The sequence below is a fragment of the Mixophyes fleayi genome, chromosome 2, assembly GCF_038048845.1.
Source record: "Mixophyes fleayi isolate aMixFle1 chromosome 2, aMixFle1.hap1, whole genome shotgun sequence".
NCBI classification, from domain to species: Eukaryota; Metazoa; Chordata; class Amphibia; order Anura; family Limnodynastidae; genus Mixophyes; species Mixophyes fleayi.
The window spans coordinates 13,820,915-13,872,490 of record NC_134403.1 but is presented as its reverse complement, the minus strand read 5'-3'; the positions used below and the strand labels follow the sequence as shown (position 1 = coordinate 13,872,490).

Genomic DNA, 51,576 nt, shown 5'->3' with positions numbered 1-51,576 from the left:
TATTCATATTATTAATGCAAAAACACTAAACTATTGTGGCTACAACAATAAAAGTCTTAACTTTTCGTTAATCCTGCCCACTTACATTCTCTTTCTTAAGCCCTGATTCATTAAGGGAAGTAAAACAAATAAAAGGAGTAACTTTGCACCTGGGCAAAACCATGTTGCATTGGAGGGGGAGGTAAATTTAAAATGTGGGGACAGATTTATAGTTGGGGTAGGGCATGTCCTAGATCAACTTTACAGTTCAGTGTAAAAATAAAGCTATCATGTATCTGTGTGTTACATGACAAAACAGCCAGTATTTATCTTATGTGCAAAATAATAAATTAATTTCCACCCCTTGTATTGTAACATGTTTTTTTGTCCAGGAGAAAACATACTCAATTTTTGCCTTACTTTCCTTAATGAATAAGGCCAGGTAGAATTACAAGTTTTTGCTTGGAAATCCAAATAGTATAGTGCACAATATGTCTGTGCTTCGGAGTCTTGTTATACATTATGGATTCTCTCTCCCACTTTCTTTTTATTCTTTGTGCTCTTATTTATATAACTTCAGTGCTGTATTCTCTAGATTTAATAGAAAACCCTCCTAGACTATACTGATCAAGTGATGTATAAAGTAGCGTGTTCCCTCAGTAGTATATTTATTATAGGAAGATAAATAAAAAAGTACTATCTAAGAGGGTCACTCCTATAGTAGGGTTATCAGAATTTAGAAATATAAATTAAATTCTCTCGGTTAGATGGCAGTCAAATAAATACATATGTATCCGTTAAAATTAAATATAATTTTAATTTTCATGCCCTTAAAAAGTTTCTATAAAAGCAAAATATTCTGAAGTTAAATTGAGTGAGTGATCAGTGGGAAGATATCATCACATATACCTGGAAAATCCTTAAAGAATAATAAGGAATCTATTGGGACCGGACAAAGATATCACAAATGGTTGTATCTTATGGCCTATGTCTATCCTGTATGTATCTGACTCTGACTGCTATTCATAATGGTGTTCCAAATTGCAAAATGCCGTCAATAAATGATGCAACTAATAGTAGTTTGTAGCAGAACAGGTATATATCACTTAGCTTATACTGCAAAAGAATAATGAGAATTTTACAAGGCTTATATTTCTCTGTATATTATTTATTTGTTGAACTGTTGGTATACTACCACTGTCTGCAATTCTACAACATGCACTGATTGTGGTGATCAATTTATCACCTTACCAGCTATGAACAATTTCTTTTACTGGTGCTGATAGCAAAATTTTAGTAACAATCTATATCATTGTAACCGCAATCTATATGTTTGGTATTGAAAGATAATAACACAATGGGCTAATCGGTTTATTATTGTCTGAACTACACATAGACAAATTGCATTCTCATTAACACTGTTCTCTTTGTGTGGAAGGCTAGGTACACACTGAAGAAATTTTCCAACTAGTGTTATCTCAAACGATTGTACCTAGGACTGAAGGTCCGATCAGTCTGGCGATTCATGTGTACACAGTGACAGGATTTACCTTCAGATCTGTGCTCTTCATCTGGTCCTTTATCTGGTCCTCTAGTCTTTTGAGAATGACAGCACAATTCATTAATTCATTATTGTCACATTGTCACACTGATTTAAACGCTTTGTTATAGCTATCCACATGTCCTAACAAATTGTGTTAGCTTCTGTGACTCTGAAACTAAACATTCTGTCTCAGAACGAACAAATGAATTATTCCTTCTACAGCACTCTCTACATTTATTCACTGGGACATTCATTGCCGGCATCGGCTGAAAAGAGCCCGACTCTGTAACCTCTATGGGGATCGTGAGCATGAGTGTATACACACTACATGATCGGTTGGTGATTGGTCGGAAAATATTAAACAGTACGACCAACCGAATGAGCAGACAATCGACACTTTGGAACGACTTTTGACCATCGTGTCACTATACACACTAACTCCACTTCCGACCGAACGTCGTATGTCGGCTGATTTGCCCAATTATTGGACGAAAACGCTCAAGTGTGTACCTAGCCTAAATCGGATAATCTGAATTGAGCCTTTACGCCAGTGGTTCCCAAACTTTTGCAGTTCGCGGCACCCTTAGAGTCTCCATAATTTTTTTAAGGCACCCCTCCAAAATAATTACTGAGCAGTCCTGTTTTAGAAGTAGTTGGGTCAAAAAATTGTAATAAGTATTTAGGTCAGGACAGAAATGCTTATTTAGTTCTATGCAAAAATGCCCCCTCTGCATCCAGACACTCTGCCCTCTCTCACGCTGCCCCCTCTGCCCTCTATCAGGCTGTCCCCCCTCCTCTGCCCTCTGTCACACTGTCTCCCTCCTGTCAGCTGTCCCCCTCCACTGCCCCTCTCACGCTGTCCTCCTCCTCTGCCCACTGTCCCCGTCCTCTGCCCTCTGTCACTGTCCCAGCTCATCTGCCACGCTGTCCCCCTCCTCTGTCCCCCTCCTGTCACGCTGTCACTCTCCTCTGTCCCCCTCCTGTGCCCGCTGTCACTCTCTCACTTTGCCCCCTCTGCCGCGCGCCAGCCATAAAAAAAAAAAAACAGAAACACCAATGTGCGCGGCGCCGGGACCCAGCATCCTCCTCTCTCACGTAGCAGCATGCTGCGTGAGAGAGGAGGTTGCTGGGTCCCGGCACCGCGCGGATTGGTAAGTGTTTCTGTTTGTTTTTTTTATGGCTGGTCCACGGCACCCCTGAGACAGCGCCGCGGTACCCCTGGGAGCCGCGGCGCACAGTTTGGGAACCGCCGCTTTACGCCCTTGTTTACTACTAATAAGATGCAATTTTAAAGGAACGCGGAGCTCACACGATTTGGTGCATATCAACAGTGTGTGTTGTGGAATAGATAGTGGCAGACAATTACATGTGAGCTCCGCATTAATGACATTAAAGATCTGTCTTGGTCCGGTCCTAAAAGATTCCTTATTATTTTTTAAGTATTTTCCAATTATATGTGATTTTATCTGCCCACTGATCACTCACTCATTTTAACTTTAGAATATTTCGATTTTGTACAAACGTTTTATGAGTACGAAAAGAAAAGTTATATTTTAATCTGAAAGCTGTCCAGGACGGAAATATATGTATTTCTCGGACTGACATCTAACGGAGGGAATTGAATTTATATTTCTAAATACTAATACCCTACAGCTACATTAAACTTAACATACGTAATCCGTACTTACATGTTACGTTTAATTTGTGCTCATGTATTTATATGTTGACTGTACGGCACTGCGGAATGATGATGGTTGTCAAGATCACTGAAAAACAATTAGTACTCTAAAAACCACTCAGCCTATCCCTAAACCTGGCTGCACGGTTGAGAACCAGGTGATAACCCAGGTAGTTCATTAAACTCTCAAGACCACAATTTCAGAATTCCATGGAGAAAGCTGAGCTGTTCAAATGGTAGCTCTGCAATAATTGGTAATTCTTCTACAAATGCAACTAATTCTTACCCCCAACAGTACCAAATTTGGTTGCACAATCTATATTTCCATGTCGGAAATAGGTAGGGGGTGTGGTGTGGAAAGGATGGGGCGTGGTCTCTACAGATCAGAGCGGCAGCCTAAAATGTCTTGATTTCCAAATTGGAAATGTAAGGAGGCATAACTAATTTATATAACGCCCAACCTTGGCCAAATCAGGATAAGCTCTGAGCGCCACCATGAAGTGGGGCATGACCATGCCAGCTTGGTGGCATTCCACAACCCCAAGGACATGCCCAGTATTTCAGAATTGCTAAACAACCACCCTTCCCTGAATATACCCTTGAGCTGCCACACACACCAGCCGCTTGGTAAGGGGTACATACCTCCCGACCCCAAATCAGTACAGATTGGAGGTGTGAATTTTTAACCTTTTTTCGACAAGCTATTAAAAAACACCTACTTTTAAAGTACAGAAATGAGGGGGACTTTTGCATTTGTTAAGAGCATTATACCCATCTGTAATAACACATCAGCGGCATTCGTACAACGCATTTTGTTATTACTCCCAATAATTGTACGTTGGTGGTGGTCCATCCCCTGAGATACTCACCATAATCTGTAATTAGCTGGGTGCCAGCACTAACATATAGCCAGGATCTCTGCCAATCATCCTTGGAACTGCACCGCTCTCTCCATAGCAGGGAAAATCGGACACAATGGCTCTAAGGCTTTCAACAGGAGATGATGCACGGGATCATTGTACTCTAAGGGCCTCTGACTAAAATGTAAGTATTGGGAATGGTGGGAATTTAGTAACATTCATATTTAATCTGGAGACCCCTTTGCAGTTATTTATTTCATATTGTGCTCAATAGTAATATATGTCTTACTGGATAAATGACTGGGGCTCCTAATTATTTAATGCAGTTAGGTAAAGTAAGATTCAAGGTTTATTGTACCACAGTACTGCAGAGTGATCCAGGCGGCCTTTATATTTTTAGCACCAAACCTACAATGGGAAATTTAATAGGTACATTCATTCTCTGGCTTTACAACATTATAAGGTGGTGTAGTGGCTTTTAAAATCTGCTTGATTTGGTTCACTTCTGCAATACCAGAGTGTGCTTGAGTCTTAGAACATCTGACAAGATAAAGAAGAAGGTAGAGCACCATTGTAGACACATAGCTGATAAAGGCAAGTATTTATTCCTTAGCAAGACCTTGGAATAGTTATGGTCAGGTAGTAACCCTCTAATGGGCAGACGGGCGTATTACTGCATGTAGTCTAATTGCACTGTAGCAGTGCAGTATTTGGGCATCTTTATATGTTGTACAGCTGCACTACATACCGCCAGTTTTGATTATGCAGGTAGTGCACATGGCACGTATAATTCACCAACGCTCTGCCATGACCCGTTCCACCAGCTACAAAATGACCTTCCTATTTTTTTATTGCATTAACCTGAGCTGAATTAATTAATTGATATTTTTAATTGATATATTTAAGGAAGACCCTCCTTATCAGTTAATTCAGCTCAGGGAACTGACATATAAAAATAGTAGTATGTTTGGAAGCAGAGCATTTTCTACCAGGGGCTAATTGTCTTTTTTTTAGTATTAAATAACCCCTTTGCCCCGACTAGAGTGATAAGCATCGTTTGAATGCACGCACACTGCCTCAGTGGGTAAAGGTCACTGCTCCATGGCTCAACGCCCTGGAATATTAAATAAATACAGCAACTAGTGCAAATTAGTTTTCTGAATAGGGGACCCCTTAACACTAATTGGTGGGAGGGGCAGGTTTTTTTTTTATTAAAAGCGATATGCAATTCTTTTAAGTTCTGCATTTATATTTTCTGTATAGTCCTTTTCTATAAAGCGTTAACACTAAATTATAAATATAATCCTATAGATGGACAAAAATACCCAGTTGCACATATAACACATCATTATTTTGGTCAGCAGAAATCTGCAACCTATACCAGTCATTATAATGTAACAGACATGGCAACATGACCCACATCATATGACTTCACCTGGGCTCAGGTCATTACTTTATATGAAGTATTTTTGCTCAACACCCATTGATTCCAGTGTAGTTAATACAAAAAATGTTAACTGGGGAAACCCAGACAGATGCCTCCCCCATGGACTGGTTCCTATTCTCATGTCTGATTTTGCAGTTTTATAATGGAGGAAGGACTCAGTGATTGAGTTTCTTCATATATATATATATATATATATTAGAACTCGCCACAACCAACATGTCGCCCCCGGGCAGTCGGCACTGCTGTGTGACGTCACTCGTTGCTGCGCTAGGGAAGCGGTGATTGGTGGCTACGCAGGACGCCCGTATGAAAGAACTGTGTAGTTCTCGGCCCCTCCCCCTTTGGTAGCAGGCTAGGGCGTGGCCTCTTGTCCTGGATGGCAGTTTGGTTGCAGCTGGGAGTACGGGCGCCACGTTACTGGCTGTCACTTCCGGATGACGTAATCGGAGATCTTTGCTCCAGAAAGTGCCCTCATCAGCAGTGGGCGGGGCTGGGCTGAGGGAGGGGCAGGTCACGTGATGTTTGGGTTGTGCCATGTCAGGCCGTGCAGGTGTTGTGGAACTACAACTCCCAGCATTCCATCCCCTGTCAGGGGCATGTGAGGGTGGCAATGTCTTTCTGCAGCATATTGAAATACATATCTTAATGTTATTATTGGTAACATACTTGTGGGAATATGTTTTTCATCATTTCTTCTAATGAGTAATTTGTTATAATTAGTGCAAATGTTAAAGTGCAATATCAAGTACGTGCTGGGGCCCCAGTGCAGCTGCTTCTCAGGGGCCCTTCTCTGTAATCTAGGATGGGTGTGAGCCAATAGTTAATTAGCACTCTGTGCAGTCAGTTTATCTGCTCAGATTTGGCCATGATGGGGCAGGACCCCAGTAACGTATATGAGTCGGGCATCACTTGATGATATACCTTCCAACATATAGGATACTGAAAGCGGAACAAACTAAGCCTGCCAAAGCTGGATAAAACCAGGGGCGGGCTGGGCAGGGGGCCGCTCAGTCTGACCCCTGTTCGGGCCCCCATGACGTGGATAACACCACCCACCTCACTGAACACTCAGTTGTTATGAATTATGATGCAATTATGACCTAATTTCCTACCTGACCTCTGCATCTCCTGTAAGCGAAGTGAGAGAAGTAGCTGATTATACTCTTCACTCCATAGATAAGTGGAGGTCTTTGTAATTTTAATAAAATCACTGCATCACGGACGCTTGCCTCTTCCTGCTGGGCTCAGATGCTGCTTCCTCTGGCCCGGGCGCATGCGCAGTAGGTGTACATCACTGACTGCTCTCGGGTGTACTTGGAGGCAGTCAGTGACCGCCAGAATTTCATCTGGCCTATCAGGCCTTTCTTTGGACTTCGGATCGTCTGATCACTCTAACTTTGCTGGTGACTGTCTTGGAGAACCACGACCTGTGCACCCCTTGCAGCCAAGTCCATACTTCCTTGGGGAGGTCCCTGGTGAATACTAGGGGTGCGTTAGACCCTGCGCCTCTTTGCTCAGTTGTGCTAATACCAGCTAGTGGTCCCATCCAATTCTCTGCTTTGTGACAGCCACAACATTTAAACCACTGACAAGTTAAGCGAATAACATTGATTATCTCGTTACCATGACACCTGTCACGGGGTGGGATATATTGGGCAGCAAGTGAGCAGTCAGTTCTTGAAGTTGTTGTGTTTGAAGCAGGAAAAATGGACAAGTGTAAGGATCTGAGTGACTTTGACATGGGTCACATTGTGGTCCAAGGAAGGACCACCAGTGAATCAGCGACAGGGTCATGGGCATCCAAGGCTCATATATGCGCGTGGGGAGCAAAGGCTACCTCGTCTGGTCCAATCCCACAGAAGAGCTACTGTAGCACAAATAAGGCCGGCTATGATAGAAAGGTGCGTATGGAGCTGTGTAGCCGCAGCCCGGTCAGAGTGCCCCTGGTGACCTCTGTCCACCACTGAAAGTGCCTACAATGGGCATGTGGGTGCCAGAACTGGACCATGGAGCGATGGAAGAAGGTGGCCTGGTCTGATGCATCACAGCCGGGTGAGTGTGTGTCGTTTACCTGGGGAAGAGATGGCAACTTGCTGCACTATGGGAAGAAGGCAGCCGGCGGAGGCAGTGTGATGCTCTGGCCAATGTTTTGGTGGAAAGCCTTGGATCCTGGCATTTATGTGGATGTTACTTTGACACGTACCACCTACCTAAACATTGTTGCAGAGCAAGTACACCCCGTCATGGCAGCGGTATTCCCTGATGGCAGTGGCCTCTTTCAGCAGGATGATGCTCCCTGCCGCACTGCAAACATTGTTCAGGAATGGTTTGAGGAACATGACAAAGAGCTCAAGGTGTGGACTTGGCCTCCAAATTCCCCAGATCTCAATCCATCGAGCATCTGTGGGATGTGCTGGAAAAACAAGTCTGAGCCATGGAGGCCCCAGCTCACAGCTTACAGGACTTAAAGGATCTGCTGCTAAGGTATTGGTGCTAGATATCACATATCAGTGTGTATATATATATATATATATATATATATATATATATATATATTATGTTTATATAAAAATGCTTTTATGGGTTATTTGTTAGGTAGAAATTATTTTTAGATTTTTCTGTAAAAGTAGCAAGGATTTGTGGCTTAATTTTTTTCTTCAAGGAACAGCCCACAAACTTCACATTAATCCTTTACATTTTCAGTTTGAAATGCAAAATAGTTTGTTAACATATAACAATAGAGTGTGGGGGATGAGTGTCATTAGGTTGAAGATAGAAGCTTGATGTCTGTATCTAAAATGTTTGTATCTATAGTTTAGGGTTGTATACGTTTTCTTGTTTCAATGACCTTGCCACTGAGTAAATATATATATTTTATTAAGATGTAAGATTAAGTGCAATGTTAGCAAATGGGGGATGGTGAGTATTATATTGAAGACACTGCAATATTTTAGTTCATTTATCTTTATCTCATTACTTTTTACATTTTAAATATAGACAATGCCTTTTATAATTTATTTATTATTTTCACGTTTGCATTTGTAGAGTTTTCAGAAGCTGTGTCGGTATATTGTTGTGAAGAATCACCGGATTATAAAAAAATATATCTTTAGACATAAATAAGGTTCGTTCTTGTATTACATTATTTACAAATGTAATTATGGTTTGCGCATATAATACCTCTTTTGAGTCATAATTTAGTTTACAATTTTATATAAAAAAAAAGATTAAATATAGTACACCATGTGGCATTTCAATTCCTCTTAATGATTTATATAAAAAAAAAATAACTAATTTGTACTTATTGTCCAGCTCCTATTTTACACACAGGCGTCATTGATTGTTTGCAAAAATGTGAATGTAAATTAACTTAAAAATTCTTTTCAATGTTTGTTTGCTTTGAAATATTTCTTTAGATACAGCGAGGGAGAGATTAAAACTATACCCATGGAAATTAGTAATGCACCTATATAGCTGCTGAGAACTGTAGAAATACAAATGTGAAAATAAAAAAAAAATTGTAATTTATATGAAAAGACATTGAATATATTTTAAAGTTTAAAAAATAATGAGATAAGGATAAACAAACTAAAATGTTGCAGTGTCTTCAATACAATGCCCAATATTCCCCATCTTAATAAAATAATTATATTTACTCAGCGGCAAGGCCATGGTGACAAGTAAAGGTATACAACCATAAACTATAGAGAGACAAACCCGTTATATAAACATCAAGCTGCTATCATCATCCTAATGACACTCATACCCCACTCTCTATTGTTATAGGTTATCAGACTATTTTACATTTAAGCTACAAATCCTTGCTACATTTACAAAAAATATAAACCTAATTTCCACATAACAGTAACCCATAAAATATATAATATGTTTTATATATATATATATATATATATATATATATATACACACACACACACACATATATATATATATATATATATATATATATATATATATATATATATATATATATATGCTGTAACAGAAAAACAAGCAGGGCACCTCTGAGTGATATGTCAAATATACAACTTGGAATAGAGCAATAGCATGCGTACCGTGAGGTATACAGCGATGGGTCTTATTAGGAGATAATGGAGTAGTCTTTGCTGTACTTGTAGTCCTCCAGATCTCCACCGATCAGTACAAAAATGCGGAAAAAGCAAACATAGTATAACACTGTAATATTCTTAATGAGGGCAATATCACCAAATTCCCCACAATCCTATGGGGTGTATGGGATTGGTGTCCCAGAATTACCAATTATATGACACCCATATAAGTGCAGAAAGAAACATCAAAATCTGCGTACCAGATATCATGGAGTATCCCACTTCTGGAGGATATTAAAACATGTGCAACACCAATGACTCCACAGTCACAACCTCATCCAGATGGCGAAAATGCATAAGACTGAAAAAAAGGAAGATATTTTGGTATGCATATAAAAGATTTAATAAAATATAATAAAAGCACTCACATGAGGTATTGAAAAACACACTGGATACAGCTCAACGCGTTTCGTCTTGCACCACTCAAGACTTCATCAGGAGCATAACATATATATATATATATATATATATATATATATATATATATATATATATTTATTTCTACATATAATGTAAGTGACTGGTATGGCAATATATATACCCCCCCCCCCACTTCAACCATTCTGTGTGTTATTGAACATTTTTTCTCATCATATTCATATTGTTATTATATTACAATCATTTGTCCCTGTACTGATATACTCACATCAGAACAGTGTACCTTTATCTCCTTTTAAACATATAAATAGTGTATGGTGATTATGATACATATGTTATACTGTTTGATCCCTGGAATTATTATTTAATGGAAAAAAAAACTTTGTGGTAAAACAATATCACAAATTTAGCCCATAATTATATTTGTAATAAATTTATTGACCCTAAGCTACTAACTTACTGATGTAACTTAGATTTTAATTTATTTTATACAAAATAATTTAATTAAAAAAATGTAGCTAGGATTAAGCCATTTATTAGTTATATATTTTATTACATTTTGCTTATCCTGTACTTGTGGCCAATACATAACATATTTATATACATGAGATTCCCCCTGTGTTTATAACAGTAACTAATTAATATGCACCATATTATTAAAATAAATAATATAAACTTAAATAAGTATTACACTTTAACAAAGGTTTCCAGCCCTTTTGGGAGGGTCACGGGGATGTTGTGTGGTTCTGTGTTTCCTGGCTCTGCTGCCCGGCTCTCTGCAGTGACCTGCGCTTTGCGCTGTTAGTGCGCATGTCCGCAGTTTTAGAACAGAGCATACGCAGATGAATATTCAGCAGACGGCTTATATTGCAACTCCAAGAAGCAAGCCTCGATCAGGTAAGATGTGTTCGGCGAGGACAGACATTTATTGGGGGTGCTGTTCCGGCTGAACACTTTTAATAAATGGTCACATTGTTACATTACTTATCGTTGCGATCTGCTGCGATAAGGAAAATCATTGTGACAAAAATGCGCTCACTGTAAAATAGGCCCCTTACAGGACTGACCTATATTGAGCAGCACTGTGTGCACAAGCCCAAGTCTGGGTTTACATCATACTTGACAACTTTGACAGCATGATCTCTGGGAGGGGGGTTTCGTCATGGGGGCATGACTCATATAGGCCTGCCCCCACCCACTTCACCAATGAAGAGGGCAGGATGCTGGAGGTTCTCCCAATAAATCGGGTTTCTCCTAAACATTCTGGGAGAGTAGGCAACTGTGGTTAATATACATAGATGATAACCCTGATCAGCAATGGTAGACAGAGCTGACAGTACTTTATCATCCTGTCACTGTTACTATACAATCTGGCCAAAGGGGACACAGATTTGGTTGTTCAGCGATGAGGCTGAAGAACAAGATCTATACTGTGTAGGCATCTTTATGTACACATACACTATATACAAATGATGGGCATGGTGCGGTCCCCTAACATTCAAGAGGGCCACTTATTACCCTTAATCTCAGCGATGACTTAAAATAATACATTTAACCAAAGAAAGAGACCCCTATCTGTAATAACTTGTCAGCAGCATTTTACACACATGTTACACGCTACAAAGTAGGCAAGTATGCCCTAGAGCTGCCTGTTGCCCATCAATACTATATACTATACCAGCGGTTCCCAAGGTGTGCAACGTGGCTCCCAAGGGTGCTGCGGTGCTGTCACAGAGGAAAAAGAAGAAAGAAGGCCCAGTAAGGTAAGTAACAGAACGTAGGGGAAATACTGATAGGAAACAATGATGGATTGGAAAAGAAAGAAGGAGGGTGCAGTGTAATGGTAAAAGGGCAATGTGAGTTTGAAGGGGCACAGTGTAATGGTGAAGGGGCACAGTGGAATGGTGAAAGGGCACAATGTGTAAAGGGATGGGGCACGGTATAATGGTGAAGGGGAACAGTGTGCTCATGAAGGGGGCACAGTGTAATGGTGAAGGGGCAATGCGAGCATGAAGGGGCACAGTGTGAGTGTGAAGGGGCACAATATAGTTATGAAGGATCACAGCATAATGGTGAAAGGCCTCCCAAAAATTTGTGAGTCTCCCGGACATTCTGGGAGAGTAGGCAACTATGGTTAATATACATATATGATAACTCTGATCAGCAATAGTAGACAGAGCTGACAGTACTTTATCACCCTGTCACTGGTTCTATACAATCTCTCCAAAGGGGACAGAGATTTGGTTGTTCAGTGATGAGGTTGAAGAACAAGATCTATATTGCAGCTTTATGTTGGGTTCTGTTCACACATACACTATATACCAATGATGGGCATGGTGCGGTCCCCTAACCATCAAGAGGGCCACTCATTACCCTTAATCTCAGCGATGACTTAAAACAATACATTTAACCAAAGAAAGAGACGCCTATCTGTAATAACTTGTCAGCAGCATTTTACACAAGTGTTACACGCTACAACAAACTCATCTGTCAGTAGGACGAGCTGGGGCCACAGGCAAAGCTTCGGCGGGCTGCATGTGGCCCTAGGACAAACTTGCTAACTTCCCGGAGAGTAGGCAACTATGTCCTAGAGCCGCCTGTTGCCCATCAATACTATATACTATACCAGCGGTTCCCAAAGTGTGCTGTGCGGCTCCCTAGGATGCTGCTGCGGCTGTCACAGAGGTACCACAACCAGGACAAAAAAAATACTTACCAAACCAGTGTCGTCCAGGACCCAGCATCCTCCTCCCTCCTCCCTGTTCCCTTCTTACTGAATGTCGGTCGTGATGTCTTCACGCCTGACATATTATGCGAGTAGCCCCGTAGAAAGGATGTGGAAGAAAGAAACAGAGGAAAAAGAAGAAAGAAGGCCCAGTAAAGTAAGTAAAGGATCGTAGGGGAAATACTGATAGGAAACAATGATGGAGGGGAAAAGAAAGAAGGAGGGTGCAGTGTAATGGTTAAAGGGCAATGTGAGTTTGAAGGGGCACAGTGTAATGGTGAAGGGGCACAGTATAATGGTGAAGGGGCACAATGTGTAAAGGGATGGGGCACAGTATAATGGTGAAAGGGAACAGTGTGCGCATGAAGGGGGCACAGTATAAAAGTGAAGGGGCAATGCGAGCATGAAGGGGCACAGTGTGAGTGTGAAGGGGCACAATATAGTTATGAAGGGTCACAGCATAATGGTGAAAGGCCAGTGTGAGCATGTAGGGGTCACAGTATAATGGTGAAGGGCCAGTGGGAGCGTGAAGACGCAGTGTGAGCATGAAGGGGCACAGTGTGAGTGTGAAAGAGCACAGAATAATGGTGAAGGGCCAGTGTGAGCATGAAGGAGCACAGTGTAAGCATGAAGGGCCAGTATGATAGTGAAGGGTTAGTGTGAGCCTGAAGGGGCACAGTGTAATGTGAAGGGGTACGGTGTCAGCGTGAAGGGGCACAGTGAAATGGTGAAGGGGCACAGTGTAATGGCTAAGGGCCAGTATGAGTGTGAAGGGGCAGTGTGAGTGTGAAAGGGCACAGTATAATGGTGAAGGGCCACTGTGAGCATGAAGGGGCACAGTGTAATGGTGAAGGGCCAGTATGAGTGTGAAGGGGCAGTGTGAGCATGAAGGGGCGCAGTGTGATGATTTTTGTACATATTGTTGTTTTATTTTGTTTGATCTTATTCTTCTTATCGATAGCTGTAAATTGTTTTTTTGATAGAAAAGATTGAAAAAAATATATAAAAATATTCTTTTACCTTCAATTTATGTGTATTATTTGCAAGCAACTTAATAAGTATTTCTGCCCTGACCTAAATACTTATTACATTATTTTCACACAAGTTACTTATAAAATGGGACTACTATTAATTATTTTGGATAGGTGCCTTGAAAAAATTTATGGAGGATGCCGCCAACTGAAAAAGTTTGGGAACCACTGTACTATACAGTTATTAGCATGATCCAGTTATTTATTTAATACTTAGTTCTTCTACAGTGATGTTTTTTTTGTTTGTTTGTTTGTTTTGAGCATAAGACTCTCAGCCCTAAATGTACATGTCTTTAAAAACCAAAACAAACCATTTGAGTATAAGGTTAGGATTGGGGAAGGGGGGGGAGTGACAGAGAACTGCCAGGGTGCACTAGTTTATTGTGTATTTTACACTGTCACTATGTCCCTATCAGAGACCTGTGTCTGTAATAACACGGATTCTCCTGTGTGTCTGATCACAGGGAGGCGGAACCTTCTGTGGGGGCATCTGGGGAAGGAGTTTTCTGACGGACATAATGTGCGCGGGGAATTGTGTCCCCCATGTGGTGAGAAGGTGAGTGTGAGTATTATGGGGGTGAGAGTGATATAGTGATTGGGGGGTGCAGGGGCTGATGTCTGTGTTTATCCCCCCTAGATGCTGGCTCTCAGGGGGAATTATCTGCTCAGATACACTGCAGCCCTCTGCAAGTAAGTACAGTCCTCCATGTCTTCTGTATAGCAGACCTGTCTCTCCAGTTGTGGTGGAACCACAAGTCTCAGCATGCACATCATAGAGGTCTACTGTCCCTTATTTCCAGGGACAGCACCAGTTTTGGAGATTGGTCCCTGTGTTTGTCTCAATTATTCAATATTAACAAAACAAAATCCCTCCTTTTCTGCTTTTTCCTATCACATATTCATATTTCCTGGGCTTTATAAGTTGATGAGAATTGAGGATTTAAAATGCAAAAAAAGAAGGTTAAAATATGTACTAGGAAAATAGTTTTAATGTTGTTCACTATTGGACATTCTGGGACTTATAGTTCCACCACAGCTGGATTGAGGCAGGTTGCTTCAGCCTGTCTCGTTGTCTATATATGTTCATTCTTAATTACGCATCCATTATCAATTACTAAACTGACCTGGAGCTAATATTTTAAGAAAATAATAATACTCTTTCATCTGAGGAGGTTAGACGTTCACAAATGTTTGAGGGCAACTTTTCTTTTTATATAGTTGAGGGGAACCTCTTTGCCTGATGGCTGCTTAATTCTCCTGCTATATCTTTCAGTGGAATGATTGGCAGAGCTACGGTAAAAAGCACAAAATAAATTATTTCCCTAATTTATTTCAAAACATAACATTTGTTGCAGCACAGTTTTAAAAACTAACCTTGTTATTTAAAAGTGTTTCTGTTGTCATTTTCTGTGAATGCAGAATTAAATATCTTATCTGTTCTTTTTGCCAAAAACATTTGCTGATGTTAACATGTTGAATTTTAATGTGAGTTTTAGCATTTTTTTTTTCTTTTCAATCATAGGTTTACAGGAAGCAATGGGATTCTCTGCAGTGATCCCAGTAAGTTATATTTAATTGCCAAATATATACTATAATCGTAAATACACCTGACATGTCAAGGGTTTATTTTACTTTTTTGCTATAGCTTTAAGGGAGCTCTCCACTCACTCACTTGTTTACCCAATCCCACTACCCTATTCAAAACCCAGGTGGTTGGAGCTCAGGTCAAGTAGCACCCATGTAATTAACAAGTATGTATTTTAATATAGAACACTGAGCCTAATGACCGTGGTCACGCATGCGCCTCTGATTGCTCCGTTTGGCCATTGAGTCCCATCTGTTATACTTCCAGCTCTTGATGAACTTCCTTGATTTTTACTTCTTTGCGCTCTCCTGCCACCTATTAATGATTATAATGTGCTATTCTAATGGGTACATTATACTCTGTTTCAGGCTTGAGGAGAGTAGATGCAGTGCAATGTGAATTAGGATTCCTGCTTTCCTATATTTAGTATTGTAGAAAAAGCTTGCAGCGGAGCTTGTCGGGCAACTTTTTGGAGGGCAGAACCTTCTTTCTGATCCCAACATAAAAAAACATTGGCCAGGAATAGCATTTACCCAAGCTGAAAAACAAATGCATTAAAGGTAGAGATAATCAAATAATGTCTGGCAGCAACGGGGCTGCATAAAGAACGCTACCAAATGTAGAAAATATACTCGGTGCACAGCGTTCGGCTTTGTGAAATAATCAAAATCGGAAGCTAAGTGTTGTGGTCGCTGACATCAGAAGTTCAGCGATACAGGCGTGCGTGGCAGCCGCCATGACGCTTATAGAACTGATGAGGCCTCCACCTGCTGTGTGAGTGACTACAATGTCTGTTTCCCTTCCCTGAACAGCTGCTTCACGAACAGAGACCATGCCAATAACTTATATATTTGCCTTACAGTAGACCTTTGGGCAGTATGCGGCCCTCCTTGGCTTATCGTTTGGCCCCCATATTATCTGTCAATCTCCCATAAACCACATCAGTGTTAACCTTTCTGATTTGGTAACATATTTGTTGCTGTGACTCCACAATTTTATTTTATGTTTCTCTTAAAATACAACTTCCATTATATAAGCAAGTGACTAGTAACACAAAATACACACTCAAGTTTCAGGAGCTTATCAGATATTTCAGATAAAGCTGTGATTTGGGGAACATTTTGTTTCTGTTTCCTTACTGAAGGTCTAATTACATAGAATGATGGTTTGTGGTCATCTACATATCAAGTGTACTGCTGCCCACGCATGATGGGATCTGGTTATTTGGCCTCATTGACAAACCACTGTTTATACGGCCCACTGGATATCTCAATGGCCCCGATTTAGGTTTGTAAAGTAAAGCTGGACTGTACTCATTAGGGTGTATTTATTAAAGGTTCTATAAAGGAATAGTGGAGGTGTTGCCCATAGCAACCAGTCAGATTCTATCTATCATTTTAGAATGTACTAGATAAATGACAGCTAGAATCTGATTGGTTGCTATGGGCAACACCTCCACTTTTTCTTTTTAGAAGCTTTGATAAATTTACCTCATTGACCTCACATACGCATGGATTTATCTTGTTGTAGGTTCTACAAAGCTGTCCATACACATTGCAATATCAGTGTGTGAGGCGGCCCCAAAACAAGCCCAGTAATAATCCTGTTGAAAGTGGTCAGTTAGTTATCAGGAAAATGCAGTTAGACAGTGACGGCCATCAGCCTACGTGCGTCGTTCTATGCCAACAGCACCAACAGGACCTGGAAAATTAGAAAAGGTCCTGAAAGGGCAAAAGCGTCTGGTCATAAAATGGTTAAATAGAACTGATTATTAAAATGTTATATTCCATGACCTGTTTTCTTCCTAATACAGAGTTCCTGAGACAGGACAGCAAGAGGCACTACAAGTCTCAGCCTACGCATGGGATTGGCAGATACAAGCACCTGTTACCACTAGAGACTGTAAGGATTTTAATATTTAACTCTTACCAGTATTCACAACATTACCGACAAATACTGATTATTAGTAGAGTATGAAAACTGCGCCCTGCTCGTAAGAGAGCTTACAATCTAGTGAGTGTATTCACCGCTGTTTTGTACTCTGCATTGTACCCAACTGATTGTTCTGATTTAAAGTCTCGCGTCCATATGTCTCTCTCATGTGTCAGGGTAACGAGGTTCAGCAGGACAATAGCACTGGAATTTGTTGTCCTCGTATGATCGTCTTCTCTTATTAGTGTTCGATTCCCTCACTAGGACCCAAAGAAGAAAAACAAGTTCCAAAAGAAAGAGATTAAACCCGGCACAGACTACGAGTACGGAGTGTTGAACTTCAGCGTCTCTGGTCACAACATGCTCTATGTGGAGCACTTTGCTCAGTATATCCATAATTTATTTAACCAGATGTCCATTAGAGTGGAGGAGAGGTGAGATGACCATTGTATCTAATCATGTAACCCATGTGGATAAGGGGGAGCTCTATCCTGACAGTAAGCAAATGGTGCTCCCTCCGCCGACTAGTATAACTGCTAGGGAGGGTGGTGTGTGTGGGGGCTACGGAATAAACATATAGCGGAAGGAGCAGGGTCCCCCGCAGCACAGAGTATATCAGGAGATGAGTGATGTGTCAGTGAGGACAGGGCTGCATGTGACAGGGGCAGTGACATGATGTGAGGAGGGGAATGGAGGCAACAGGAAGCCACAGACTGAGAGTTATATAGTGGAAGGAGCAAGGTCCCCAGCAGCACAGAGTATATCAGGAGATGAGTGATGTGTTAGTGAGGACAGGGCTGCATGTGACAGGAGCAGTGACATGATGTGAGGAGGGGAATGGAGGCAACAGGAAGCCACAGACTGAGAGTTATATAGTGGAAGGAGCAGGGTCCTCCAGCAGCACAGAGTATATCAGGAGATGAGTGATGTGTTAGTGAGGACAGGGCTGCATGTGACAGGGGCAGTGACATGATGTGAGGAGGGGAATGGAGGCAGCAGGAGGCCACAGACTGAGAGTTATATAGTGGAAGGAGCAGTGTCATCTAACAGTGATGTGAGGCTCCTGTCACACTGATTCAGGACAGGTAATAATGGTTCATACTTTAGTTATATACAGATAATTTAGCTGTCACTAGATAGCTGGCCACTGCTGTGCTGCTATATTAAACTTGTGTTGGATGTCATTGAATAGCATGTATGTGTATCTGCAGCTATGCAAAGCCAACCAAGACTAAAGAGGTGATGCTCCTGCAGGATGTGGGGAACAAGATGTTTTTGGACTCTGTCCTGACCACCCACGAAAGAGTTGTCCAGGTAGGTAGAAAATGTTGCCTGGTTTAATTGACTAAATCTCTCTGGTGTCCTGATTGTCTTCAGCTAAACCAATTTTATATTTGTAGGCTGCTTTGTACTTGGGAAGTTGTTGGATAAGAGCACTATATTTACCTGTAGCTCCACCCTATACATAGCTCCGCCCACCATAATTTATAGCTGTTTCTATCTGACTAATCCTCTACAAAATTCCTGTCCTTTACACACAGTGGAGACATTGGGGGGTATTCAATTGACCGCAAGTTTTTTTTTTTGTTTTTTTTTTAGGCCGTGTTAAGTAATTTTAACTCTGTTTTTTATCATTTTCGAGAGGGTTAACTTTAACCGCGATTCAATTCCATTTTTAACGATACGTTATTATTTTTTATGAAACGGTCCTCTATTCAATTGTTTTTTAACGTGACGCGTTAAACAGGCAAATATGCTGTTTTATCTCGCACCTCTTTGGGGTGTGATAGAAATAAAAAAAACAAAAAAGTAATTGAAATCAAGTAATAATGAAAAGAAAAAAGATAACATGTTTATCAGTAATGCATAACATGTAAAAGTTGATTTTCTTATGAAAAAATAATGAAAATTAAAGCATTAAAATCACTAATTAAATATATGTATGTTTTTGGTACAAATATGAATGTAGTAATGTGTTTTGACATGGTATAGATGATTCTATGGTAAAAAATAGTTCAATAAAAAAATATGCTAAAGAAAATACTGTAATGTAGATATTATCAATGTGTAATGCAATCTAACGTATCGTAATGTATGCAAAATCCTTTTGTGTTATGACCGCATTAAAACTCCCCTTCACTCCCCTAAAAACTCGCAAACACAATGATTAACGCACAGGGGCAGCGTTTCCTCTTTTTCAATTGAATTGCGCAAGTTTTTCGAGCTGCGCTAACTCAAAACGGTCGCTATTGCAGTTAAAAACCTGCGGGAGATTTTTTTATTTTTTTTTTAACGCTGTGGGGGGGAAAAAAACTTGCGGTCAATTGAATATCCCCCATTCTGTGGCCAACAGATTGTTTAGGGACCAGCGTCAGAGGTCTCACTAGTTCTTGGTGAATTTATAAGCTGCGTTTTCATGTATAATTGTCTGGTCTAAAAAATTACAGGTTAATCTAAACGCACCCCTGGTTGGTAGCCTGTGCACCACTGTTACCCTAGGTGTGCCTTGTATTACATCTGTGACCGTACAGTTATTATAATGTCCCCTGTTTGGTTCTCAGGTCAGTGGTCTGAGTGCTACGTTAGCTCCTGCTCTCCTAGAAGTTCTGATGATGAACCAGCCCGAAGGCGTCCAACTTCTGGTTAAGGAGGTAAAGGAAATTCTCTTCCACTATGACATACGTTTTTCTTTTATGATCTTTTTATAATATTCATTATTTATGTAAGGTGTAAATCATACAGCAGGTTGATGAGGAAGAATAATACAATCACATCATCAGTCATCAAAGTCTTTGTCCACCAATAAACCAGTTTACGTCCGAGACATTTACAACTTGACATTTTCTGTAAAAATACAAAACATGGAGTTGAACAGGGTGAAAAATATCTACGGGAGAAGCATCTGTGGCTTATTTTCTGAAGTGTTTGGTATTTGAGTATATAAGTCTGGCAGCATAGGTAGTTTTAATGTAGTTGTTTTGATTTGACCTTATTTTGCGTTTAAAGGGAATGTCGGCCCTCCGTAAATTTGTATCTGTGCCTTTAAACTCCCCAGACGATACATTTTGTCATCTGTAGTGTAATACTGAACGGTTTGTGCCCTGTGGTTGGCTGGAACATCCAATAGCAATACAGTAAGATAAGGGGTATGTTGACCAACACACCATGAAGATGGTTCTCAGGGAGTACTGAGCTGTAGCACAGAAGAGTCCTATAGGGGACAGAGAGCAGGAGACAGAACTGCACAATACAGAGCAATCTCCTAATTGATCGGTACTCTTTATTATTGTTGTATAGGAAACATGTTTTGCCCAGAGCAGTATGTACTTGGGTAACGTTTTGTTGGGAGTTATTCTACTTTTTTTTGCCTTTCATTTAGTTCACACGTATTCTGATATTGTTGTAATCTCCCTCCCTAGCATACGGAGGCAGATTACCTGGAGAGATTTAAATCTCGCCCAGATCTGGAGAACCTGAGGGCTTCAATGAGCTGAGATCCCTGGAAGTTATACATCTACCGGCTGAGTGTGTGTCTCTGGGATAGACCATCGGACGATCAGCAGAAAGTCATCTTATGTCACTGTATGAATTGCAAACGTGTTTTTTTTTTTTGTTTTTTTTTAAGCAAATACATGTAATATTTAAAATAAATACTTTTTTTGGAAACATGTTGGATGATTTGTTTTAAGAATTTCTGAAATCGGACAGGAAGACTGCAAGGAAGCCATTATTATTATTATCTTTTATAAAGCACCACAACAGGTCCGCAGTGCCATAGATGATATTTACAGCAGTACACAATGTACAGACCGCAACGATCCATAACACATTGCATAATACATAAAAAACAAAATAATACAAAGACCAGACTATCTATCTATTTCAGTGAGCCACAGCCAGGGCCTAACTATTCACCAGGCTGCAGACTAGGGCGCAATACCAATTTCTGGGTGTGCAAAATTGTTACAGGTGTAAGAAGTATAAGCCATACTTGCCAACTTTTCCTCGTTGGCTTCAGGGAGATCCTGGGTGAGGAGGGCTTGATGAATTATATCATTTGGCACCGCCCCTAAACGATTGTCACATTTTTGGCCAATTACAGCAGGGGGTGGGGCTAAGATGACGCGATATTTGCATCATTAAGCCCCGCCCATGCCACTTATCTATTGTGGGGGCAAGAATGGGGAGGTTGCCCTGCTCTCCCGGGAGGTCTCCCAGAAATGCGGGAGTCCCCCAGACATTCCTGAGAGTAGGCAACTATGCGTTAAAGAAAAGCAGCAAATGAATCTCTAGAGAATGAAGTGCTTTTTACATTTCTGTCTTTATTACTGAAGTCATGTTGTCTTACCTGTCAGTCTTTGATTAAATCTTGGTCTCCATGAAAATGGCCACCTCCATAGGCATCAATACATGGACATAGGACACAATTTTTGAACTGTGTCATCATGCCACAGATGGCGAAGCCAACCACGTCTTGTACTGGCTCAGCATCAGGGAGAATGCCAGACTCTTCAGGGAGTGAGGGAGATCACCCCTAGTTCAGGGAGTCTCCCTGACATTCAGGGAGAGTTGGTTAGTATGGTATGAGCTGAAATTAAGTTTCAAATATAAGAGAATAGTTGTTCTCCAAAGTAAAAAGAAATCATCAAAGAAAAATGTAGCAAGATTTTAATTGTGACATAATCCTAAGGTAAAGGCTGAAGTTGATGAGTGATCCTTGGGTGGGCGTGTAATTATAAGTGACTATGAGACACAAGGATAGTGACAGCTGCAAAAATCCAAGTGGAACTGAGGTTCAAAAACACAGGAATATAAACATTAGTTGGGGGTGAATGAAGCTGAAACTTAAATTAAGGACAAGTTCATTTTTACCCAGCGCGTATTAGCCTGTCATGGAAAGCGATGGGGCTACGAGTAGCCTAGGGTGGCCTGAACCCTTAATCAGGCCCCGGCCACAGCTAACCTGGAGAATTTGAGCTGTCTTGTGCCATGTCTGTTAATAATGCAAGAAATTTAAATGACATAATTACAACCTGTGCATTCACTACAACACATTGTGCTCCATCTGTATTTTACATAGAATATTTCATACTGCCGCGTGTAAAGGTTTAGATCTACGTGTGCATGTCGCAGAGTCCGACGTACGCCCATTTGCTATATTTCGCACTGAGAATTCCTGCAAAAAATCCAACAAGTACCTATTCTATGTATCAAGACCTACAGATAACAGATAGCTATTTCGCCCATTGGCTTAGAGTAAAATACTCACATTTATGCTGGGCACAAAACAAGTGTACCCCTACGTCTTATGCTTGGAGAGGTGGAATGGGGATTGTAAGTGGCGTGTAAGAGCAGACCAATTACCGTAAGGGCGTAATTGTGACTGCAGCACACCTGCACGGAGACGCAGATACCAGTAGCTGTATCAGGTGCCGGTGCCAATACACAGTGATGCCAGCACTAGCAAAACTCTGCTGATGGCGATCTCACCTCTAAAGCTGCTCAATGCTTTCTTCATTGCCCCCGTGCCTGTATTAAAGGATTTTGTGCGTATTTTGAAAAAACGTATGCAAGGATGGTTATAGCTGCTGTATCATAAGAAGCCTTATAGTGAATGACTTCTCCCTATGAAAACAAATGTTTACAAACTTTTATTGCATTTACAAGCTGGTTCTTTATATGTGGGTCTGCTGTAAACCTGGTGCGTATGCTGCAGATGTAGAGCTGGAAGCCTCTTGAGACGCAAGCGACTCGGCGCATGGACTGAAAGACGCTATTTCTGCGTGGACATAAATTACGGCCAAGCTGCTTTAGCCCTGCATCAGGCCCATAGTGTACTAAGTCTGAAAGGCTGCGTCTCTTGTCTTATGGAGAACTCTGAACTAAGCAAGAACAGGTAAACTTGTGTTATGTTCTACAAAACTATATAAGATGTGTGTGAGAGAATCTGTCTTAGCAGGGACGGTAAAATGGACATAATAGTACATAAACAGCTCATGTTTCTCTGAACAGTAATTTGCCACCCAAACGCTCAACCTTTACATAAAATGTGTGTAGTTTCTCTCTACAATTTATCCCTGTATGATCGGAGGTATATAATATCTTCCTAATCAGATCAATGTATATATATTTGTGCATAGGCAAACCGAGGCAAAGGGGGGTTTCCTAGTACCTGGAAACCCCCACCAAGCCTGGGGCACTGTATAATTGAGGCGGCTGGACCCTGCCCCCGCTTCACACGGCTCTGCTTGAAAAGGGAGAGCTGCGTGTACCTAACAGTAGTGCATGCAGCATTGTCCATGTATATTATGGGGATAGGAAGAGTTGGAGAGCAGCCAAGCACTGTCTAAAATTATAGCCACGCCCCCCATGTATGCTGGTCACGCCCACTGCCGGTGTGGTGTGGAAACCCCCCTCTACTAATCCTGCATTTACCCCTGTTGTGATACATTGGTTGAAAACTAATTATGTTTGCATTGATTTTTCTGCATAGTTATCATGGACAGGACACCAGGCGCGAGGAATATGTGGGAAATAACAATGAGTGCGAGTCCAGAAATGTTCCCTTTTCCTAATTTAATCAACGTATCCCAAATTTGGATATTTTACTCAGTCAGTTGCAATTATTTGACATTGAAATAAGGATATGCAGCTTTTCACTTTTGCTTAGTTCCATTTATTTGTTTTACTGTGAAGGAGACGCTGTATATTCATAACAGTACGTCTCCTGTAATAATGTACTTGTTCACTTTTCTTTCATTAACACAATGGAGTCTGTCGTTGATTTGTGTTTGTGTTTTTATGATCAGAGTCTCAGTTTTTGCTGTTTATTCACATTAATTACTTATCTTTTATGGCCATTGTGGCTGGATCACTTATAAATAACTTATTGTATAAATATAATTTATTAGCGCAGTCCACTAATTTACATAATTGCAAATGTACTTATTTTACTACTGTGTTATATTTGTGTATTAGAAATGTACTGAATTCTGATGCAATAGCCATTTGTTAGAGGAAGTCTGTTTTGCTGATAGCGGGAAATGCTAAGTAAGTCTTTTCCTGTGAAGTGACAAACACTTGCTTTAGTTTGTATACATAGCAGGGGGCCACTGCCTTTCTGTCCTGTGTGGCGTTTCTTCGTGTTTCTCAGAACCTGTCCGCATAAGGCAAGCAGCAAGTGATTGAGGATATCGCAGATTGATGTAAATTTTGTTAAATCTTAAATTGCGTTAGCTCAGCGGTTAAAGGATATATTACATCCTAATGGTAATTATTGAATGTGATTGATCAGTGTTTGCGGAGCCATCTCTGATCAGGGAGCTGGTTTACCCCCTGCCAGGATTTGTATCAGAATCTGTATAAAAAGGAGCTCTGTTTGACCATGTGATGTATTATTACATCTGTACCTTTCTGGATGCCACTAGTAACTTCAACTAGTGGATGTAACTGTCCTTATTAGGACTTCCTGGGCTAATAAACATCAACTGCTTAAGTAACCTGCTTTGATGTCTACTTACCTGCTGTAATTCCTGTGACCTACAGATTAGACCCAATCTAATCTGTTATCCGTCTGTTCTGAGGTTGGGACCCGGCATTCCAGTACCAACGCTCTGCCCACTCCCTGCAGCTCTGGCCAGTGTCAGAGCTGTGACAAGAGGTCAGGGGTACCAGCCCAGGTGCCCAGCAGGGGGGTACACTAGCAGCGAGAGTTACCCAGAAGGACGCATTTCTAGGTGCCAGTGTAGGAGCCTAGTGGTGGTAGCAGGCTCCTCCTACTGCGACAGGAGGGGTGCATTTGGGATAAAGAAAGGGGGTGTTGGCAAGGCAAGCCCAGCCGATCCCCAGCAACACAACAGACAGGATGGCATAGGAGGTCCATCCTGTCACAGCCATGTTTTCCCTAAAGTTGGATACACATTACTTCCGATACGATTTCTGTAACGATTTTGCCAATGACTGAAAGTCCAGATGAGCAGCCAATTCATGCGTACACACCTACACGATTTAGCTTCTGATCTGTGCTTTTTATCTGTCATAACCATCTGCTGAAAAGATTGTCACACTCCAGAGATCTGCCTACGCTGTTGGTCGTGAGTGCGTACACACTTCCGGTCTTTCCCAACACCGTTCCATCACTGATCGTGATTTTTAGGCAGTTTATAAAACCAAATCAACAGATGCGATGTGTTTTGGTACGATAAAACATGATCATGGGAGCGTACGCACTAATGCGATATCAGACCAAACGGCCGTTTATCATGTTATCTGCACGATAACTGCAGTGATTTAGTGTGTATGTCCTGCAAACTCCCATGACTAATTTATGACTCAGACAATGATTATTTATAAACTCAACATCATGTTGATTTTAGAACAGGAAGAGACCATATAAGCGAGTATAGTGCTCCTTGTACTGTTTGTTATATAAGCTATATATGTAATTGCTCACATTGCAAATGTAGCTGATATATTTCAAATAATACTCTGAACAACTTATTGCATCAGTTTTAACTTTAATGTAAGGAAAATTATTTTATAAGGATGACGTCGTTAAGAGCTTGCTGGTGAGTTATGAAGACTGTGACATATCTCCTGTTAAAGTATTAAGTATTCCTTAATGCATGATTCCGAGGAATTATGTGTTTGTCTAATAATTTATTAACGTTATTATTATTATTTTTTTTAAAGAGGATTAAATATAAACTTGTGATGATGCGCCAACATTTTCTGTAGGGTGGATAGTTACACTCTGTGAGGACTTCTACACAGCTGCAAATGCTTTAAGAGAATATACAGGGCAGCACGGTGGCTCAGTGGTTAGCACTTCTGCCTTACAGCACTGGGGTCATAAGTTCAGTTCCCGACCACGGCCTTATCTGTGTGGAGTTTGTATGTTCTCCCCGTGTTTGCGTGGGTTTCCTCCGGGTGCTCTGGTTTTCTCCCACACTCCAAAAACATACTGGTAGGTTAATTGGCTGCTATCAAATTGCCCTTAGTCTCTCTCGGGCTGTGTCTATGTTACGGGATTTAGATTGTAAGCTCCAATGGGGCAGGGACTGATGTGAAGGAGTTCTCTGTACAGCGCTGTGGAATTAGTGGCGCTATATAAATAGATGGTGATGATGATATCCTATTTATAAGTCTGGTTTCTTTTTTTATATATAGGTTCAATAAAAGGTACATTACACTGAGGAATAAACTTTCTTTTTCTTACTTGCACATTTTATTACCATGGACGGGGGCAGAGATGCTGTTTGGTCAGAAGCAGAGTCTGAAATAGCAGAGACCGATTCCAATACAACAGTGACCCAGGGAGGGTAACAGAACGTTTGCCTATCTTTAGCAAGTAGACAAAATACCCCATCCCTGAGATCTGCAAAGTTTGTTTTAATAGTCAAAATATGCATATGTAATGTTTCAGTATAAAGTCGCCAAAAATTAGATCTTGCAGCCATAGTGGAGCCCGTATTGGTCAATGCTAAGAGGTCTTCCCATGCACCTGGCTCCTCTTCTTCATGAGCTCTTCCATCCTCTTTTTCTGGTAGTCCTGCATGCAGTCCTTAAAGCTCTGCACCTGGACCTGGCACTTCCTCCAGTCTTGGTGCTCCGCCATACACTCTTGTACAGCGTAATGAAAGGCCGTACAACCGGTCCGTCCAATCATCTCATCTACTGGGTCCTCCTCATCCTCCTGCTTCCGACTACGGTTGTGAGCTTGCGATGCCGGAGCGGACATCTCATCTGCGCGAGAGGACAGAAAACGGGCACGTGACAGATTTTATATTCAAAGAGACAGTCATATAATGTACAATGTGGATTATTCTATGGATCAGGGCCTAAAGGTAAAAATATAGGTATCACTTACACTGATTGTGTATAAACTTTCATGAAGTCATTAAATTATTTTAATCTCACAGCTAAGTTCGAGCCTACCTGGGGGAATTATGGTGATGGTTCACTATTGTGTTAGAAGAGAAAAAGATTGTACATAGAATATTGTTATATCACACCCAAAGGTCTTCCGTCTTATCACTGTGCTTGCAGCCAGTTCCCACATACTTTACAGAAAAACTGATCCTGATCTGTCCCACCAGTCCACATAGCGGATCCCGATCCATCCCACCAGTCCACATAGCTGATCCATATCTGTCCCACCAGTCCAGAGAGTTGATCCCTATCTGTCCCACTAGTCCACAAAGATGATCCTAATCCGTCCCACCAGTTCACAGAGCTGATCCCGATCCGTCCCGCCAGCCACCATAGCTGATCCGCATCTGTCCCGCCAGTCCACATATATGATCCCTATCCGTCCTACCAGTCCAGAGAGCTGATCCCGATCTGTCCCACCAGTTCACATAGCTGACCCCGATCTGTCCCGCCAGTCCATAGAGCTGATCCCTATCTGTCCCGCCAGTCCGCATAGATGATCCCGAGCCGTCCCACCAGTCCAGAGAGCTGATCCCGATCTGTGCCACCAGTTCACATAGCTGATCCCAATCTGTCCCGCCAGTCCACAGAGCTGATCCCTATCTGTCCCGCCAGTCCACATAGATGATCCCTATCCGTCCCACCAGTCCAGAGAGCTGATCCCGATCTGTCCCACCAGTTCACATAGCTGATGCCGATCTGTCTCACCGGTCCAGAGAGCTGATCCCTATCTGTCCCGCCAGTCCACATAGATGATCACGAGCCGTCCCAACGGTCCACATAGCTGATCCCTATCTATCCTGCCAGTCCAGAGAGGTGATCCCTATCTATCCTGCCAGTCCACATAGCTGATCCCGATCTGTCACACCAGTCCAGAGAACTGATCCCTATCTGTCCCGCCAGTCCACAAAGCTGATACCAATCTGTCCCACCAATCCGCATAGCTTATCCTGATGTCAACCTGATCCAGTGAACAGTAAAGAAAGCTGCACCCAATCTGATGATCAGAACACTACTATGAGCTCTCTGGTTCCTAATATATAAAAATGATGCCAGTAAACCGTATACCCACTGGTACTGAAACAGTGAGCACGCTGCCCACCTTCCAATGATAAGCCTAAGGCAGGCGGTTCAATGAGCTGATAGGATATTCTATCTGTAGTTTAGATCCAATGGTCTTTAAAGTGCCTCAGCCCCAGAAATTGTCATGCGGTTATCGTGACTTATGCACAAAGATCGAAGTCAGATTGTCCTCCCCAAAATACTAACTCTGGTGACGTTCAAAACTGCCTGCTGTTAAGGAACTGAAATGTGTCCCTACAAATACACACATTATAATAGTGGAGAGGAAAGGGGGTAATAACAGAGGTGAGCTCAGAGAATCATAAATAACAGAAAAAGAGTAAGTTAGATCTCAGAAATTCCCATATATTACGCCTCACACCCAGGTACCGCATGAGTCTTCCCTACAGTCCTATATATTGTATATAATGCCCTCGCCCTTACCGTGGAAGAACCACTAGGGCATTTAATAATAATAATAGTTCCTGGATTGCTATAGTAAGCTTTCTCCATAAGGATTACCATAGTGGACCTTCATAGGTGTAATGTACTCATTTCTGTACTGAATATGTGACCTGTATATTATTATAAAGCTGAGGGAGGCTGCCTGGTGGGCAGCATATGCTGGGACTTGTAGTTCCACAAGACCTGGAGAGTCACATATTGATTAGATACATCTAGTATAGTATTTATATAATGCAGAGAGCCAGGAGTCTCACCTGGTGCAGGGTGCTGTCACTTCTATCACTCTGTGTCCTCTCTCTATATCTATATATGTATACACACCTCTGCCCTGTGTGTGCTAGAGAGTAACATGTGTCACTATCGCTCGTCTCAGGATTGTCTCCAGTTCAATGCGCACAGCACGGGTGGCGGCCATTTTGTGGGAGTCCAATTTACCATTAAAGTGTATATATCTGATACTACATAAAATGTCTCCTGGGATTGAGACAAACTACAAAAACTGTGGCAGCTTCTTGTGGAGATAGAGGGTGCATCTGACACTGCCAGAAAGGTCACTGTCCGACCCCGGCATCTACTTCCGGGACTATTTTGCCTCCAGAAACATGTCTGCCAGGATTTACATCCAGACTGACTGGTGTCAGACCCTGAGGTTGGGAACCTGGGATATGGCAAATATTATATTATATTATATCATTATTATATATACTGCACTCTGTGAATGTCTGCTGGGATATGACACATATTACATTATTATTATTATATATTGCATGGTGAATATGAGGACTTGGACATAGCTAATCATAATATTATTATATGCTGCACTCTGAGTGTGAGGGCTGGGATATGGCAAATATTTTATTATATACTGTACTGTGAATGAGGGGGGACAAAGCTTCACATGACTTTTAATTATTTTCTTTATTTTTTGTGCCAGATCTTTTGCTGAAACTCCCATCGTTCTGTAAATTAGAACAGTCTTAAAATTAAGGGTTAACCATATTATTATTTGCCACAGTAGAATAATAGAAATGTGGTGTTAACTATTTAACATTGCACAAAGTGAAACAATAAATAATACATTTAAATCTTATTTTATGCATGCCTGGGTCTAGACATCAGATTGCTGCTGCTGTACTGGGTGAGGGGATTTGCCAACAGGCTGCGGTGTGATCTCTCCACTCTCCCCGATAATCCAATCTGGTCACCTACATGTGTGGCGGAAACAGATCTCTGAGAGAGCTAATGGTTTATACTCTGAACGCTTAATTATCATTATTAAATAGGAGACAATCGGACATTAGCAGCTGCCTCTTTACAATCCTAATACAGGTTTATAATGTTTATTTCTAAGCGTGCATGGTAAAAGCTGATATATTTCTTTATACTTCTTAATGAACTAAAATATATTGTGCACTTTTCTTTAATAATACTTCTACTATAATATGCATCCCAGAGCAAGTCCCTCATCCCAAGTGTATTAATAATATAGACAGCAAGTCTCACGCTTCAAGTGTATTGCAATATACAGCAACATTTCCTTTTCTTCACTTGAATATCAACAAGCTGCCCAAAGTCCACTGTGTCTCCTGTGGTCATTATTGTCTTGTACCAGGCAGGAGTTTCTGGGGTAAACTAGATCGAGCATACAAGGGATTAACTTCCCAAAAATACTTTTATTGTCTTTTTAAAATAATTTGCCTTTCAGGTCTTTTGGGTGTTGTGTATGGGTAATATACATGGACGGGTTAGTTTACCTGGTTCTCAGATGCTAGAAGACTTATTTATGAAATTGGGCTACCTGTGCCAAGACTAGATCCTCTGGTACTAACCAAATTAATTGTGGGGACGTATGTCTTGGTGATATTAATCAGGAATTCATATTGGCTGTTAGTTATTGGTATTAGAAATAATCATATTTGCTAAGAATCTTCAGTAATGTAAAAAAAAAAAAGTCAAACTGATTCTAGTTTAATGGTATTTTTATCCATTTATTTACCTGGACACCGTCATGTTTAGTGTCACTCTATTCATCTTAGCATCTCATCTTTATTAGTATCACAGATATTACTATGATAATACTAGATCGCAGTTCTGACACTTCTTACATTTCCAATTAGGATATATAACAGCCTAATTTTCAGTTTCGCACCCAGGAGATTGGCAGCCTGTAGACAAACAGATAGATTTACTGTAAAACATGGTTAAATTAATGTCTTAAAATAAGATCTGACCGGGGAAGTCTAGAAGACACATCTCCCGTGTTGTGGTGTTGTGGTGGAAAAACTAAGTATTAGCTGCGTTAACCCCGTCACTTCCACAAACGTCACAGATGAGGCGACAGCCTGTCTGTGAGGGGCCCCCTTACATAATTGGGCCCTTGGTCCCCCCCCCTCCTCCCCATCTTCCTCATCATAATCCACTGGGATTGCTGTCTGTCTGTGTGGCTGTGTGTGTTTCTCCTGTATGTTACACTGTAAACTACATGCTTCACGTCTGTTTTTCAGAAAGGCTGAAGGGAAGGCCTGGGTCTCGTGCAAGATCGCAGGTAAATTGTCTTGTGTGTGTGTGTGTGTGTGTGTAACAAATGAACACGGCCAGTTAGTTCTAGGTGACTCTCGGAGGACAGCACAAGTAGCTGAATGCGTCAGATTTAGTCTCTCTGTAACTATCTAGGTTACTATGTATGAGATAACGTGCACTTGACTGCAGAATATAAGGATATTAGAAGACACAGAGGACCATATGAAAGTATTAAACTGCAGACAGAGAGCACAGAACTCTCTGGCCGAAAAGTTTGATCTTGGACTCGTGAGACCATAGAATCTTCCTCCACTTGCTACAAGGGTGTCTAATATGCTTTCCGGTAAACTCTAGGGGGTAAATGTATCAACCTGAGAGTTTTCCGGCGGGTTTGAAAAGTGAAGATGTTGCCTATAGTAACCAATCAGATTCTAGCTGTAATTTTTTTAGAATGTAGTAAAGAAATTATAGCTAGAATCTGATTGGCTTTTCAAACCCGTTGGAAAACTCTCAGCTTGATACATTTACCCCCAGGTCAGATTTCACGTGATTTTCCATCAACAATGTTTTTTATTTGTTAAAGAGCATTACTGTGAAGTATCTGAGCTATTGTTATCTCACGGACAGTTTCCCGTGTCTTCACCGTAACTCTGTTGGTTTCCCCAATAAGTACTCTTCACGTATAGATGCTTAGTTTTGGAGGATAACCCGTTCTAGACAAGTTCACATAGTCTCTCCATTTCTCATTTTGATTTCATGATGTAATAAATTTAAATTGTGAAAAATGCCAAACAGGATGAATGCTTTCTGTAGCCACTGTAAATACAGTCCCGATGGCCTCTCACTCTCATGATAAATTTAAGCCTTCACCTCTCAGTTTTTTAGGCTCCAAACACTGAAGTTGAAATCAATGAAATGCAACATCTGATCTAGGCTGAGAGATTAATGCAAAATCAGAAACAAGCACATATCCCTATTAAGAGAACACTTCCACACACTGTACATGTAATGTGGGAGCACGTTGGCTTAGTGGTTAGTACTTCTGCCTCGCAGCACTGGGATTATGAATTCACACAGATAAGGCCATGGTTGGGAATTGGAGTTTGGATGTTCTCCCCGTATTTGCGTGGGTTTCCTCAGGGTGCTCTGGTTTCCTCCCACACTCCAAAAACATACTGGTAGGTTAATTGGCTGCTATCAAATTGACCCTAATTTGTGTCTGTTTGTGTGTCTGTTTGTGTGTCTGTTTGTGTGTCTGTTTGTGTGTCTGTTTGTGTGTGTGTGTTAGGAAATTTAGACTGTAAGCTCTATTGGAGCAGGGAGTACGTTCTCTGTAGAGCTCTGCGGAATTACTGGTGCTATATAAATAGATGATGATGCTGAATGTACATCTGAGCGCTGGCTGTACATACAGACCCGCACTCTGTGGTCAGTGGGTTATATGTCCTCACATAAACTGTGGGCTATATTTGCAGGTAAGCCGACCATTTACGGGAGCCTGACGTGTGACAGAATAGGCCCAGATGGCGTTCCTCACATCTCCTCCTCAGAAGAGTTCAGCGTTCGTGGAATCACGAAGGTATAGAAACCAAACATGGGACAGCACTGATTGTACTGAAAACTGGAATATCCGGTCTTACAATACAACACGTTCCAGCCATGTACAGGAGTTAGCATAGTTCAGGCAGTTTTGTCTTAGCTGCCCTACTACATGCGGAAACGATTTTACCGAAGTGTTGCTCGCCGAGCCAAAGCCCCAGGAATCATGGCTGCCTGTAGCAGAACAGGCCACTCCGTTCATTCAGACACCTTTAAATGTCTGTGGACGGCGGAGGCCTGTAACTACCCAGACTTATGTATTTGCAAATTGATTTCATATTGGTCTGCAGGACACTAGTTAAGACAAGTATTGGCACTAAGACACATGTAAGTGCTTTATTTCTACAATAAGGCTGCAGGGAAAAACTGTAGCATTGTTTTTAAAACCATCATATTACTATTATAAAAAAAAAATCTGGGTTATCTCCTTAGTCTATTTATTTTTTTTGTGTTGCATGATCGTCATAGGTAAACTCTAGTTCTAGAATACAGTTCGAAGTTGCTGCTACTCATTAATGTCTTGTAGCGATCCTGAAATAAACTGTAATAATAGAAGGTGACAGATGAACGTACATTTGTGTGTTTTACAGAAGTCTCTCATCGTCTCCTGTCCTGCGGAGAATGTGACCAGTACGTTACTCTCTCCGTACACCAGCTTCGCAAGGGTCCATAATAAAAGTGTAAGGTTGTGTTTTTTTTGTTTTTTTTCTTCTCTTCTTTTTGTTTTTACAAAAATAAATTATCGCTTAAACAGAAAGTAAAATGATGCTTCAGACAACAAGCTTCAATTTTTTTATTTTTTTTTAAAGATTTAATTTTTGCAAAGTATCAATCAATGATTAGTGCATTACAACAGACATATGAACACAAAGGAAGTAAAGCAAACAGCATCCATTAAAGAATATATAAAAGCAAAGCAAATGAATTAAAGATACAGACATTGACGCTGATTTTACAATAAAGAGAAAAAGGAGAAACAACAAAAGAAAGGAGTTAGACATTAGAGAGTGGAGAGGGGGGGGGTGACGATGTGGCGAGCCGCCAGAAGGTGGAAGGAAAGGAGCAGTGGAGTTGAAGATTGAAAAGAAAGGGAGAGTTAGGAAGGGTGGGGTAGGGGATAGATGGGAGGATACAGGTGGAATGATGTTAGAGTCATGTGACGAAAGAAATTTAAATGTGGAAGTATGAAGTCCATGGCGCCCACATCGTCTGCAGTGTTGGGGCCAGAGGCTGCTTCCAATCAGTGGCGATTTGACACAGGGCAGCAGAAACTATGTGACGGAACATCTTCATTTGATGTTTGGTAGCAGATGGAATCCCAAGAGGGAGGAGGAGACTCCTGGGAGAGTAGGGATGTCAATTTGCAGAAGTTGTGACGCAAAATTCCGAAGTTCCATCCAGAACGGGGCAAGTTTGGGGCATTGTCACTAAATACGGCATGTATCCCCTCCAGCATGTGCTGCGTGAGTCTGGGAAGATCTTTTTGTAGTTTGGTTGGGACCAAGTCACGCTTCAATGCTTTAATGCAAATTCTTCTTAACTGTGACTAGCTTTAGTAATTATTTAGGATCCTTCACTCATCTGACATAAAGGGCCTTATTCATGTTCGGATGTAGGTCCATCTGCGTAGCGTAACTTGCGTGAAGTAGCTGAGAAACGGACTTTACGCCGATGAATGCAGTTGCATACAATTCATATCCTAAAGTAAATGTCACTTGCGACTACCTACGACTTGAAGGGCGAAGCGGTGGTGGGAAGGAGCGGATGAACGGGGGCCATGTACAGTGAGGACGGGCCGAGGGCGTTCTGATGCAGACACAGCAGATTCAAATCCTGGGTATCTTGTAAATACACTTGTTTAAGCTGTATCATTTGCAGCAGCTACAGCAGGTGTAAGTGCCGACTGATAATGATGAATGACACGGTATAGTCTTTGTATGTAAAAACTACATGTATGTGTGCCACTCGCTAGCACAGAACATGTGTGTGCAAGAAAGAGACTATAAAAATGCATTCTATGTACAGTACGGATTAACGACCTCTACATTTATATATATTAAGTACAAAAAAATGGAATGAAATTGATAAAATAAAGGTTTATTAAGGATTATAATATTTTTTGTTCATTTATTTTATAACCTCATTTTTCTTTTGCATGCGTTCTGACGTGACTTTATGTTGCTGTCTACATACAGCAAGTACCATTTAAGTAGAGCGTACTTATACCAAGGGCCAGATTTACTAAGCTGCGGGTTTGAAAAAGTGGGGATGTTGCCTATAGCAACCAATCAGATTCTAGCTGTCATTTTGTAGAAGGTACTAAATAAATGAAAGCTAGAATCTGATTGGTTGCTATAGGCAACATCCCCACTTTTTCAAACCCGCAGCTTAGTAAATCTAGCCCCAAGATTCACATAGAAATGCATCTTGAGAACCGCTTGGATTTGGACTTGGGCAGCATTAAGTCCATGGTCCATGCTCTTATTCTTTTCCAAAGTTGTGTGCAAGAAATCGAGCCAGGCCCAGACTGTTCAATGCGCTTAATCTAGTCGCACCAGAGGTATATTTCAGCTCTGTGTTAGTTACTAACCCAGCGGTCACCAAGTGAGTTCACTCGTTTCCCTTCCGCTCACGCAGGTCACGTGCCTGGACGTCTCTAGCGGCGGTGGTCTCGGGGTGTCCACCAGCACCGATGGGTCTATGAAGATCTGGCAGACCAACAGTGGAGAGACGAGAGTAAGATTCATCTCATTAAACCATTCTAAATTCTATAGAGATAATGGTCTAAACCTTTGTCACGGTCGCCCTAGTTTGAGCAGCAGACTTCTTGTGTTCAACTCGTTCAACTTTTAGTTAGATAAAGGACATACATTATTACATTGATAGCCATGTACAGTATTTTGTGGGAGTGTGGAGATTATCATCGATGAACCAGGTTGTAGATATTGTTATAAATCTGCTGTTGGGACCAGACTGAATTTTGGGTTTCCTCTCCCTCCAGAGAGTTTTGGAAGGTCACGTCTATGACGTTAATTGCTGCACGTTCTTCCCATCCGGTATGGTGGTCCTAAGTGGCGGGATGGACGCTCAAGTGAAGATTTGGTCTGTGGAAGACGCCAGCTGTCCAGTCACATTTAAAGGACATAAAGGAGGTGCGTTACCGATGTTAATGACGGACGTTCTCCAGCTCCTGATTTGTGTCCTGATCAATATAAACATGTTATTCTTGATATATTGTATTACAGGATACTGCACTGATTAAAAGAGGACTGTCTTTAGAATTATTTTACTAGGTTATAAAAATAAACCTGACTTAGTTTCTAAAATCATAATTTTGCATATACATGATATTATGTCCCTTTTATAATACAGAGTAGAAGGTAGTACTTGCCTGCATTGCCATTTGGCAGGTTCTTGGGGTACCTCTTGGTAAGTTAGCTCTCAATTTAAAAACATATATAATGACCCAACAATAGGGACTCTCGTTGATTAGAGTTAGGAGCACCCTGTTGGCAGAAGCGCCGTGAAGTGGCGGGTGGCTTATCATACATTTGCAAATGTGTGCAACTGAGATATGTGCATTTTTATGTACAAGTAGAGATTGTATCAGTCAGATTTGTCTCTGTATTTGCTCATACTTGCCTACCTTTAAAAAGTGAATTCCGGCGATCCCGGGATTAGCAACTTTCCTTTCTGTTTTGAATTCTCGATGAAGCCAGAAGTGAACCAGATACAGACATTTTGTAAGCATATATTTCTGAGAACTCGGTCTATATCCGTTCTCTAGTGACCAGTGACATCACGTCATGTGACCAGTGACATCACATCATGTGACCAGTGACATCACGTCATGTGACCAGTTCCTTAGTGAATAGATAGACTGCGCTCTCGTGGATCGGCTCACACATGGCCGCCACGCTGTCTGCAGGTGACAGGTGTATTAAGGGAGCGTTAAACGTGATGTCAAAATATTCTGTCCACTGGCAGTAATTTGGTGTGAAATTGAAATGTCTGCTCCCCAGGTATCCTGGACCTGGCTGTGGTGGATCGTGGGAGAAATGTGGTGTCTTCTTCCCGGGATGGTACAGCCAGATTATGGGACTGCGGCAGATCCACGTGCCTCGACGTCGTGGCGGACTGTGGGGTTCCTATCAATGGATTATCTCTAGGGTTGGCTGATAATACAGTTAATCTGGGAGCCCCAGAGACAACCCCTAGTAAGTTAAATGCTATTTTTCCTTGATTACAAATATTAGGCAAATAAGTGACAGATTTTATGGAATCTCCTTTTTTACAGCTTACTCCAAATAATGTGCAAGTAAAATTGCTGTTATCTCCATTTTAGGGTTGTTAGCGCCTCCTTGTGGGTTGTCAAAGGTACTGCATTGTTGTTAAATACTCATATTACTTTTGGTAAAAACTCAAACGGGGTGCACATAATATTTTGCAGAACGTTGGTGGCCCAGTCAGTTCTGAGGAGTAATTCTGCATATTCTGTCCAAGATACAGCAGTAATATACTATCCTGAAAATTCTCTGGAAGTTTTGTGCAAAACCTCCTCCCCTGTAGAGAGGAAATGGTTAATGACCGATAGTTGTTTTAAATGCCAAATATATAGTCAGCATTGTCTACCAGCCAGTGTCCAGAGAACAGACTATGGAAGAATAACAGGACAGCTCTTACCAGTGGGTGCTGATCTATTCACACAATCCACAAGATAAATAAATGTTCCACCTCAAGACTTCACGTTGTTCCAAGGCTGATATCCGGCTACTTGTCATTTTTGTTGTGTACGTTGCAGGCGACAGAGAAATTGGGACAGAAGGGAAGTTGTTGCTGCTGGCGCGAGAGGATAAGAAGCTGGAGGGAGTGAGTCTACACAGCCGCCAGTCTGTAAGTGCAGCCTCTGTGTCCCTCCGTTCCACAGATAGAGACACAGAATGGGGACCGGTGTCCAATTTATTCCGCCAGTCCTATGTATCATTGTTTTATTCCCCAGACAGATCTGTGTTTGCTGTGAGAATGTTTATCTTCCCTTACTGTTGTTTTATTCACCCACGTACGCTGGAAGATTGTTCCTGTGAAATAGTTCTCTAGATATTCTGTCTCAGCTCCCACCCACAGAGTAACCCAGAGTTGTTGTCTTAAATGGCCTGAAGCTCAAAGGACTGGTCCACCTCCTAAGGGCATCGGGGTCTAGGCCAGAGCTGGTAGATGGAGTTGGTGTCTGTGGGGTATGGCCAGAGGAGGGGTCCCCTTCTGCTTGATCCCTGCGGAAGGGCCTATACTGGCCGGTCCTCAGACCCATCGATCTCCAATGTAGCACATGAGAAAACTTACTTATGGTCATTCTGAGAATGACCATAAGGATTATATTTCTCTACCAATTGACGTCCTTTCCCCTGAACTCTGATCATGGCCACAGCAGCACCTGAGCCCAGGAATGTGTCCTATTTAATTACAGAAACTTTTATTATCACCACTTCCTAGGCTACATTCTTGCATACAGGTACATCAGGAATACTTGGTAAAAAACTTCAGTTATTATTATTATTATCGCGGACCTGTAAAGCGCCACAGTGCTCCACAGCACCGTACAGTAGGGAAAACAGGACATACATAAAACATGGACATACAATAAATGCAGACGTGAAAACACAGGGTATGAAGGACCCTGCTCATTAGAGAGCTCACATTCTAGGTGGAAGAGGACACAGCTGAAACAAGAGGAGTAAATGTGGCTCAGAGTGAAGATTGGGACAGTTGTGAGGGTGTATTAGTGTGAATAGTGTTATTGAGGATAAGGTCATCTCTTTAAAAAAAAAAAAAAAAAAAAAAAAGGGTTTTCAGAGAACATCTAAAGATTTGAAGGCTGTGGGAAAGTCTGATTGGGAGTGGTAAGGAATTCCATAAGTGGGGAGCAGCACGGGAGAAGTCTTGTAGACGGGAGTAAGAGGTGGTTAGAAGAAAAGAGACAAGGTGCAGGTCAGAGGTAGATCTAATACCACTTTCCACTTTTATACTGCCGCCCAGGATATTGCCGGGGCACAGGGCAGTATAGATAAGAAGATTCCCGGGTCATTTCTAGTCCATTAGAAATTACGTCATTTTAGTACCCAGAGGTCCCCCTGAGAGCCGGCAACGCACCGGAGACACCGCTGGCTGAAAATAAGTTACATAAACATTTGTTATGTATTTTTTATTAATTAAAATCATTTTTTTTTTTACTTTCCCATTTTTATTTTTTTTTACAGTATGAATGGTGAGACCCGGGAATTACACGGGTTGCACCATTCATACTGCAGGCTAGCGGGGTCCAACACGGGAATTACCCCTCGCAAAATCCCGGGTCTAAGTCCCGTGCCCGCTGCTAGCCCGTCGCCGTGCCCGCTGCTAGCCCGTCGCCGTGCCCGCTGCTAGCCCGTCGCCGTGCCTGCTGCTAGCCCGTCGCCGTGCCCGCTGCTAGCTTGTCGCCGTGCCGCTGCTAGCCCGTCGCCGTGCCCGCTGCTAGCCCGTCGCCGTGCCCGCTGCTAGCCCGTCGCCGTGCCCGCTGCTAGCCCGTCGCCGTGCCCGCTGCTAGCCCGTCGCCGTGCCCGCTGCTAGCCCGTCGCCGTGCCCGCTGCTAGCTTGTCGCCGTGCCCGCTGCTAGCTTGTCGCCGTGCCGCTGCTAGCCCGTTGCCGTGCCCGCTGCTAGCCCGTCGCAGTGCCCGCTGCTAGCCCGTCGCAGTGCCCGCTGCTAGCCCGTCGCCGTGCCGCTGCTAGCCCGTCGCCGTGCCCGCTGCTAGCCCGTCGCCGTGCCCGCTGCTAGCCCGTCGCCGTGCCACTCGCTCATCTCTTGCCCTCTCTCTCTCTCTCACTCTGCAGGTTTTCACCTTCGATGGATCAGATGCTTTTAACTGCTGCACTTTCCTTTCCAGTCTGAGCATTCTGGGAGGGAGTCAAGATGGCAGCATCTACCAGCTGGACATCAGAAACACAAAGTGAGATCACACCCTAATATCCCTGACCTTAGATAGATACCACAGCGTGGTCCATGCATAGATTAGACCGGCCACATAACGGGATACTTTACAGATAACTCTGACCACAGCCGTCTGTCCGTTTGAGTGTGACACGTTTCTGTAGCAGAGTCTGAGGGATAATTGTGGGATCTTACCCGGACTATGGACGGTATAGTTGTGTTATCAGTCAGTCACTGTAACCTTTCTCTACTCAGGGTCCCTGTACAGACCGTGTGCAAGTCTGGAGCTCCAGTGTTATCTCTGATGCCATTCAGAGAAGGCTTCCTCGCCAGCCAAGGTATAGCTGGATGTCCCTACCCTGCGGGGGCTGCCATTTTGTGGAAGTCATTCATTCTTAATCTGATTTTATCTACCAAACACCTGCGGGATCCAGTGATGTCCCCAAGTAATAAAAGAAATAAAATTGACTGTGCTTTATTATTTCATTGCTGTTGCTAGTGTTGTTATCCCCCAGCACTGAACAGTTGGTACGCTAAATTATCTATAAGTCAAGGGGAGTTTCCATCACTATTCACCATATAGAAACTGTGTGGGAAATACTTAATGCAGAGGATAAGTGGTACTGAGCCTGCCGCTTACAATTTATTGTATTTATATCTTTACTTGTACTATGCAGTGCCTAAATGTTGGCCCTATCTCCCTTATAATGGAGATGTATAGATTTGGGCTAAAGATTCCGATAACTTGAGATGGCCCAAAGGTTGATTAGGACAGAATTAGTTAAGGTTGACTTTGATTTTCATTTAGCCAGGAAGTCTCAGGGTAACGTTCATAAAGTACAGAAGTTATACAAAGAAACTACTATCTTCAAAACGTAGGGGGTGTTTCTGGCTGCATGATTATGACCTCCAATGGCGGGACCATAGTATTGTGGCCCCCCTTTATTTAATAGCCCTGTATACACACAGTACATTGATCTCTGCTGTGGTCTCCTCCTCCAGGTGATGGAAGCTGCTTTATTATCCAACAAGATTCTGATCATGTGTTAGAGCTCACTGGGCCTGACTGCGACCCTGTGTACAAGGTAAGAAGCCTGAAGCTGGCGACGCACACCGCCATATTGGCGGCAGTGCTGTGCGATTCTCCTGATTTTTCAAGCATGTGGTTCCCAAAATAATTCAATGGAAATTATCAGAATTTTTGTTGGGCTATTAGCCCGTGTGTGTAGTCATCGTCCAACGCTGCCAACAGGCTCCAGTGTAGTCTACAAGAGATCCAGCCCGAAGCTTGTTGCCAAAGTTGATCCTTTTAGGAAAGTTAATTGAAAATGTGGTGGCCTTTATTGGAATTACTAATTTAAGGTGCGTCAGAGCACCGTACGGTTTTCAGTTTTCATCTTCTGTTTGCCCGGTGTGTCCCCAGTGTTGAAATTGGCTGCAGGCTATTCTATTCTAATCCGATCATAGGAACGTTACCAGAACAGAGTATTTCAGTGAGTGTGAGTCTTGTGGGAGCCGGTGACCTATCCAATTGTAATGTGTTAGTGAAGACAGGGCTGCATGTGACAGGGGCAGTGACATGATGTGAGGAGGGGAATGGAGGCAGCAGGAAGCCACAGACTGAGAGTTATATAGTGGAAGGAGCAGGGTCCCCAGCAGCACAGAGTATATCAGGAGATGAGTGATGTGTTAGTGAGGACAGGGCTGCATGTGACGTGAGGAGGGGAATGGAGGCAGCAGGAAGCCACAGACTGAGAGTTATATAGTGGAAGGAGCAGGGTCCCCCAGCAGCACAGATTATATCAGGAGATGAGTGATGTGTTAGTGAGGACAGGGCTGCATGTGACGTGAGGAGGGGAATGGAGGCAGCAGGAAGCTACAGACTGAGAGTTATATAGTGGAAGGAGCAGGGTCTCCCAGCAGCACAGAGTATATCGGGATATCCAATTTGCAACAAACATGTCCAATTTCATTTTATTATTTAAAACCATGTAAAATAATAACACAACACAGTTTAACATGGTTTTGAAAATAAATTAAAGTGGAGCTTTATTTTTTTTTATTGAATATTGGCAGAGAGCACTTATGTGCTACATATTGATGGATATCAGGAGTGTAACTATCGCTGTAGCGGCCCATGCTAATGGTACAAGCGTTCATCCGCTCCGCAGGCACCTGCTCCGCTCTTCTGAGTATGTGTGGCCAAGCAACGAGCTGATCACCAGGACCACTAGTTACACCTGATGGATTTGTCTGTTTTATAATGTTTGACAAAGAAGTATCATTATATTGCAGTATCTCAGTATGTTATTTCACACCAGCTATGAGTCGGACACTGTGCTCATTAATCTGTCTGCTCCTTACAGGTCGCGGTCTCGGAGAAGCTGGTTTACACGTGCTGCCGGGACGGGATTATCCGCAAATACCAGCTGACGGATCTGTGAGCTATGTGCGCTGTATACAGGGAGAATTTGGCTTTATTCATACCTGCAGCCGGCTCTCGTTAAAGGACACTTTTGCAAAGTGGTTTAATGAACCAGTGGACTGGAAACAGAAATAGTTAATTTAATGCGGATGGTAGCTTGGCGGCTGTAGTAGAACCCCCAGCACTCTATCCTTAGAGCTCCTTATATATTTATTTACATACAGTATGGAGCTTAGAAACATACAGGCTAATGGGAGACCTCACTTATTGTGTGTGGACTGCAGAATATTCAGGAATCGCAATGCTGGAACTGAATTGAGTCACTAGACGTCATGTGATTTGGTTCCCTCTGCTGGAACTGAGAGATAATTGAACTCTGGCCTGCTTGGTGCTGTTAATGTGCAATGTTTAGGGATAAATGCCAAAATTAGTAAAAATACCCGTTTGTTCTTCTTATTAATGTTCTATGCATTTAACCAAAAACATCGTTCAAAACAGCAGGCATTTAATGTGTTGGCGTTTAATAAAAAACACGTTTTGTACCATTGTGTGATTATAATTATTTATTAACATGTTATTTCATGTTCTTGAAACATATAGAATGTTTATCACGAGCAATGGGATTGAACCAGTATAGTAAGCGGTTGCTGGATTCTTTCACTTAATAACTTATTTATTTGTTTTCCTTTCCTCCAGGAATCCCACATAACCATATCCTACAATACTAATACCATAGTCGTCCATATAGCATCTCATAGTGTTATTTTAAATTCTAAGCATTCTGCAATCTCTCTTCTGAATTTTAGACCTAAAATTGTAGTGAACGGTCTTAGTCCTCATTTAGCTGGTCTTACATGGAGTACAGTCCCTTGGACTACACCTGCTGGTCTGGATGATAGTCCTACATTGCATTATATTATACCTGGTCCATATCTATAGCCATCGGCACCCGACATAGACGTACGTCGTCTCCCCTTAGTTTTGTATTCGTCCTTGAACCTTTTCTGTACATGGTCACACTGTGATATTAAAATACTCCACATTGGGAACCACCATCACCCTAAAATAGCCGACTTTCCAGAGGACCTGTTGTTGCTCCTCACAAAACCCTTATTTATATAGGGTTGATCTAAATTGTCATAATTGTAGGCGCTCAATGTGTCGAATTTTTTCATACAGAGAGAGGATTTTAAATATTTACCTCCTCTCCTAACTTCATTAACAATTATAGGTGTTTAGAGTATAGTTCCCTGGCGCTCCATCACAGCATAAATAATGTAACAGTCTTAGGGGCATATTCAATTGTTAGTTTTCCGCGCCGCGGAAAAACTAGTACAGTTAATACGGTAATATGTAGCTGGATTTCAGGATTAAATCGTATGGTGTGAATAGTTTAAAAGTCTCAACAAGTTCAAAAAATAAGTTCCAATTTCGCCCCAATGATCTGCATCCAATGCTGACTCGCAGTCAGTCGAGAAAGGTCTTTCATGTGCCGTTAGTTGTAAGGAGAACGAGCTCTGTTCCGGAGCAGCTGGTGTGTTAAAACCAATGTGCGCATGCGTAGCGTCTCTGAATTTTCTCCGAAGGCGAAGTGTCTATCCGTTTTGTTGGTTCCGCTTCACGGGTATATGGGTAAATTATCCAACAGAATTGTACAAAAATCCGTTCGGTCTTCCAAGATAACAGATAAGACAAGGGTCAGTTTGAGTGTATAATAAGCCAACGCGTTTCACCTCGTGACATGAGGCTTCATCAGGGATAGTTATGTGTCCTAATACCTTCACCACCCCAAACGAGAATGTGGGTAGCTATAGAAGCCAGTGCCACCAATTTGTGTTTGCCATCGATTCTGCTAAGGCTCAGACTTCTAATCAAACCAAACTTAACCAGTCTGCCCCTACACATTGGCATATTCCACATCAGTTTGGAACCATAACACCAAGTACCTATAATTTACTATCTAACACCTGGCTTATGACCCCACTATGGAATAATCCACTGTTTCCAGCAGGTCTGTGCTCTACCTACTTTGTCCATTTTGATATCAGATTTCTGGCTGACCTTTACACTTTCTTCCTTCAATTACAGAGATACAAACAAGGTTCCAAACTCCTGATTCCTAGTTTTATCAATATCTTCAGCCTAAGCATTTTTAGAACACTAGTCTTTAACCTCAGAACAGCTGCAAATGGTTCAGATTTGGGTCTAATCTGTAAGTTACAGGAAATACAGCAGGGAAGAAGTTGTCAAGGCAGGATCTTGAAGCATGTGATGTTTATTTAGCTCAAGTGTCCTGACAAGGACAGTTCACACTGTTTGAAGGATACCAGTGATCAGAAAGTCAGATGGAACAATAGTGATACATTTCAGTACAAGCCAGTGCTGTTTTATACAGTTTTGGACACAACCTAGCAGGGGGTAAGCCAGTCCCCTGAACTCTTTGCTGGCTCCAACAAGTCTTGAGTTATTTTTAGTATCGGGATGCAATACATTTCCCAAAACATGGATTTAAATGCAATGCAAAGTTAATAAAATTTACACTAATCTGCTACATCGCAAAAACCTTCTTTGTGCATTATTCGAACAGGATCAGAGATGCAGGATACAAGTCACACAGACAGAGAGGCAGCACCACCCCCCTGCTTTGTATACAGGCTGAGCAGCCGTGTTGGCCACTGAGATGAAAAGGTCTAATTAACATGAGGGACTTTCTTTAGAATCAAGTATCAGTACATTTGTAACTATATAAATTGCCACACTGCTAATAATAAAAATATATTATTACAATAAGTTATTTACAAAAGATCCAGCCACAACAGGGCCTGAGACAAAAAAAATAATAATTCTGGTCCAGCCAAAAGGCCAGAATCAAGAAATAAAAAGTGATGAAAGGAGGTTAATAGTGCTTAGTGTTCCGTTCCATTCTCTGTTCATTGTGAGGATGGTGCAGGTTCCCCATCACCAGTGAATTTTCAGGCACTCCCGGCCCTTTCTAACCAGGGGCACATCAGAACTTCAGGCTCCAGATACCATCGGCCTCTTGGCTAGAGGGTGGCCCATCGCCTACAGGGGGTGCTTTTAAGCCCCTACTGCGTACACGGACATCTACACTGGATCTTCGTCAAAAGGCAGAGAAGCGATTTACAGACCCCTTGCCCAAGAGGTCAGATGGTTTGTCAAAGAGCCTGTTTATCACTTCTGCACTGGTGCTTAGGCTAGTCTCTGCAGCTAGTCGAGTGGCTAAGGACATATTCACTTGGGCGGAAGAACTTTTGGCAATGTCAGTCCCAGAGCCTTTATTATCTTGGATGAATCCTACAATTTGTAGGAAGTGGCCTTTAATTCCGCTACACTAGCAGCTGGATCCTCTGTTAAATATAAGTAAGTATAAATATTATATAAAGTTAAGATAAGTCAAAGGGAGACCTGATATTTGCATATATGAATATAATAACTGGCTCTCTAACATAGATGACCTTAGAAATAATAAATACTTTCAGGAAATATACAGCTAATGACAAGATTTATTATAATAAATTAATCTAATTACAGCAGTCATAAGCAGAACAGCTTTACAGTTGTGCAAGTTGACATACGTTTTAATTACACAAATGTATCCCTTTGTGTCACCCTTTTTCCTTTACCTTTATTTTTAATACAATTATTAGGAAACGAGTATTATAAAACTGGTGTGGAGTGTAAAACAATCATTTTTAATGAATGATAGAAAATATCATTATAACACTCATAACATATAGGATTATTCTGTGAAAAAAACTTGACAAATGAGTGGAATCTGTTTCTTTCACATGTGATATTATATATAATATGTTCTGAACGGATGTTGTGCAGAGTCCCCTGGTCCAAATCTTGGTCAGCATACAATACTTCCAAAAGGCTTTGCTGCCATTTTCACTGAAGTGCCTCTTTGGCACGGAATTGGTGAAGACAATTGAGCACGCTATGGTGGAAAGACACTTATTAAGGATCCTGGAACCATGGTCCAGATCTGCAATGCCATAGCGGTGGCTTATCCTAAACATCGGGAGGACTTGCAACATCCGTGGCTTGAGGGAAGTAATGCTCATCCCATTTGGTTCAGTGACTCTATCCCTGGGGTGGACAACTGGGAGGGAGGTTTCCTGAGCCACCCATGTCTGGACCCAGATGAGATGCTTGAGATCATGTATGTGCTGTGTGTTCTAAAGAGAATTAGGACTTCCTTCATCATCATCATTATGACGCTAAGTAGACCCAGATTTATAGTAGAAATCGGTCCCTGAACCTGATAGTTTTTCAGCAGATGACAATAAATGTGCATTCGACAAATTGCCCTGATGGACACCGCCCAGATCTGTTCTCTCACCAGGAGAGATGCTCCACAATTTCTGGATGTGACCTCCCTCAATTGGAGGTTGAGCCTTTCATATATTTCCACTGTTAGACATGAAGTACTGAAGGACATAGACAAAGACCAGGCCTCAGGATAGCAATCATCCTACATTGGCCAAAGAAGATCTGGGTCATTCAGTTTTAACCAACATCAAGGAGGTCAAGTATGAACAAACAGAGTGAGGAATTGCCAAACACTACCAGCAAAGCGCCATTATATTATTACCTTCTTTCCAGAGAAGTTATAAGAATTCATCCAAAGCTTAGGCTGGAAGTCCTGTCTACAAGTAATATTAGCCAAGACATTGTTTTGTCTGCATGTTCTACTGAAGCAGAGGAATGTGGGAAGCCAAGATGTTTGTATATGAGCACAAGTCTAAAGCTATACAACTAGTAAACCTCATTTTAGCAGATGGAAAATGTTTTCTATTTTTCCACAGGCATTAAAAGTGTCTCTAGGTTGGTTGTTGAATGATACCATTAACAGGTACCGATCCAGCAGAAAGATCTTACAATGTCCTTAAAAGCTCACTGATCTTCATGGTTCGATAGAGGCATCTTTCCATAGAATCAATTACCAAAGCGACCACGTGGGGCGACAAACTGGGGGTTATGTAGGCACTATAGAAATCAACTCCTCCCTATAAATCCCCTGTTCGTCCTTCTTTTCACAATCAGTGCAGCAAGTGGACAACAACAGGAGCAGAATAAAACTGAGATATATTCCTGGATGAACTGGTCTGTGTCCCCCGACATCCTGGGAGAAAACAATTTAACAGCATGTGCAAAAATGGATTTTCGGTGGTAGAGTGGGAAGAAACAATCACTTGCGAGGACCTTCCAACCAAATATATAGGCAGCAAAGTCTACTTTGTAAAATTCACATTGCAAACCTGGTCCACCAAGTAGCAGTAACTGCCCTATTGAGCGTGCCTTTAGCATATAGGGAGGGGTTCCAACGGGTGATCAACAGAGGAGGCACTGCATTCGTTGTCATGTCTCATAAAGCACAAAGAAAGGGTCTGGGTGATGGGCAGGACGGTGGCTTAATGGTTAGCACTTCTGCCTCACAGCACTGGGGTCATGAGTTTGATTAACTGTGAGGAGTTTGTATGTTCTCCCAGTGTTTGCGTGGGTTTCCTCCGGGTGCTCCGGTTTCCTCCCACACTCCAAAAACATACTGGTAGGTTAATTGACTGCTATTAAATTGACCCAAGTCTGTGTTTCTGTGCGTGTGTATGTTAGGGAATTTAGACTGTAAGCTCCAATGGGGCAGGGACTGATGTGAGTGAGTTCTCTGTACAGCGCTGCGGAATCAGTGGTGCTATATAAATAATGATGATGATGACTGTATGGAACAAGACCAGGGCTGGACAATGAAAGGAACTTTACCAGTGAAATAAAATCAGGTGTAATAAGATAAATTGCTGCTGCTTCTCGATGAACATAATACCAAAATAAGTAACATATGGTTTACTGTTCAAATATATACAAAGCTAAACATGATGCCCTGAACCAGTTCAACAAATAGAAGTCACAACAGGGCAGTAACTATTTCTAAGCATTTTTACAAATGGGTTGGCTGTTATATGCACAAGGGACGTGCTCACCAGGCATAAGTAACGTTTAGAAGCACATCATCATCACCATTTATTTATATAGCGCCACTAATTCCGCAGCGCTGTACAGAGAACTCACTCACATCAGTCCCTGCCCCATTGGAGCTTACAGTCTAAATTCCCTAACACACACAGACAGACACACACACACACACACAGACACACACACACACACACACACAGACTAGGGTCAATTTTGATGGCAGACAATTAACCTACCAGTATGTTTTTGCTGTGAGGCAGAAGTGCTAACCACTGAGCCACCATGTTATACAATGTATTGTGTCAGGTCTCAGTGCAGGATTAGAGCCAAATAAGCAGATCACAGGGCAGAGACATTGATATTGGCTGTTTACGCTGCACAGAGAGAACGGGAACATGAAAAAGGTTTAGTGCACCTTTAACACCTGGTATGGGCGCAACATATGGGGTTATCAAGGAAGAACAGTCTGTGATCAGAACTTTGTACATTTTCCTAATGAAATAAACGGCAGTGTATATATATATATATATATATATATATATATATATATATATATATATATATATAAGTTTACCCATTTACATAAATGTTTTGCTGACTTCTGTAATTTAATCTAGAGAAGCTGCAACACCAACAGACCACAGCTTGCGGTCACCAGCAAAACAAGCTATTCACTAACATTATCACCCATTATAACTGGGGGGTGCAATCAGCATGTCTGACAGTGAGAGGGGGGGGGGTCTCAGCAGACTGAAGTCACAGGCTGGAGAGAGAGAGAGGGAAGAGAGAAAGGGGGAGGGAGAGAGAGAGCTGGGAGAGAAGAGTCAGAGAGAGAGAGAGAAAGAGAAAAGAGAGAGAAAAAGGGGAGGGAGAGAGAGAGGAGGACAGAAAGAGAGAGAAGGGGGAGAGAAGAGACAGAGAGAGGGAGAGAGAGGGACAGAGAGGGACAGAGAGACAGACAGAAAGAGAGAAGGGAGGGGATAGTGAGACAGTAAAAGGGAGAAAGGGGGGAGAGAGCTGAGAGTGGGGGGAAAGAGAGTGCTGTGAGCTAGAGAGGAGGTTAGACAGATAGCTGAGACTAAGAGAGAGAGAGAGGGCTGTGAGTGACGTCTCTATCAGACAGCTGTAAGAGGACAGACCTCCCACAAGATGGCTGCAGCAGTTTGCACACAGCAGTGTGTGTGATCCTATGTATGTTACATGAGATCAGCTGTCTGCACAGGCAGGTAAGGGGGGATGTACACAGACAGCCCCAGCAGACATTGTACACTGGGTGTAGCACTAGTAATGGGCTCATGTAATGTTAATAGATGACCCTGCTTTGCACAAGAGGTGTGAGTGTTTTTTTTTAAAGTAAACTAATTTAAAGGGAAGCTTTAATAATGGAAGATTGTAGTTGTATTAGTGAAGGTATAAGTATATAGCTCTGGATATGATGCCTGGTACAGCTATCTGTACTGTGTGATGCTGCTGTGGAGGGTCCTAGAGGTTGTGCTGTGGTTAGTAGAACCAGCAGGTTATACTGGAGACCTCCTCTACAGGAGGCTGTTCTGGAGGGCACAGGAAGTCCTAGGGGGAAATCCATTTGTTTCATCTCCCACTGAGCCCAGCAGCCTAGAAAAAGTTGCATTTATGAGAGTTGCAGCTCTCTAGCTGTCCTGGATCTACAGATCATCCTGGGACTTGTAGTTCTACAAAATTAAAGGGCTACAGGTTGCCCATGCCCATTCTACAGTACTGCATTTAGTTGCATGGTGGCTTTTGCATCATACTGGGTTTTATTTTTACTTTATTTGATATATTTTAATATATAACTGGAGCTATTGACAGATATGCCTTGTTAAATCTGACTTCATTGCAATTTTTTTGTATGCATGAGTATAGCACTTCTGATGCCAACTGAATAACATTAGGGTACCCCAATTACTGACCATGGTCTAATGGAAAAGTAATTTATTGATCTGCATGAGGTTTAATTATATCAGTGCAGGTGTCATGATTAGTATTGGAGTGAATGCATCTGTTTCACCAAGTACTAAACCTTTGCATAGAGAGTAGCAGTGAAACTTAGGCTACATCCTTGCGGACGCTGTTTTAGTATATGTTAGTATATGTAGGGTGCACTGGAGCATGCAAACATTTCTGGTATATTTTTCACACTCCAACCTGCTCCAATATTCTCCCTTCATGTCTAAATAAACATCCTTGTGGGTGTAGCTTAACATTCCTGTAACAGTGAGCACCACACAAAAATAATTTTCTCTATTTAGAATGATTGTGCTGGGGGGAATACAGCTTACTAGAATAACTCCTGATACTTGTAATATGATATCTGCCTGAACTTTCCTGCTGCAGACTATGAAACTAACTCTATTTGCATCAGATAGGTTGTTAGAAACTCTCCTTAGCAACTCCTGGGACCATGGAACATTAGCTCAGTCAACAATCTGTTGTCATGTTTACAGATGTCGCTATGGAAGGTCTGATATACACAACTTATCTGTCAAATGGCAGTTACAGTGAGTTTCTGAGTCTTCAATGGGCGATTTCAGACAGAAGTCTTATTTCGAGTATCAGGAGCTATTCCACTAAGTTGTACTAATCAGCATAATTACTTTAAGAGACGTATTTGAGTGGAGTTATTGTTAAACTTTTCAGCAATCTATATCTTAATTTGATTGTTTTAAGAAAAAAAAGTTTTAAAATATTTTACTATATTAAAATACATTTAATTAATCCTAATGGGTTGGCCTCATCATCTTTATTTCTGTTTTAGTCTGAACACTGAAATTGAGACCTTTTAATAAGAGCTGAAGTATTCCTGGGACATTGCCCTATGTCATCTACGAGAGAGAAGGGTCCAATGACTGAAACCATCCTGAATCTCACCCTGGAGATCATCTATTTACTGACTGGGGAGGTGAGAGTCTCGGTCACTAATTCTTTCAGATTATTCTGGCCGCAGCTAGAAATTCGCTAGGGGCTGATGACAATTCCATTTAAGGAGATTCATCTATTCCCTGTGAATGTTGCCATATAATCGCTGCCAGCCCGCTAATGCATTGTTTAGGACTACAGATTCAGTGATTGGAGGACTGGAGAGACCAGGAACATTTATATGGTTAGGTGTGTAGTGTAGGTGACACCTAATTGGCCACAGCACCGGTCCAATCACATGCAATCTTTACATACACGTTCCTGACCTGCCTGTTATAGAAGCAATTAGCATGAACTATTGAAGTGGTGGGGGAGGGGAGTGTTGCTGATTGGATATCACCTTCATTTATGATCATTGGATTATAGGATTATATTGTTGTGAAGAAGCTGAGGGA

The 51,576-nt window shown here is 41.9% G+C and overlaps 4 protein-coding genes across 5 annotated transcripts in view; 3 read left to right on the top strand and 1 right to left on the bottom strand.

Moving 5' to 3' along the window:
• Positions 1-14,153: 14,153 nt before the first annotated feature.
• MRPL48 (mitochondrial ribosomal protein L48) lies at positions 14,154-20,954 on the top strand. Of its 2 annotated transcripts, none has more exons than XM_075198521.1 (8): positions 14,154-14,327; positions 14,409-14,461; positions 15,294-15,331; positions 17,170-17,258; positions 17,553-17,722; positions 18,500-18,602; positions 19,850-19,939; positions 20,708-20,954. In XM_075198521.1, the coding sequence occupies exons 1-8, from the start codon at positions 14,175-14,177 to the stop codon at positions 20,780-20,782; spliced, it is 771 nt and encodes a 256-aa protein (XP_075054622.1). In that variant the 5' UTR covers positions 14,154-14,174; the 3' UTR covers positions 20,783-20,954. The 2 variants fall into 2 exon arrangements, with proteins under 2 accessions (XP_075054622.1, XP_075054621.1); XM_075198520.1 differs by having other exon boundaries at positions 14,154-14,333.
• Positions 20,955-26,486: 5,532 nt separating this feature from the next.
• Positions 26,487-29,097, bottom strand: COA4 (cytochrome c oxidase assembly factor 4 homolog). The gene is made up of 2 exons (XM_075197903.1): positions 29,000-29,097; positions 26,487-27,032 (listed from the first exon to the last, which is right to left on the bottom strand). The coding sequence occupies exon 2, from the start codon at positions 27,025-27,027 to the stop codon at positions 26,770-26,772; it is 258 nt and encodes an 85-aa protein (XP_075054004.1). The 5' UTR covers positions 27,028-27,032; positions 29,000-29,097; the 3' UTR covers positions 26,487-26,769.
• Positions 29,098-29,296: 199 nt separating this feature from the next.
• On the top strand, positions 29,297-42,797 carry PAAF1 (proteasomal ATPase associated factor 1). Its single transcript, XM_075198519.1, has 12 exons — positions 29,297-29,394; positions 31,250-31,290; positions 32,741-32,844; positions 33,455-33,544; positions 35,502-35,600; positions 35,866-36,016; positions 36,887-37,081; positions 37,666-37,757; positions 39,729-39,844; positions 40,081-40,163; positions 40,828-40,910; positions 42,192-42,797. Exons 1-12 carry the CDS (start codon positions 29,348-29,350, stop codon positions 42,267-42,269), a joined length of 1,179 nt encoding a protein of 392 aa, XP_075054620.1. The 5' UTR covers positions 29,297-29,347; the 3' UTR covers positions 42,270-42,797.
• Positions 42,798-49,278: 6,481 nt separating this feature from the next.
• The window catches only part of LOC142140704 (uncharacterized), a 233,637-nt gene continuing 231,339 nt past the window's right edge, over positions 49,279-51,576 (top strand). Inside the window, exons 1-3 of the mRNA XM_075198499.1 lie at positions 49,279-49,470; positions 51,021-51,164; positions 51,548-51,576. The exon at positions 51,548-51,576 is cut by the window's right edge and continues 139 nt beyond it. Coding sequence (XP_075054600.1) covers positions 51,081-51,164; positions 51,548-51,576 — 113 coding nt within the window. The 5' untranslated portion in view covers positions 49,279-49,470; positions 51,021-51,080. The remainder of the gene's footprint in view (positions 49,471-51,020; positions 51,165-51,547) is intronic.

Coding starts and splice junctions, on each gene's coding strand:
- COA4 (XM_075197903.1), bottom strand. CDS start 27,027: ATGTCCGCTCCGGCATCGCAAGCTCACAACCGTAGTCGGAAGCAGGAG.
- MRPL48 (XM_075198520.1), top strand. CDS start 14,175: ATGTCCCTATCAGAGACCTGTGTCTGTAATAACACGGATTCTCCTGTG. Junction 14,334..14,408: donor CATGTGGTGAGAAGGTGAGT/GTGAGTATTATG, acceptor TATCCCCCCTAG/ATGCTGGCTCTCAGGGGGAA. Junction 17,259..17,552: donor ACCTGTTACCACTAGAGACT/GTAAGGATTTTA, acceptor TTCCCTCACTAG/GACCCAAAGAAGAAAAACAA.
- PAAF1 (XM_075198519.1), top strand. CDS start 29,348: ATGTCTGCCAGGATTTACATCCAGACTGACTGGTGTCAGACCCTGAG. Junction 37,758..39,728: donor GTCTACACAGCCGCCAGTCT/GTAAGTGCAGCC, acceptor CTCACTCTGCAG/GTTTTCACCTTCGATGGATC. Junction 40,164..40,827: donor AGGCTTCCTCGCCAGCCAAG/GTATAGCTGGAT, acceptor CTCCTCCTCCAG/GTGATGGAAGCTGCTTTATT.